The sequence below is a fragment of the Electrophorus electricus genome, chromosome 16 (genome assembly GCF_041902795.1).
Source record: "Electrophorus electricus isolate QZ-2024a chromosome 16, ASM4190279v1, whole genome shotgun sequence".
Taxonomy (NCBI): domain Eukaryota; kingdom Metazoa; phylum Chordata; class Actinopteri; order Gymnotiformes; family Gymnotidae; genus Electrophorus; species Electrophorus electricus.
The window spans coordinates 12,245,290-12,306,237 of NC_137512.1; the positions used below are offsets into that span (position 1 = coordinate 12,245,290).

The 60,948-nt window shown below is 38.3% G+C and overlaps 3 protein-coding genes and 2 non-coding genes across 10 annotated transcripts; all 5 read right to left on the minus strand.

Moving 5' to 3' along the window:
- Positions 1–25,571: 25,571 nt before the first annotated feature.
- ccdc142 (coiled-coil domain containing 142) lies at positions 25,572–39,439 on the minus strand. Of its 4 annotated transcripts, none has more exons than XM_081699096.1 (11): positions 38,906–39,439; positions 37,719–37,782; positions 35,704–37,302; positions 35,516–35,602; positions 35,028–35,189; positions 33,296–33,459; positions 33,079–33,198; positions 30,294–30,408; positions 29,989–30,097; positions 29,414–29,622; positions 25,572–29,143 (listed from the first exon to the last, which is right to left on the minus strand). In XM_081699096.1, exons 1-11 carry the CDS (start codon positions 38,930–38,932, stop codon positions 28,905–28,907), a joined length of 2,895 nt encoding a protein of 964 aa, XP_081555222.1. In that variant the 5' UTR covers positions 38,933–39,439; the 3' UTR covers positions 25,572–28,904. The 4 variants fall into 4 exon arrangements, with proteins under 4 accessions (XP_081555222.1, XP_026864438.3, XP_081555224.1 ...); XM_027008637.3 differs by having other exon boundaries at positions 29,989–30,166; XM_081699098.1 differs by lacking the exon at positions 25,572–29,143 and having other exon boundaries at positions 29,465–29,615.
- Positions 39,440–39,513: 74 nt separating this feature from the next.
- Positions 39,514–46,091, minus strand: slbp (stem-loop histone mRNA binding protein). Of its 2 annotated transcripts, XM_081699302.1 has the most exons (11): positions 45,955–46,091; positions 45,124–45,179; positions 44,994–45,028; positions 44,706–44,746; positions 43,120–44,457; positions 42,025–42,162; positions 41,660–41,764; positions 41,423–41,485; positions 41,202–41,342; positions 40,470–40,587; positions 39,514–40,094 (listed from the first exon to the last, which is right to left on the minus strand). In XM_081699302.1, exons 5-11 carry the CDS (start codon positions 43,170–43,172, stop codon positions 40,035–40,037), a joined length of 678 nt encoding a protein of 225 aa, XP_081555428.1. In that variant the 5' UTR covers positions 43,173–44,457; positions 44,706–44,746; positions 44,994–45,028; positions 45,124–45,179; positions 45,955–46,091; the 3' UTR covers positions 39,514–40,034. The 2 variants fall into 2 exon arrangements, with proteins under 2 accessions (XP_081555428.1, XP_026864440.2); XM_027008639.3 differs by lacking the exons at positions 44,706–44,746; positions 44,994–45,028; positions 45,124–45,179; positions 45,955–46,091 and adding an exon at positions 40,922–41,071 and having other exon boundaries at positions 43,120–43,305.
- LOC113576550 (small nucleolar RNA SNORD63) lies at positions 44,814–44,883 on the minus strand. Its single transcript, XR_003410527.2, has one exon. It is a non-coding gene; the product is annotated as a small nucleolar RNA SNORD63 (small nucleolar RNA).
- On the minus strand, positions 45,235–45,430 carry LOC113576549 (small nucleolar RNA SNORA74). Its single transcript, XR_003410526.1, has one exon. It is a non-coding gene; the product is annotated as a small nucleolar RNA SNORA74 (small nucleolar RNA).
- Positions 46,092–48,847: 2,756 nt separating the features above from the next.
- Positions 48,848–59,683, minus strand: fhdc2 (FH2 domain containing 2). 2 transcript variants are annotated; one of them, XM_027008615.3, is made up of 12 exons: positions 59,538–59,683; positions 57,588–58,129; positions 57,107–57,168; positions 54,749–54,851; positions 54,386–54,471; positions 54,062–54,162; positions 53,750–53,820; positions 53,479–53,586; positions 52,894–52,964; positions 52,601–52,718; positions 52,301–52,465; positions 48,848–51,643 (listed from the first exon to the last, which is right to left on the minus strand). In XM_027008615.3, exons 2-12 carry the CDS (start codon positions 58,020–58,022, stop codon positions 50,033–50,035), a joined length of 2,931 nt encoding a protein of 976 aa, XP_026864416.2. In that variant the 5' UTR covers positions 58,023–58,129; positions 59,538–59,683; the 3' UTR covers positions 48,848–50,032. The 2 variants fall into 2 exon arrangements, with proteins under 2 accessions (XP_026864416.2, XP_081555486.1); XM_081699360.1 differs by lacking the exon at positions 59,538–59,683 and adding an exon at positions 58,369–59,472.
- Between the last annotated feature and the right edge of the window lie 1,265 nt (positions 59,684–60,948).

A 60,948-nucleotide genomic window follows, 5' to 3' on the forward strand; every position in this document is an offset into this window, starting at 1 on the left:
AGTCAAAACTGATGATCAAAGAAGTCATAAAGATCCCATTTAATCTTTTGCCTATCTATCACACTGATGTCTTCATCCTCTTTGTGCAGCAGTAATATCAGCCCATTATGAAAGCAAAATAGATCTGGCGTGCATACAAGGCGAATGAAGTGCTCACTTTGATGTGACAGCGGGATCAGTGAGAGCAGTAATCTGTGGGAATAAAAAAGATCTCAATTATTCTGTGAGCATAATGTGGGAGAGCAGTTCCAAGCACACACATCTGCTTTCATATATTGTGACATGCACTGATAAAACATCCTTGCCAATTTACACTCTCTCTGCTTGACTAATCTTCAACAGCTCACATAACCTCTAATCACTCGATCAGCCAAGGAAGAGAGAGAGAGAAAGAGAGAGAGTGACAGGGATAGATAGATGGGCAAAGAGAGAAAGAGAGAGAGAGAGAGAGGCGGGGGGCGGGGGTGGGGGTAGATGGAGCCCAAATGAGAGGTAGATTGGAAGACTGCCCTAAATCTAAATTACATTTGTAAATGAGGCATGCTCCTGTATTTTGTGAGCATTAGGAATTTATATATTGTGTCTTGAAAATACAAAGGGACATTACAGCACCAAGGGTTTGGGCTATAACATTAAGCCTGGGACAGTTATGGCTGATAACAAAGAGGATCTTTTCTTATTAGGCCCATAGACCCATAGATACCATTATTGATAGCTTATACCTTATATCAAACAGTATGCAAAAGATAACATGAAAAATATAACATGAACTTTATTAAATAACTAATGCAAAATGTTAAATAAAAATAATGATGGGTATCTTATCTCCATAAAAGACAAGATCACACTGAAACATAGACTAAAATGCTCCCATCAAAATAACCTTTTTAATGAAATGCCAATACACGTAGGAGACAGGGTGGGAAAAAATATTAATTATCATTTTAATTCTATGTATTCATAGCAACTCGTGATTGCTTGTCATACTTTGTAATTATGCCTGGAGGCTTGGATGTGGCCCCTCACAAAATTATTATTAGACCAATTATCATAAATTTCCCTCTGCTGCAATTAACAATATGGGAGGGCAGAGCTGCATGTATTTTAATTGTTATAATTAAGCAAGGTGCTTTTGTTAATTAGCCTGTTCTGACTCTTTGCTTTTTATGCTGATCATCTGCTCATTACCAGAGCCATTTAATTCAATTAGCACTTTAATTAGATGAACAGCCATGTTCTGATGTTGCAAATCTTGTTGAAAGAGCATGGTGTGATTAGCAAAGACAAACAATGCATGCAAATCATGGGCACTAATGTTGAAGGAACACTACGGTTGTGGAGAGGAGCCAGATCTTCTGAGTTGGAAGCCACACACACACCCATCCTTGGGAACCAATAATGAACTAAATCACACAGATATCCACAGCTATTTATAGGACCATAAATCTGAACAGAAACCATATAACCAAGCATGCACAAATAAGAATATATACTTCACCCAACACAAAACAATTATACACAATGTATTGGAAAATGCCATGAAAAACACATATTTATTTATCATTGAATATTAATTGCATATTGAAACATTTGAAGTCATAATGTTAATGCTATAGCTTTACAAGTGAGAGTGACATGAGAGATTAACATGGTGGGACTGCTGCAGAGGTAGTCTACTTTCAGATCCCTGTTGACTCAGATAAGAAAGCCCATTCGATGACATGGAGGGACAAACTCAATTAACTATAATAGAGAGGGGCCATTGTGGCTATCTGCTGATGGACAGCCACAGAATTCAGTTTTCTCCTTCAGTGAGATATTAAAACCCACTGAAAGTATAGAAGACAACAGTGGGTGCTTTGTGACATGATGAATCAAAGGCTATCAGTAACCTAATCTATGTATTAAATGCATGTTGGTCATAGCTTAATACAAAACAGGATATAAGCTACAGCCACTAACTTCCACCACATTATAGAGCCATGGAAATGTCAAATCCAAAGCTCAGGAAAACCACATTATGCTTTAAAGAAAGACCAGTGGCCAACAATGTGACTTTTTCCCCCACTGTCAAGTTATCCAAAAATTTGTTTACTACCATTTTTGGGTTAATAATTATTCATTATGAGGTTGCACAAAACTACCTCTTAAAATCATCCCTACCTATGTTAGATGAACATTTGTAGCCAAATACCATGGATAACTAAGCCAGTTAAAATATTATCTTAGTTTATTTTTACACTATTTTAGCTTAGTTCATTTTTATCAGACACATTTTTAAAATGCAAATGGTATTAGTGGTTGATAATGATCTCAGCAGGTTTGTATCTTAGAAATAACTATCAACATTTGCAAAGACAAATATGAGTAAATACAGTGCTCCCAGAAAATTTTGAATTTCATTATAGAATATTCAGTAGGTCAAAATTATATTAGAGATACTAAAGTTGAGAAGCTGCGTGTCACGATTGGTCCTCCCTAGCTTCTGTCTCCCTGGTTACCCTGTCTCATGTCTTTGTTTTGCTTTTGTTCCATTATTTAGTTTAATCTTCACCATTCCTGTTCCAGTTCTTGTTGCTGAGTGCTGAAGCATGTAATGTGTAAAAATCACCTATCCTCTGTTGCTTTACTCTACACAGCTCCAAACTGCTTTCAACCATGATTCCAATTATGTGGTAACAGTTTCTGGAAAGCCCTTTCCTGTTCCAGCATGACTATGCCCATGTACACAAAGTCAGCTCCATAATGCCATGGTTTGACAAGTTTGGTCTTTGACTGCATTGACCTGCACAGAGCTCTGACCTCAACCCCAAAGAACACCTTTGAGATTAATTGGAACATCAAATGTGAGCCAGGTGTTCTCTTCCAACATCAGTGCCTGACCTCACAAATGTTATTTGGGCAGACATTCCCATAGACAGACTACAAAATCTTGTGGAAAACCTTCCAAGGTTCCAGGGGGTGGCAACTCTATATTAATGCAACATGCATGCTATTGTATTATCTAGTCAGCTAGACCTAATATTAGCTAGCTAAACTGATGTTTTCAATGAAAAATACAAAAGTAATAAAATTATATATTTTAGGGCAAAAACTAGTCAAATAGAATACTGCAAATATATTTTGTTCTGACCCAGAAAGACACTGAAGCATTTGACTAATTAAAGTTGGCTTCCTTATTTTTAAGAATGGTAAAATGAAAAAAAAAAAAAAAACATATCAAAAAATGTAGGGCAGCAAGAAATATTCTTGGAGGACTGCAACAGAAAACCAGACAAAAAATAAGATAATTACACATCAGCAGCTGACATACAGACCAGAGGCCAGTGAGGAGACCAGCTGCTGTGACATGTAGCATGTACAATGTAACTATTCTCTCATCCAAATCTAACCATTAACATGTGTGTGTATAATGTGTGCAATTTTCTTCCTTACCCCCAGGTCTAGACAATGGGAACACAACAACCAAACACAAGATCCTTAGTTTATAAATGACACCCTTATAATTAAAAGTCATGACTGTGGAAAATTGTACTTTTGCAGATAACTGCATGTCAAGCTTACTTGAGGACCTAATGGGGGAAGATAAAAACAATAAACAGGAAAACAATATTTTACACTGACTGCATAAACAAAATGGAAAAATACAAGATAAAGATAAAATAGACATATTAGTAACAAAGTAGTAAGAATGTCACTTTTTGTCAGTGAAATATATTTAAAACCTTTTATATGGAAACAACTAATAAATTATGACTCACTTTTCAAGCATCCGTCCTCAGGAAACCAATGCTTAGACCTTTCAGAGTGAGCAGTAAAAAAAAAAATGTGTTGATTGGCATCAAACAGATATGATGCACATGCTGATACTATGGTCCCAATTCTGTATGCAGCCGCCACCTTTGTTATACTGTGTAGATCTCGCAGGAATTCTTTGAGAACTCTGATGAGCAAATCTAATCCAGTGCTGGTATCATCTCTTCAGTGGCATGCAGATAAAACAGAAAGATGTAACTAGATGTGTTAAGATGAACAACAAGTCTATAAGCAATAGACACGTGCCAGTGATTACCATGCAGCTCCAGCAGGTTTATCTGCAGCACCGCAACTAAAAGGAAGCACCAGAGGGTAACCATTTCACCCACATCATCTTCACAAACCTGAATATATGAAGTGCCCAGATGACAGCATCAACACCTCAGATTACCAGAAAACTCGGTGACAGGGCTCTTTTATATGCAGTACTGGAAGAGTAAATAAATACATTTTTTACTTATATTAAAAATTGGGATTGAGTCCCTAATTAAAGCTAGAAGTTTATTCCATAACTGAGGGGCTCTTCCCTGAGATGTAATCTTACTAATTATAGAAAGAGAAACCCTGAGAATGCAGAAGGCATGATAGGCTATAACATTCAATAAGTTCACTCAGATACAATGGGGCTTGACCATTTAGAGCTTTATACATCAACAAGAGTATTTTAAAATCAATTCATAATATAACTGGGAGCCAGTGCAGAGATGTAAGAACAGGACTTAGATGGTCGAACTTTCTATCTCTTGTAAAGACTCCAGCTGCTGCATTCTTTACAAGTTGGTGTTTATTTAATGTCTTTCTGGAGTATGCAATTAGAAGACCATTACAATATCCAATTTTCATCAAATAAAAGAATGAGCCAATTTCTCTGCACTGGACAAGTATATGCTTCAGTTTAACAATAGTACATAAATGGAAGTCAGTTTTAATAATATTACATATATGTGTGTCAAATGGGAAGTCAGAATAAATAATAACATTTTAAAATAATTTTACTTAAAGGTAGCATATATAATGAGAATAATAAGAAACACCACATTTTACTTTTGTACACAAGGGCAAAATGATAGCAATCTGTTCAATAAGATCACCATCCTCCAAAGGACTGGAAGTTTTTTTAGCATTTCTTATTATTCACTGTTGTATGTAACAGACTCTGTTACATTACAATACCCAGTATTGTAATGATGTGCTCATGAAACTGGATCTATAAAACTATTCCAGAACCAGGAGAGGTCTTCTGCTTAAATCTGATTGAGGCTAGATGTGAATGCCTATCAGATATGCAGTATATCACTGCTGATGATATGAAGGACTTTAAAATCATATAGACATAAGACTGAAAGATGAAGAAGAATAAAAAGCGGTGAACCTAATTGCCGAATGCTCTTTAAATACAGATTTGTCTGTCTCGTCTTGGAACCCTGGTGGACAATTATATTTCAAGCCTCTGGTATTGTTTCCAAACCTTTTCTGGATGTAAAACTAATTGAAAGAAGTTGAAACTCTGATTGGCCTGGAGTTTCTAGCACTTTTTACAACTTCTACCACTTCACATCTACCACTTCACATAAAGCATATTGCGACTTGAAAGAATGTTGTGAAGTTGAGAGCAAAAATAATTTGTGCCCACTTATGAGTGTTTACATGGGGGGGACTAGCGTTTTAAGTAAAAAGAGGGCAGTTGAGTAAATCCAAGCAATTCGTTTGCCCTTTTGAAAGTGTTGATAAATTAACTTAGACACATGCTCAAACCACTGTTGTCATCGATAAATGTAATATTCTTCTCTCAAACATTATTCCTCTCACAAAAATGTCACAAAATTAACCCAATACTACAATTCTGATGGAGAAAGCCAAATTATCATTTTAAAAATGTATTTTGAAATCACTGGTAAGACTAAATCTGACTAAATGATAAATAAGTTGTGTTCGGAGGTTCAAAAAGCAGAGAAACAACAACCAGAAAAACAAAAATGCATTTTTCACATGTTGCAAGCATGTGAAAATCTCCACAAATGCCTAATGACAGTAACCATTTTTATGCTATTTCATTTTAATTCTAGGCATGAATATAGATCTTTGAGATAATGCTTGAGATAATATTTAAGATTTAAAACATTGTGGACATAATTGAGATGGCAACTGTTATGAATTAATTCATCTTAGAATTGAAGTAGTTTTGTGTGTAAGTAGCAGATGACTAGCAAGCTAGTGTAGTGAAGATAGACTACAAACTATCCCTCTGATGAAACTTTTATCTGGTCAGGCTGAGCTTTATCTCAGCCTCAGGCCAAAGACAGAATCCAGGATCCCTCTGGCGCCCTGATACTGAGCAACAGTTATAAAATGGCCTAGCTGAGGGCTTCTATCATTTGATAATTGTCCATTGTTTTATTATTCTCTTCATTACATGTTCATTACTAAGTTGCATTATTTCTCATATACTATATTGCCAAAAGTATTCACTCACCCATCCAAATAATTGAATTCAGGTGTTCCAATCACTTCCATGGCCACAGGTGTATAAAATCAATCATCTAGCCATGCATTTCACTGCTTCTACAAACATTTGTCAAAGAATGGGTCGCTCTCAGGAGCTCAGTGAATTCCAGCAGGGTACCGTGATAGGATGCCACCAGTACGACAATACAGTTTGAAATTTCCTCGCTACTACATATTCCACAGTCAACTGTTAGTGGTATTATAACAAAGTGGAAGTGATTGGGAATGACAGCAGCTCAGCTACGAAGAGGTAGGCCATGTAAAATGACAGCGCGGGATCAATCGCTACAGACCTCCAAACGTCATGTGGCCTTCAGATTAGCTCAAGAACAGTGCATAGAGAGCTTCATGAAATGGGATTCCATGCCTAAGCAGCTGTATCCAAGCCTTACATCATCAAGTTCAATGCAAAGCGTCAGATGCAATGGTGTAAAGCATGTCGCCGCTGGACTTTAGAGCAGTGGAGATGTAGTCTATGGAGTGATGAATCATGCTTCTCTGTCTGACAATCCGATGGATAAGTATGGGTTTGGCATTTGCCAGGAAAACGGTACTTGTCTGACTGCATTGTGCCAAGTGTAGTGTGGTGGAAGGGTGTGGGGTTGTTTTTCAGGAGCTGGGCCGGGCCCCTTAGTTCCACTGAAATGAACTGTTCAACCTACCAAGAGATTTTGGACAATTGTATGCTCCCAACTTTGTGGGAACAGTTTGGGGATGGCCCTTTCCTGTTCTAACATGACTGTGCACCAGTGCACAAAGCAAGGTCCATAAAGACATGAATGAGTGAGTTTTGTGTGGAAGAACTTGACTGGCCTGCACAGAGTCCTGACCTCAACCTGATAGAACACCTTTGAGATGAATTAGAGTAGAGACTGCGAGCCAGGCCTTTTCGTCCAACATCAATGTCTGACCTCACAAATGCGCTTGTAGAAGAACGGTCAGAAATTCCCATAAACACACTCCTAAACCTTGTGGAAAGCCTTCCCAGATGAGTTGAAGCTGTTATAGCTGCAAAGAGTGGGCCAACATCATATTAAACCCTACTGATTAAGATTGGGATGTCACTCAAGTTCATATGCATGCAAAGGAAGATGAGAAAATACTTTTGTCAATATAGTGTATTTCTAATCAATTCACTTGTATGTTGCTTACCTTATGTTTAGTGTAAACAAACTGTTAATCACTCCTAACTGTGTTTACTAGAAATCTTATATGAACCAATTAGACAAAATATATTAAATTCAGAATTAGATTGACTCTCCAATTGCTTCAACCATTCTAAGCTTCGATACTTTGTTGATAAATTTCATTCTTGGACCATGGAGGTACAAAATTGCTTAAGAAATATGTGGCTATTTTAATTGATTCACGGTGAACCTTACTAGAATGTCTTACAGGAGTTCTTTCTTCCAATCATGAAAACAAAGATATTTGAATATGCATGAACCATGAACCAAGGCATGCCCTTCCCCCACCACATAACTGATAAAAGTCCATGAGTGACACCCCCCCCCCCCCCAAATTTTTATTTTTATTTTTAAAGTCAATAGCCTCTCACCATGTGGTTAAAACAATCTCTAATTCCATTTTACCTTTTTTAGTCTTTACATTTTGTTTGATTTGTTGGTTCTGGTTAATTTCTTATTTTTTGGTTCATGTTCGTAGGAACTCACTTATCACAGGTATATCAAGCAAACTCTCCTTGGTGTATTGATTGTAACTGAAGTTGGTTGGCATTAAACCATTCCAGAATCATCATCAAAAGCAAGGACAGGACGCATGACCACTGATACCAAAAACTACTTCTGAAAGGCCTACCTGAAAAGGCCTAGGACTCTCTAACTGAGCCAGCTCCAAAAATACAATCCCATAGATCAAGAAGTCTAGTCATCTCATCGTCATCAGCCTACATCGCTCGTGCAGGGTCGAGCCAGCAATGTGAGAGAAATTGACTCTCAGGGCCATCCAGACAGTTTGATGGAAAACAGACACCTTCTCTCAGTGCCATCCAGGCAATTTGAGGAAAACGGACACTCTCAGTGCCAGATAGTTTGACATGGTTGAGCCCAACGAATCTTAAAGGCAGACAGGTCCCCTTTTATTTTACAGAGTGGTATCAACAGTGACACTACTGTTTATATATTAAAATTACAAGTAACTCTTTCCTCCCATCTGTGATGCAGCCTCCTTAATCCTATAATTAGTTTTCCCTCTGGCTGTTTCACAACAGTTTCTCTTTCTCTCCTTAAAAACTTTTAGTCATGCTCTCTCACTACAAATTTTGTTTGGTGAATAGGTTTCCTTTGTTGGTCATTGTTTGGTCTGATAAGCAGACTGCTTGTCATTCTCACTGGTTACCTTTTTACATTTACCATTATGTCACTGATAAAATAGTTTATTATAGCCCATGAATCTAGCCAACACAATTCATGATGACCTGAGTATGGTAAAGTCAGGTTTTCTTTATTGTTTAGTTTTGTCTTGGTGAAATGTAATTCATTGCTAAATGTAAGTTATAGCTAGAGTGACAATAGGGTGAGAATAGGGAATGCAGTTACCTGAGGGGTATCAAAAACCCAGATAACATACACAGTATGTTGTGCATGATCTTCTTTCTTACGCACAGTTATATGGATGTGCTGGGTTGTTCTTCATGGTAAGTAACTGGGTTGTGAGGTTTGAGGAATTTTTTGTTTGTCCTTTAGTAGCTTCTTATAGAATTCACTACAGTCTGTCCCAAAAATTGTCCAAACAAAAAGCATGGCTTTCATTCTTGTAACATTCAGGTATGACCTTTGGGGACCACAATAACATTCATTAATGAAAAAACATTCAGCTGGAGAAGATGTTCCTGTTAACTTCTATGACTTTGGCTTGCGTGCAATATGAAACTATTTTGAAGATTTATCTTCATCTGTCAGTGATATCAGTCTTGTTTATTGCACTCAGGAATGCTTCCACTGATCACTTCTTTTACCATTTGTGTATTAGCTAAAATGTTATTTTCCATCAATTTCACAGAGAGTGAGTATTCTAGAACTGAAGTGGTAAGCTGCTGAATCTCACTCCACACTGAAATGTTTCCAAGCAAGGCCCCCTTCATCTCCTGCTCTGATAGCAGAGCTAGCATCTTGCAGTTGCAAGATCTGTGAGAAAATATAAATTTTGCTCCACAACTTTGCTGCAGTCTGATGTACCTTTCCTCAGAATTTTATTTTTTTTATGCAGGTCAACAAATATGCACTTTTAGCCATATCACAAGGTCTACGATCATCATGCAGCAAGAGAATAATGCTAGTAAATCTTATCAGCTATTGATAATCAACATAGCATGGTTGGTTGATATATATTATTAGGCTTTTGCTAAATCAACTAATGTGACTGTCTATTTTGTGGTTAGATGTGTATAAAGATGTAGTTTGTCACATAACTGGTATGTTCCTTTTGCATGTGTAGCACTCAGAACTGGATTCTCTATGTACTAGGTTCACCTAGGAACCTTTGTACTATGTTCACTGCAGAAGAATTTAGGGTAGATAATTTGGGAATATTTCTACCATTCACCAGCATAACTGGTAGTTACTTTAACAGTCTGATCAAAAAAGAATAAATAAAATAGCAAGTAAAATAAACAAATAAAATAGAGCTCTCTGTCTTATGCCTTTGTAACAAAGTAGCAAATAAAAGCTGTGCGTTTGTAGGATTTAGGTTGACACACTCGAGACAAGAGATTATCTGTCCTGGTTTCTGTCCAATCCACCAGCCTTTCCCTGCCCACACATAGATCACCCTCACCTGAGTATTGATAGGCTACACCTGTCTTTCATTCCAGTTTCCTTTATAAGCTCCCACTTTCCCTATCCAACTTGTGAAGTATTGCAGGTTCTTATGCATACTGGGCATTCCTTGTTCTTGTTGCTTCTCCCAGCTATTCACCTCTGATTCCTCCCCAGACTCTCCTAATCACAATTCCCTTTCGCTGACAACTACCTTACCAACCAACCTAGTAACTCCTGCTCATGTAATAAACTCTCTCATTTGGATCCTCACCTACCTGTGTTCTGGAATTCATTACATTATCCATATAGTATGACTGACGCTTATCTGAGTTTTTAGAGGGTGATACCATGACTATTGTCCAAGAAGGCTTCTGAACACTCCCCCACTGGACTCACTGGAGAGGCTCTCCATCAGCACTTATGTCAATATCAAACACAACAGTACAAAAAGCATAGCATCATATAAATACCAGTACAATTGCCCATTGATTAAAAATAATCTTGAGTAAAAATACATATTTTACTCAGTTTTCATAATGTTTTCATAATGTTTCCTTTGCGCCCTATGGGTACATGAACACTGTGTATCTTAAACATTGTTCAACAACTATGTTAGCCTGGAACATGGAAACATTTTATAATATTCTTATACAAATGCACAAAATAGACATATGGAATTTATCGAAAGATCATCCGTTATCACTAAATTCTTTAAATATACTAAATACAGTTACTATTAATTTTATATAAATGTTTGTTATGTCAAGGTTGAAGAACGTGCAGGAAAAAAGGGAAGCAAACATGAGTAACCAACTGAAGTGTTTAATAAAATGAATGAAAACAAAACTGAACATAAATGCGCAATAACAAAAGATAACAAAATAAGCCAATGTAAAATCAATGACCAACAAACAAAAAATGAAAAGAGAAAGGGTTAGGGTTAGGGCACAACATAAAGACATAACACCACACAGGTTGTGAGAACAGTGAGGCAAGATCCACACCACCTGAGTGTGGTGGGGCAAGGAAGAAAAACAGACAAGCATGTGTAACACAAAAGAAAAACATATAAAATAGCCATGTGGATGCAACTGCGACCTTATGGAGGGTGCTGGCAGGAAAGGGCACTATCACGTGTTATTATAGTTTTTAAAATAGGAAGGAACCTGCTGGGCCTGAACACCACTACCTGATCTGGATCTTGGAGTTCCTGACTGAGGTTGTAAAACAGTGATGAGTCTGCATACAAGGAGGATGTGCAGGGACACCAGTGGTGATAAATAGTGATAAAATTAAGCAATAAAAGTTGACTTCATGAGGACTCATGGGTGGCACCTCCCCACTGCACATGAATGACACAAACGCCAAAAGTTAGAATCTTCAAGTGCCTTGGCATGTACATCACAAAGGGCCTTCTTACCTGGACCTTCTACATCACCTGCCTAGGCAGGTTCTGTGTATTTATTTTATTTCCTGCTTCTTCTACATTCTTCTCATACATCTATGTGTCACGGAACGCTCGCCTCCTGCGAGGCACATGGTGTGGCTAGCCACGTGCAGTGGGAGGACTTTCATTTGTGGTCACGCCTGCACACACCTGTACTTCGTTTTGTTTGTCTGTATTTAAACTCACGTCAGGGTGTGCAGCGTTGTTGGTCATTGTCGATGTAACGTGTTAATGTAGCGTATTAATGTTAAATGGTAGTGTCCTTATTACATGTATTCCCGGTTATCATGTCTGTTTATTGTTAACTGTTTCATGTTCCGATTCAGTAATATGTGTGAGTGCCATTGTGTTTATATGTTTCCATTAAATGTTCGTCCCTGTCGAGGAAGTCTGTGTGTCCTGCTCCATGCCCTTGGACACTTGGGCCGACACGCGTTACACTATGATCCTTCTGGTACTATAGCTCAAAATGGGTGATGAATAAGCATATAGATATAGAACAATAAACACAATTCTCATGGTGCGGTCCAATTTTTCAGTTAGGTTGGAGGTTAGATTTTTTGATAAGTGGTCTCATTACTACTAATTTGAATTATTTAGGAATGTAACCAATGTTCAAGAAGTAGTTTATTAAATTCAGTAAAAGGTTCAGTTACTTCAGGCAAGATTTCCTTAAGAAATTGTGTGGGCAGTGAATCAAGTAAGCAAGTAGATGATTTTGAGCATGAGATCCAAGATGTAAGTTCTGGCTCTTGGATAGGTGTAAAGGATTCTAGAGTCCTTTCTGGCTTGGTTGTTCTGATCTCCAAGTAGCTGCCCGATGTCACGTTAATATTCGTAATGTTATCTTTAATGTGCTTAATCTTCTCGTTAAAGAAATTCATGAACTCATTACTACTGCGTGATGTAATCTCAGCACTGGTGTCAGTTTTATTCCTAGTTAGATGTGTAATTGTACTAAATCTAGGATTATTTTTTTATAAGTTTCTATTAGGGTTGAGAGATAAACTGTTTGAGTGGTTAATAAGTGCCTTTCTATACTTGAGAAGGCTCTCCTTCCATGCAAGCTGGAAGACTACTGTAACAGCCCAAGTGCCACAGGGCAAGGAGCAGGACAAACAGGCTCCCTTGATGGTGACAGATCTTTATTGACATACAATAGATATAACAGCAATCACATATAACATCCAGCATGACCACTTCGAACACTGACACAAACAGCATGAACATGCAACATGAACTTTGACCGACAAGAAGGCACACGCCAACAGAGGTTTAAATACATACACAATGTGATCTAGGTGAAGGTATGTGCTAACAAGTGGTCATTGTTACAAATAGGACAGGTGACAATAAAAAGTCAACAAGGAACTCCCACTGCACACAGCAGGCCATAGCATGTGATCAGTGGGAATGGGAGCGTCCTGTGACAACTACAAGCTTAGGGTGGCAGCATTTATGTTCTATTTTTTTAGTGTTTTGTTTTGCGAATGTGATCTTTATACCAAGGTGCAAATTCTTTGTCCCTGATTTTTTTTATTATTATATGGAGCAAAATCACTGAGTGTGCCTTGGAATACTGATTCTAACCATTCAGTTATTTGATCAAATTCCATGGGATTTGAGGGTATCCTAGTCACAAATGAAAAGTCTGGGAGATTCGCAATAATTTTAGGTGCAGTGGCTAACATGATCATGTGTCTGGTATGATAGTGAGGCAAGGTAACTATATTGTAGCTCATATGTAGTTCAAATGAAATAAAGGAATGGTCTGAGACGGCATCAGACTTGGGTAGTATAACTATGTTCTCTATGTCTACACTATTTGTCAGTACTAAGTCAAGCTTATATCCACCAGAGTGTGTGGGTTCTCTTATAGATTGGATGAAACCAATTGATTCCAATATAGAACTAAAAGCTGATACAGGGGGTCTTTGGCACTGTCAAAGTGAATATTGAAATCACCAACAATAATGGCTTTTCTACTTGATTGACTAGAGAGGCAATCTGCAAATTCCATAATAAATTCTGAATAGGGTCCTGGTGGCCTATAGATGCCAATTATTGGAAGAGGCTGGGTGGGCCTCTGATCACTGGCTACATGATTTATGCTAGTAAAAATAATTTCAAAGGACTCCAAATCATAACCAGCTTTCTGGTTTATGCCTAATATGGCAGTATACATAACTGTAATGCCGCCTCCATGGCCAGTTAGACGAGGACGGTGTACATAGCTGTACAAAGCTGTAGCCTGAAGGACATGCTTCATTTAAAGCTATGTACTCATTTGGCTTGATCCAGGTTTCTGTTAGACAATGTACATTGAATCTATGATATGTCAGGATTTCACTGTAGATGTTAGGAATCTAACATTTAGTAAACTCATGTTTAGTTGAAAGGTGCAGGAAGTATTCTGTGAATAAGTTTACTAATTAGGGTATAAAGACATGCTTTTCTTTGTTTTCTGGATTTCTGCTTGGATAACAGACACAGTGTCAATATGATGAACCTCGGGTGACATCACATAGCAACCAGCACAGCAGACGGTTGGTTTATCTTTTTTGTTTGCTGCCTGGCCTTCATTCTGGATTATCATAGATTAACTAGGTCTGTCATGAGACTATGACTTATGTTACAGGAATGGAGAGCAGTGTCCTCCCTGGTAGGATGGATACCATCCCGCCCTAAAAGACCAGGCTGGCCCTCGAATGTGTTCCAATTATCTATAAACCCAACATTCTTTGGTGAGCACCACTTGAACATCAAGCAGTTCAGCGAACTGTACGTTATATTGCCTCGCTGCATTGGAATGGGACCAGAGCATACTACAGCATTGTACACCACCTTTGCTAATTGACACACCTCTTCAATGTTAATTTTAGTAATCTCTGACTGGTGAAGGTGTATATTGTTAGCTCCTACTTGAATAACTGTCTTAGAGAACCTACGCTTGCCTAACACCATAAGATTATCTGCAATGTCTGGCACCTTGGCCCCCTGCCTTGCTGAGTGTGGCAAACCTGTTGGACACGTGAATTGGGGATGTGTGGTGTTCCCATGGGCAAGCTGAAGCTCGGCTATTTGCTAACATCACCTAAGGCTTGAGAGCTTGTACTTCTAGTCCCTTGATAGAACACTTTTTAAGGTCTGGATACACACCCCTAGCGCTAGAATCTTCTCCGTCAGGCTACCTATTAATCTACACTTCTCACAGATGATGAACGATGGACAAAGAATAGTTAAACATGTTGCACTCTGCACACTGAAGGAGAATGGAAGAGGCCATAATAGATAAAGAAAAATGTTTACCTTCATTTTTGGTAGTTCTTTATATGTGGTTTTTAATGAAAAAAGTAGTTTTTAATGTCTAGTGGAAGTTGCCGTTTTCCAGGTAGCATGTACCTAAGTCTAAGGAAAAAAATTGATAAACAACAAGAGGGCTAGAATGTCGTAAGGGCTAGTATGCCGAAACAGTGGTGTTGGTGTGAAAAAAACATCATTCATCAAAAAATTATACATTATTAAAATCAGTTTGCTGTTCGCTTATTATCTTGTTACAAGCCTGCATAAAATGTCTCCTGAATACAGAGTAAAAAAATACAGTTGCACACCTTTTGCCCCTTTTCTTTCAGTGAAAGTGCCTTGAAACGAAGAACAAAAGGCATGACTGTGGACATGCCAAGGGCTATGAAGCACAATGCAGTCAGTGTATGGAGCAAAGCTCCCAGGAGACACAACATACATACCAGTCTGTTCATCTAACTGACAATAGATGAATATGTATGACTACATTATTACAATTTAAGTTTCCCCTGCTCTTTGAAGTACATTTTTGAAGAGTACCCTATAAAGAAATAACGAAAGAAAGATTCTGCAATGTGCCATACCTTTTTCCACTATGAAGAAAATATCATTTTCTGGGCATGGATTTCATATTCTAATTCCTCTGATTGACAGCGTTATTGGTGGATAGAACTCTGCAGCAAACCAAAATGATAACCACAAAGTGGTAGTGGAGGGTGTTTTAATTTTTGCTTATTATGTCTTAATATTATTTCTTTAATTATGTCTTTTTATGTCTTATTATTTATTATGTCTTAATAATATGTCTTTAAGTTGACCTTAAATGCAAACTGGTTCTTTGTGCAAACCTAAGTGTCAAATTGAAGCACTTTTCACTAATTATGAAGTATGAAATTTTTCAGTCACAAATTAAAATTAAATCACTGAATGGACTAAGACTTGATTATTGTGAGATTCAACAACTAATCACGAGTAAGAGGCACCTCTTTTAAGAACTTACATTACACCACTTTAAATGTTGGTGATCTTGAAGAAGAGTTTACAAAGTAATGTCAAAATAAACTGTATTTAAGATTCTTAAATCTTAAAATTCTTCAAAGGCTTTACAATAAAATGTGTTTAAGAGAAGTTTTTGAAGACTGTCAATTATTTTATGTTTTATCTGCTGTAAATGGAGGTAGGTTTCAGCACTCACAAAATCAGTGTGGTGTTTCGCTATGCCCCTTTTTGTTTACACTTTGTTAACAGCCAGGTTTGAAAGTAAAAAATGTTGTCAGGTCAGAGACAACAATAAGGCCAGAGGTCTCCATCAGCCAAAGACCTCTGCCTTACCAAACAAATCAGCCCTATTACTGACACCCCCAACGGGATGATTAGAAAAAAGATGCCTTCCCCCAACCCCTACTGAAAACACCTAACTGTCAAAATGCCTAAACAATAGAGTGGGCTTGTAAGTATCCTGCTTGTATCAGCTGATAAATGGGCCCCTCTTTAAGGAACTTATCTCTTTAGGACTTGCAGCATGAGGAATGGCATCATTTGTACTGTTTGCCTGGCTGGACGAGTCAAGCTGGATCCATTTAAAAGATAGTGAGATACTGTCGACAGCAATAGACAGGGTAATTGCAGAGCCACTACCGTGGTATAAATTACATCACTCCAAATGGCAGAGGGGCCCACTGAGAGAAAGAGGAAAAAAACCTGACAATTCATTCCACCCACCAACACCCTACCACTGCTTATCAGTGCTTAGCAGGGAAAAAAGAGACAGGAAAAAAAATTAAGTATTGATCAAATTAACAGTTTTCAGGATGGGGGTATGAGAATAAAGGAGTATAACTGGACCCTATATATTTGCATATATTTGCTCATATTATACAGTAGGTTTATTATGAAGAAAACTAGGTCTAGTCCAGTTGCTAAATGTTCACTTATTATAGCCATATAGTCAGGAATTTAAATGCACAAAAGTGTTTGATTTTCACTTTCTACACTATAAGCACTAGATTATAATAATGATAATAATAATAAAGGAAAAGTAATTTTAAAATAAATGCTGACATTGTTTACTGCACCCTCCTAAACGAACCACAAAGAATAAGAAAAACAATTAGCCAGTGATATTTATTATTACAATATGTTTAAAGCCAACTTGTCATTGTTTCCCACCACATTGCAGTTTCCACAGGGCTAGTGCCATTTGGTTTTTGTTTTCATTTTGTATCTGCCCGGTCTTATTTTTGTGTTCTCAGTTCTTGATCTTCCTCACCTATATTCCATTAGTGTTTCCACCTGTTCCCTAGTCCAGTCTTTGGGCTATGTCTTTCCCACCTGTCTGTTGTGTTTATAGTTTCCATGAAGTCTGAGCTTGTTCTTTGTATCCAGTTATTTTCCTGTTTTATATTGATTCTTTGTTTGCCTGGTTTCTGGTCCTGCTACATTTTACAACAGTGAACATATCCAAATAAAGACATCAAAATGCATTTGTCTTGTCTTGGATTGTGCATGTTACAAAAGTTCTATCATTACTTGAACTGAAGACTTCAGGTGATCTTGCAATGCAGTGCAGGGTCTGGTTTCTTTAGATATCAGTATCACAAGGTAAACAGTGTTCAGTTCATTTGCTTCCTCTGTATACACTATAATACTTTAAAATTTACCACTAGCTTCAAACCAAAAAAATATTATTTTATTTAATTACACATTTAGTAAAACTGAGTACAACTCCTGAAATGCAGAAACATCACAAAAGAGTAAAGAAAAATAATTATATGCACTGGGTAAATATTAGGTAGACAGAGATTAGTATTTAAGTGCTATTGGAGAAAATTAAGAGGTTCTGTACATTGAGCAAACCATGTACAAGCAAACACTCAACCACAAGTACAAAAAGATCTTCTGTGATTGCATGTGAAGTCAAAAATAAACCTCTGGTGAGGTGACATTAGAGAACATTTGTCCTCTGCAGTTTCACTTGTGAAGATTTCAGAACTCATTATCACAGGCAAGGAGCTTGGGCTCCTATTAGTGTAAATAGTGTCCCATCAACCTAAACAAGCCTTCTCAGTTTTATAGAGAAAAAGAACAACTTTTGTTAAATAAAAACACAATACATGTTGTTAAGACTTGACTCAAACCTGTAGGTTGCAGTAGTGTATACTTGCTATAGGCTCTGTGCATTGCTTTGAATATGCAAATATTAGCATTTGGAAAGACATAGAACGAGGCATAAATGCATTTTACACAAACTCATTTTTTGCTATGTATAGTTAGCTCAACATATTTTTGACATGTACATGTAAACACATGCAGAAGCAATAGTGATACGCTTACAAAGATGCATCTTTATTTTAAATATCAAATGGAATATCCCATCTCAGTCTGACCTTACCCAGACAGATGAAACTTATTAGGTTATTATTTTTCCACCCCATAAAGTATGAATAAGTTAAACACAGCAATTAATAATGAACCATAAATCTAAATATTCTGATATGTATTTTCGAACATGAATTGATGCTGCCACCGCTATACATCTCTGGACATTATTCATTTAGATGAGGAATATAATACTTTCCATTTTAGAAATGTTCCTTGTCATTGTTCCAGAAAGAGGACCTCATATCCTAGTGAGAGACTATAAGCAGATTTGTTTTCTGCTTGGTGGTTTTATGCATCAACGGCTTGATTTCCATTAACATGTATGTCCTGTATTATGGTTCTGTTCATTTAGGTTAGGTAGTTAAATCAATGGAGTACACTGTAACCTTTGCAGCTAAGCAACACATTACAAAGTATTAAAAGAGGCTTTCATTGCATGAGAGGAAGTGTAAATGAAGGGCTTATCCACATTTGCTGTTCTATCCATTTGTAAATCTTGTGATACCCATTTTTAGGTTTTCATTACTTTTTGTGAAAATAAAAATGGATAAGTATGTTTAGTGTTTTGCGTTTTAAGGACAAATCACCATCACAATAACTTGATCAAATCATACAGTCAAATCAATAATATGAATTAATGTTATATTAATTTAAATATGAACATGCCACATGAATTAGAAAAGTGCATTCTGGGACCTGTTTCCCATGTCATCAGAAAGAATCATCAAAAATATTATGTTGTCATAAACTGTTGGTATAAATTCAACTGTGTGACCATGTACTCATACCAAGCAAAATTCAAGTTCATGACAAAACTCACCAATCTCACTGCAAAATGGTAATGATATTTAATTCTACTACTTATATCCCTGTTTTTCTTCAGATGCTTAAAAATCCAGTGTTTCAACACAAATGTTCAGCTTTCCTTTGTAACGTCAGACTGTAATCTGACTGTAGTTTTGACCACTTCAAAATCAAACCCACAATAAAGAAAGTAATCAAATAACAATAAACTTAAGCAATAAGACAGAGGATGAGCCAATGTGCAAATGAGCCAATTAAACCAATGAATTGCCCTCACACAAATAAGATAATACTCACTCAAACAGCAATAGTTCCTTTTGTTTTTGAGGTTGTAACTTCAATTTAGCACCTTATATCACCGGACAGGAAGCAAACAAATGTCATTGTGTGGGTGCCCAGTCTAATTATACTGTAGGTTTATTACTGCAGTGCTAAACTGCAGTGTCTGAGAAATTGTTGATATGTTAAAATGTGATTTTTCATGTTACGTTTTTGCAAGTCTTAAGCAGCAAAAATTGTTTTTAAGTATCTATTTTTTTTACATTGATAGATTAATAATTACAGTTACCCTTATCACTGTAAATATCATCATGGAAATCCCATGTTACAAGCCAACAAGTTAGAATATTTACAAAACAAAATATTTACAAAAATTCCAACAAAGCTACTAGCTCAAGTTAGTACAAATAATTTTGGTAATCCAATGGTATAGCTAGTTACTCACATAATTACCTAATTAGTGGCAGAACAATGCTCACTCCCCACAGGCAACATGATTATTGGTGTCTTCAGTGCTTAGCTGACCCCTGTGCGTGTGCATTTCAGCAAAAGGATCTGCCAGTGGGCAATATTGATAGTTTGTAAACAAAAACATGCATATAACTAAATGTCCCTTGGTAACAGTCACTGCTTGCAAGCTAATGATAGCTAGGCTAGAATGTGATTAGTTACCTAGCAAGGTGTGTAGTACATGTTCTTATTCATATAGCTGAATACACGACATAATGGTCAAGATAAATATGGTCAGTATGTAGCTATAAGTGCATCCATGTGCCAATTCATCCTTTCATTTTTTCATACAACGTAGCTAGAGCATTACAGTAGTTCAAGCAAAACTGTACATCCACATGAAATTATACAATTTTAACAAACTTACCTCTCTTCTCAGCAACCATCAGTAAATGACACAGACGTAGCCTGCAGTCAGTTAGTGAGCAAAAATGGTCTTGTTGACCAGCCCACAAGATGGTCTGGCATAAAAAGGGTACAATGCCATAACAATTTCACCCACTTCACAGCCAAATTCATAAGGAAGAAAAGCAGTCCTTTATGAGCTCAATCTAAGTAGATTGAGCTTGAGTGCCCTCTAGTAAGGAAGTATAAGGAGAAGGAAAAAATACTTTTTGACTGTTACACAATTAGCATTGTTTTAGGTTGTTTTTGAAATGGATTTAAAGCAACAAGAATGTTAAGATTATGTGTGTTTTATATATGAAAAATATGGATATATATTTTTTTACATTGTCTATTTAAACCTGCCTATTGATCTAACTCTTTCTGAAGTATTGTCACTTAGTTCCTTAGCGTGTACCCAGCGTTATTCCTGTTGCTTATTTTTATATGCCAAATCTGCTGTTTTTCTACTATTGTTTTTGCCTTAGCCTTTTTGGATTTGACTACCTGGATATACAATTTGCTGGTTTTTGACTTAGACTGTACTCTTGCTCTTTTTTGATGCTCCCTTGTTATCCCATTGTACTAGCTCTGACCCTTGCTAATCCTCACTGACCTTTTTACTACTATTTTAGATTGTTCCACTTACAATAAAACTGTAACCTTTTTGATCTCCAAGCATCTGGCTAGTTCTGACACATTACAAATCTGATGAAAAGCACAAAGGCGATTAGACAGTAGTGTCCTAGGCTTATATGTGAAGAAACTCACATGGACTTTTATCCTATAATTATGGCCCCAACATCTATTTTTTTCCCCAGCTGTAACACATTTTCATAACACATGAAAATATAATACATTTGGAAAATTTGAAGCATGAAGTCTTTTGAGCAATTCAGCCCACCCCTTTATGATGCAATATCCCATTACACTTTTGGCTCATTCCACCATGGCGCAGTAGGAAGCATCACTGAGGATCTTTTTGGTCAACTGCCATGCCACAATGCACCTTGATCTCAGCCTCTTAGACTGTGTAATGGGGGTAAAGCTGTGTATAGACATTAGCCACTCATGAATACCAAAAATACAGCAACTGCCTGCTTTTTATTTATGCTACGTTGTCTACTATTTTCACCCTTCCTGATAAATGTATACACACCAGTTAATTTATACTGTGATTTGTCTGGTGATTTCTACCCTGGTATCTCAGCTATTTTATGTATTGTTTGTACTGATGCTTTTTGTTATGTGTGTGAGTAAATATGTACAATTAAGTGTTTGTCCATTATGCATATATTCAACATTTGCTACTGTTATTTTGCCCAAGGGATGTATGAGCACATTTACCTATTGAATAATATGTTAGTTAATGAATAGGCAAACACAAGCTCTACTCATCAGGGGTTCCCATAACTTTCACTATATAGCCTAGAAGAACAAATAGATTCTAAAATCTAGAATCTGATAGATACTACACAACATTCAAGAAGAAAGGAAATTTTGCCTCATCACATTTAATTCACTAAGAAACATATTACCCCAAAAGCAGCATATTAACATATTACCCCCCAAAATAGTTTTAGGCAGCAAGCCTCAACACAAATTAAATTGTTAACTTTTTTAGCATTTCAATTGAGCATTTCAATTTAATAGTTTACCTATAACAAAGTTAAAAAAAATGATGAAAAGCTAAAATATCTTTATTAAAGGTAACAAAAGTAAGGTGATAAATCTAAAATTATTATTTAAATCAACTGGATATAGATCTAAGTTGGCCCTTTAGACACCAAGCACATTTAATAAAGTGGGGCCAGGAACACACATTGTTACAGTGCGGCTTCTTCTAATCGTTTTTGCGCTAGACATTTCTCAGAACAGATTTTTCTAAACTGAACAGTATCTATCAAGATAGGATGCCTTTTCTTTAATGCATAATGTCTCAAAAAAGGGGTGGGGGCAGATCTATGTTGTAGGAGGTCTATCTCTTTGGATGGCTCAACTGCTTTAATTCCAAGACACCTTAGTGATGGCTTCAATTTCCAGAGCTTTTGATAAAATCGTGCGGCCTCTCGTGTATTGGGATTGAGCACCCTGCTATGGGAGCAGTTTAATGAAGTGCCATAGTTTCACTGCCTTGTGTTTGACATAACCTCAGTCACCAGAGCAATAAATGCACTGATAAATGTGAAACTAACAATTGTGAAACATGCAGCTGTAACTGAGTTATTATGATTCAAAATACTAACTATTTATTACACCGGATTGTGTGGTCATACAGCAATGTGGAATGTGGACAATCCATGGTTTATTTCTTTGCTCATAGTAATTCAACATGGATTTGTATTTCTAGATACTAACTATAATTTTTCTTTTAGTAGAGAATTATACTGTAAACATTAAAACATATGTGTAAAAATGCTGGCCAGCTCAACAAATGAAGTAGCACCTAAGTATGCAAGTAGATTAAACAAATGTGGACTAGGTCCTAAATGTGGGCATCTTTTTTTGAAATTTCACATAATGTATTTCACACAAACAAGTCATAAACAGACGGTGTGCTGGCAGTTTTGTCATTGGGGACTAACACTGATTTCTTCTGACAGCACAAGGAAATCACTTTCCTGTGCTAAAACCAAACCAATTGCCATCCTAACATAGCTTGATATCTCTGTGTTTATTTTGTAGCTGGCAGATGACCATTATGTTAGGCCTTTTTGTGGAGGTACTACAGGATATCTTGCAGGTCACTTCATTCTACGGAGGTTGATGACTTGGTTAGATCTCCATCACCTTCCACTCAGGCGGAGAATATGTCCTCAGCAGAGGTGCACTGTTTAGATGGTGATGGAATCAAGAGAAGGTGACAGGCCACTGACAGATGTTTCAAGAGGAGATGCCTCTATTAGTTCTGTGTTACCCCTTAGCTTCTGTTTGCAATGCTACACCTAAAGTGGGTAGGTTCCATTGGCATTCTGTGCCATCTTATTTCTTAAGGCTACATTACACATGTTTTTTATGGATACTATGTTTTTACTTGATGAAACAGAGAAGACATGCAATCCTACAAGCCCCTGTTCAAAAGGACACTTATTTAAAAAACAAAACAAAAAAAACAAACGTATTTTATTAGCCTTTTTTTTTTTGCTAGTGAACATGTCATTACTACTGGTACATTATAATTGTCAGTGGCTAATTGTTTAGAACAACCATGAGTTTTAGTTTGATGATAATAAAACATTAACAATTTGCCTATGCATTATTTACTGCATGGTTTTATACACAGAACATTTTTAAACCTGTATAGCCTGTATGTATGCTTTAATGCAGCTAAAATGTTTGTAGTTACTAACAAAAAAATGTTAATTTGATGCACCAATCCAGAATTTATCAGGTCTTCCTTAAACCTCTGCTTAGGCTTTAGTCTATTTACTTCATGTAGTATGTTAATCCAATATGTGAGAAAAAAAATAAACAACTTGAGTGCTCCATGCCCAAGTGATGCTGGAGACAGTGATGGCTGCATTAATTTGAGCCAGGAACAAATAATCCTGACAAGATTATAAAGTGCTAGGGTGAAAAGGTTATTCGCTTAGTGTGTTGGTCAGCTGTAATTTAAAAGAACTAGGCCCCCGATCTGTGCCTGAGCCCCACCCTCACCCCCACTACCACTTTCAGAGGCCTCCCTCAGCGAAAGTTTTCAGCAGGATATTACACACTAGAGCAGGCACCAGATTGTGTAAGATTACGACAACATCCTGGAGCAGTCTTGGCTTTGTAATATCTCCATGTTTGCAGTCATGGCCTGTCACCCCAGCTGACCAGTGGGGATGCCTGGTGGGTTGTGCCCATTCTTCAGTCAACTTCAAGTGTTATTAAATAGTGACCTCCATAAAGAAAAGCACAATGTAATGATGGCTTAAACAAACACAATCTATCATCCTTCTCACACTGACATTACTTCAACCTAGCAGAGTCAACTTAGCAGGCACAGTTCAACTGGTTTAGTGGCCAAGCTCTGACCCCTAAAGGGGCCTTCCACTTACCTTTGACCTTAAACATTCAATTTAGCTAAACTCTATGATAAATTACAGAAAGGCATAAAAGGGCAATGACTGTGATATCTTAAGATGTTTACAATACTTGTGTGGGTTTTGTTATCAAGCTATGACTAATCATTTATCCTGCAATGCTACCCTTACTACATCTCTTTGCAACTTTTGCCTTTTTTGAAGTGAGATACAAGGAAATACAAACCTGGCAATCACGACTAATCTCAAATCAAGATTTAACCACTTAAGCAACTTGTTTCTCAAATTTACTACATAGAGGATTCTGTAAAGTGTAACCATTCTTTCACAAAAATGGTAATGTGATGGATATAAGTCTATTGCTCAAACAGTGTCATTATTGTTCTCAAGTCTTTACATTAAACTACTCATTATATTAAAAACAGAGTCACAGTTCAGACTGCCCCATATAGTTTTTTGTTTTCCCTGATCCAATACATCTGATTTAAGTCATGCAGGTCTTGATAATTATATGATAAATTGAAGTGGGTATGTAAAAGCTGAGAAAATAGCAAGCACTATAGAGCTGTAGTCAGCCAAGTTGAACCAGACTTGAAGTAAAAGACAATATCTGGCAGGAAGACATTTTGTCCATGACCCTCAGAATATTGGTGTGCATGTTCCCAGTGTAGCTTTAGTTTAATAAGATCATTATGGTTAAATAAAAGTCTGCATTATTAGTTAAACAATAAATGCACCATATCAGAACCATCAGACAGGTCATTCAGGAAATTATGTGCCCTCTGGATTTTTATGACTATATTTTCTTATGTAGTATACACTCCAGGTCAATGCTAAGCTTAAGTTGGTTGACAGCTCATCCATGGAGTCATGATTTTTATATATATACTATTGACTTGGCTTTTATTGATTTCAGAGAATGTATCACACAAATCATTTTGCACCAAATCAATAAAGAAATCTTGTGGAAAATTTATATTAAAAGACCTTTGTTTACTTAACTGAGTTTCAGACAGGGGATATTGAGTGTTTTGCTGATTAATTGAGTTAGCTTAAATATGACCACTGCAAGCCGATTAAGGAATGCATTCTTAAATCATACTCTGCCATTTATGATTGAAATGAGATTTTCAATACAATGAGAGGGCTGATAAATAAATCATAAGTGCATTTTACAGAGAACAACAAAGGGTGTACATAGCTCTTATGAAGCAAGGTCTTTCCATCTTCAGGTGTGCCCCTTATCACTTACTTCTCATTCTCATAACTTTAGGTGTTTCAGTGCACAACCCACTGATAAGGAAATAACCATGGAATTAATGACCATACAGAAAGTAACATTTTAACATTTTTATTTGCTCAAATAGTAACATTTGTTTTTGTGTTGTTTTAACTAGCCAAAAAGCTTATGTGCTGTAATAAATTCTGTCTGCACGTACAATGTGCCTATTTGCTATAATTATTTGTGCAATTAACTCATTTTAAGGTCAACCACATTGCTATTGTACTTACACTGATGATTATACAACAGAGAGCAGCTTTTGATAGAATGTCAATCTGTACCGAACAATGAAGAAATCATTAAATAGCTTTGACATGCTACTCAATTAGAAGCTAAATGGCACATAGTGAAAATGTGATAGGTGAACATATCAGTTTTGAGCTGTAATCATATACTTGATGCAAAAAGGTCACTTAGGCTCAAAGGTTTTGCTCACTTGCCACACAGTACTGAGGGTATGTTTCGGTTCAGCAGCACTGAAGGGCACAGTTCTCAAGGAGGCCCCTTTTCTATTTCTATCAGTTGATCATTTCTGTTTAATTACGTGGGGTGGATTTTGGAGTAGATAACAAGCCGTTATCTCAGAGTAAGAAGGATATAAAGGATATCAAATAGATAAAGTGCCATTCCAGATGCCTAGACTACCAGAGTATAATTATTTGAATGATCTTTTTGGGTATTGTTCTGCAGAATAAAATAGAAAGCACAGAACAAAAGAATGTAGAAATATGCATGGGATAGGTTAATGTATTTATGTGTGTAAAACAAATATTGAGTTACTTTAGCTTGCACTGAAAAAATAATTGATGAAATAATCAAAAGGAAGGGTGCAAGAGGCTCCACAGCACACATAATAGCCCGGGGGGATTAAAAGATCACCTGAGTCAAGAGGTGTGTTAAACACTACGAAAAGCAGAAATGATTAGGGAAGATATACATGGTGCAATACTTCACAAGTAATTGAGAAAGCTGGAGAAGTGACATCTTACTACAAAGTGAAATCATTCAAAATACAGTTTACCTCATTGAATCTTGCCCACCATTTCTGCAAACCACTTCAAAAACATTATGTACAGCATTGGACGTATACTAGCCTGCTTATGAATAAGCAGATGCTTATTAAAGCACAAGGCTACATTTTACGTTTTTATAATGAAAATAAACAAGAGTGAGGGGAAAGTGGCAATGTTTAGCAAGCGTGGTACACATGGTATGGTAATGGGTGATCAGATGCTTCATTAAGAGTGGATTTATTCAATCATCTAGCTTGCCTCTTAATTAAAGGAACTAATTATGCTACTGAATGACTTAGCTGGTGGCTCTAAGATGGTTGGCCAGCTTGCTTTCCTCTCTTGCCTTGGTGAAGATGATGACCTTGTGATAACCTGGGTGTTCATCAGTCAAATTACTGTCCCCGGTAATGATAACGCTAGAGCACTGGAACACTGGGGCCAACTAATCTGTATTCAAATTACACACCTCCAAACAGTAGGGTGGGCTCAGTGGCTATAACTCAGCCAACGTGCTTTCAGGGAGGAGAGCTCGACAATTCCCGAGAACGCCTCCTGGCCATTCGGACATTATCATACATTTTCCAGGTGTGCGACAGGCCTTCTGGGAATATTAGAAAACTTTATCATAACCTCAGTGTGCTGCCTTAATGGTCTATTTAAATTAATTAATTGCCAGGGTGTAAGACGAGACTCTGATGGGATAGGTAGTGAAAGTCTGCACTGAGGTAAAGTTACAGGTGCAGATCCTAAGATCACTCGTGAATTTAAGAAGGCTCTCCTGTTAGCTTGGTAGCAACCTGTCTCTACCTTGGATACCTAAAATAACTAAGTATAAAACTTGGCTCCCAACTAGTAGCTTTAAGATAGCTATATAATAATGTGGCAGGGTATTGCGTTTCTTTTATGTCGATTGCTTCGAAATACATTAATATTAATATAAATATTAATACAAATTAATATTAAGATAGCTAACGATTTTCAAATCCAACGTTTAGCTAGATAGCATTACATATCTATCTTGTTAACTAGCGTTAGTGTTAGTGTTGGCGTTAATTCAAACAGAAGCCTGAATTAGTAAGCCACCCAGCTAGGTTACATATTTCATTTAAAATGTATAACTTTTAGTTATCTAACCTAGGTAGCTAGTTAACTAAACGCATGTGCAAGATTAGCCAGCTAGTTAATTATGGTATTATGCACACCTTTTAGCACTAAAAATCCCACACTGCTAAATGCAAACCCGGCAGTCTGTGTAAGTTGTTTTTTTTTTTTGTTTTTTTTTTAATGAAGTGAAATGCTGCATAGCGTTTTGTCGCCATCTTCTGAACACACCTGGGATTATATTATTTTATATTTGAAAGGCAAACTTTCTTCCATGTTCTTAGGAAAATACATACTTAAAATTCCCGTCCTAATATGTAAATTAAACTGTATTAAACATCAGGTATGATTAATAAATATGTTTAATCCCAGTAGTGTCTATTTAGAACTGATTGGTTTCTTCCCTTATTAATAACCCTAAATCATTTTACCCTAAAGAGCAAAAACACTGATTTATTCAAAATAATTTGATATCTAATCTATTAATTTTTCTTTCTGCTTTGTAACTGTATACATGGCAAATAAAATCAATACAAATATGAAATAATTGTTAAGGTCCTGAACAACCAAAAATAATGTTCGGCTACATGCTGTATTGGGGGAAAAAAAACCAAACAGACTAGGAACCATTGCTATGGTCCTCCAAGTAACTTCTACAGTTTTATAGTCAGTGTGTTGTCTTTATGCTTCATAAAGTACTGAATGCAGATGGTGGGAAAGTGGAGCCAGACATCATGGGCTAAAAATAGCCCACATTGATATCTAATCAAGGGTACATTTCACTATGTGAAATATGTCAAAATACACTTGCTTGGTAGACTATGTGAATCTACAGCTTGCTCATTTATAAAAGCCACTAGTGTATACATTGTTAAACTCAAATTTTACTGTGTAGTGCTTTCTAATAAATGCTCTAGGAGGTCAGCACCAAATGCTTATTTAACCTTTAAAATATTTAACCTTTAAAAATAAAACTATAAAAAGTTTTTTACAAACCTCCACAGTATTCCACATAACTTTAAAGAACTGTGGGTGACAACTATGAAACAAATAGAAATAGTTGGGCCATGGGAATAATACAAATATTCTGACAACACTTCAGTTATCTGAAATGATATTATAACATTCCATTGCTCATAATGTCATACAATATAGAAAGGAAATGTTCACAAATGTGGTTTTACAAGCATTTAGATTTCAGTGGAAATGAAAAACTGTGGAAGTCAACAGTTCTATATTACTTTCCAAAATCCAACAGTCTGTGTAGGTGTTTCAGGGCTCAGACATAGTGAAGCACTGAAGACCAGGGATCTTCCAGCGACAGCCATTGTGGATACGCAAATCCAGCCACTCCTGCTGGGCCACTGCTAAGTAGGACTCAGGTGGAGCTGTGGAAACTAGTTTTGGGGTTACAGAGCCTTCAACCTGGTGGCATGCTGCTTGTATGTCCATTGTCTCCAAGTTATTGAGGCTACCAGCTGCCTGGTCCACCACCTCAGCTCTGTTTTGACCTTAAAGAACAGAGGTTGAAGGTTTGAAACATCTGTTGAACATGTTTCTATAGCATTAATGAAGGTACTCTATGCCGCAATAAGCACTCGGTTGTATTTGTAGTTCACATAGCCATGCAATAAACTCTTGGTTCTATGTGTACATTTGTAGTGTACATAGTCATGTATTTTTTTATTATAATACCAGAAAATATTCTAGAACAAGTCTAATGTAAGCTAACATTTGGAATTCAAGATTTTGTTGTTTTCTAAGTGCATGTACTATCTCACAGCAGCTCCTGAAGAGGGGCCATCTTCTCAAGGGCATGTATGGTTTGGCCACAGGTTGCTGAAGTAGGCAGACTATGGCACTGTCCACTTGGTGAAAGACATGCAGAGAGAGGAGCCTATGGGGCAGCTCCTCCGTGAGGCTGTACTCCAAACGGATCAAGTCTCGGATCACGTCAAAGTCCTGCTTCAACTGTAGAGCTCCCTGAATACTGACAAAGACACACAGCTGACATTAAAACTGTTCAAGCATTCTGATGCAGATTTAATTAATCACTGCTGGGATTACTAAAAGGCTGACCTGATGTCAAATTACATTTATAGCATTTAGCTGTTTTTATCCAAAGCAACTTACAATTATGACTGAATACAACTTGAGCAATTGAGGGTTAAGGACCTTGTTCAGGGGCCCAAAAGTGGAAACTTGGCAGTGGTGGGGCTTGAACTGGCAACCTTCTAATTACTATTCAAGTACTTTAGCCACTGAGACACCACTGCCCTTAAATCAGCCTTCAGAGTCACTACAGAAAGCAAAAACATTAAGTAAAAAACACCATGCACAACACATGCCCACAAACCTGAATTTAATTTTCTGTTTGAGGATGTGTTCCATCCAGGCCTCCATGAAAGATGTCATGGCTTCCATCAGGGCTGGAATGCGATCCTCATCTAGCAGAGGCCGCACTCCTTCAACCACATGACCAATCACACTTTGAGTTGCAGAAACTGCATAATCACTTGGGCTGCTAGGCAACTCTAAAAACACAAATCATAAACCATAAAGGAAGTATTGATGAAAATAAAGTCATAGTAAGAAGCATACATATGTAATTTTTAAAACTAAAATACATAACTTTCAAATTGAAATAATCTGCCTATTGACCTTTTTTGTATTTAACTCTCCAGTGTTTTGCTGATGGCATTGTTTGCTCAAAAACCTCCAATGACATTTTCTTGAGATCTATCGAAAAGATCCTCAGGGCAAGGTCAGAAAAAACCTGTGACACACACACATATACAGTGTCTTACAAAAGTATTCAACTTCCAAAAGTCATTATTCTTCTGGATTACAAATAACACAAAGATTGTTCCAGTCATTATTTTAGTGCAAATCAACAGGCTGTTAAAGTCAAAATTCAAAATTAAAATAAATAAAATCAAAATTCTTTATATGTCAGGAGACATGCTGATTATATAAGTATTCAACCCTTTCAGACTAGTACTTGTTAGCATTTGGATGCAATAAGGGCTTGGGGTTTCTACCAGCTCTGCACAATATTTGAAAGGGATTTTCACCCATTTTTCCTGGCAGATTTAATCCAGGTTGTTCAGGTTGGTGGGATGAAGCTTGTGGACTGCAATTTTAGTCAGAAGTGCCACAGATTTTCAACTGAACTGAGAACTTGACTTTGAAGGCCGTCATAGAACATTTTGGTTAATCAACCATACATGATTGTCCTGCTGAAAGGTGAAGTTTCCCCCAAGAATTAGGTTTTTAACAGACTGAAGCAGGTTGGCTTGCATTATTTTCCTGTATAGTGTACCTCTCCTTCAATTCTGAGGAGATGCCCAGTCCCCAAAGAGTAAAAGCATCCTCACAACATGACGTTACTATCCATATGAGGTGTGTTAGGTATACTTCACCATGTTTATGAATTTTGGATATTTTTGTCTCATCTGACCACAGAGGAGAAACTTATTGACAACTTATTTTAAATTTGAGCTAGGTCACTCTGATTCTTTCTGGCAAACTCCAAAAGTCCTCTGATATGTTTTTTTTTATACAGTAATGACTTGATAGCTCTTGATATCATTGACCATCACTCTAGTCTGAGCCACTGAACTCAGTAACTAATTCATAGTCATTGTTGGCCTCTCTGTGGCTTCCCTTACAAGTCCCCTTGTTGCTCTGACGGCAAGTTGTGTGTGATGGCCTTGTCTACGTAGTGCCTGGGTGATACGAAGAAGCTTCCATTTCCTTATATTTGATTTAAATCTATGTGAAAGACTAGTTTTAAGATTTGTCATAATGTCTACAAATATGACATTTATGTCTCATATTATTATTATTATTATTATTATTATTAATAATAATAATAATAATAATAATAATAATGCTCAACAGCCACTTTATTAGGAACACAACTACGTCTGCTCATTCATGCAATCATATGGTAATAGTACAATGCATAATATGATACCAGCACAGGTCAGAAGCTTTAGTTAATGTTTACATTTTGCCATTAATGTTTGATATGAGTGACTTGGACCATGCATAGTTGTTGGTGCTTGATGGGCTCTCCTGAGTAAGAACTACAAATCTGGGATGTCTCAAGCCCAACAGTCTCTGGAATTCATAGAAAATGGTGCAAAAGACAAAGTTCTGTTGGCAGAACATCTTGTTGATAGAGAATGGCCAGAGCAGTTCAAATTGACAGGAAGGTTATGGTAATTATAATAACCCATCTTTACAAAAAAGAAGTATCTAAGAATATACATCAACCATTGAGGCAGGGGGGAGAACAGGAACTTCAAGCTACATTGGGCATAGGCTCACTGCAATTGAATAGGTGAAGACTGGAAATATATTAAGCAAAAACCTTATTGATTTCTGCTTTGACATGCAGACAATAGGGTGGTGGTATAGTAAAAATAGGAATGTTTTCTTGGCATCTAATACCAATCAAGCTGAATTTGAATGCCATCTGAGTATTATTGCTGACCATCCCTTTATGGCCACAATTTACCCTCTTATAATGATGACATCCAACATGAAAAAATGAATCATAAAGCCAATTCAAATCATTTCAATCCGGGTCCATGACCTCTACAACAAATTTAGAGTGCTTCAGGGTCCTTCACAAACACCAGTTCTGAATCTATTGGAACACATTTGGAATGTTGCAGAATAGATTTGCAGCATGAATGTGTGGCTGATGATTTCTGGAGATTTATTTTACGTCATCATGTCCACATGGACAAAAACCTCAAAGGAATACTCCCAACACTTTGAGAATCCATGCCATGAAGAACTAGGACCATTCTGAGAACAAACGGGGTTCCTAACCAGTAGTAGTATGGTGTTCCTTATAAAGTTGTCTTTATATATATTTAGAAAACATCCAGCAATTGTGAAATGATATTTTTGGGTGGTGGACCACTTTCATTTCAGTAGTGACACAGTATCTCTTCTCATAAGCTGACACACAACACCCACCCAAATCAACCGTTACATGCCACTACCATTCCTGAAGTCTCACTGGTGTTTTGAGAGTGGTCCATCATCCTAGTGGTAATCAATGACTGACCATTTACCACTTGAGAGACTAGTGGTAAAAGGAGTGGAGGGTAGCTGAAAAAAAATACAGTCCAACTTTATGTAATGCACCTATATAAGAGCTATACAAGATGCACCTATATAAGATCTTGTGTATCTAAAGTAGACAGTCACTGTAAAAGGTAGGTGTTTCTAATGAAGTGGCTGGTGAGCATAAATGTCTGTAGTGATGTAGTATGTATGGATAACTCAATAATGAGTTCTTGGAACTCTGTCAAAAATATCTTTAAATTCTTATTTGTGTTTCCCAATAAAAAAAAGACTTCTATGCTATGCTGGATTGTATCTTATCAACCAAAACTTCAACCACTAACCACCAAGAACATCTCACTTGTAATTGTAGGACTCCCCATGCCAGCTGGTGTCCATGTTGCATGATGAGAGGATGTCCAGCACATTCACCCAAAGATTCTAGCTGCTGTGCCAGACTTTGCGCAGTTCGCCTGAAAACCTTCAAATGATGATAATCAAAGAAATCAAAATGCACATTTTTCATTTATTGTTTCAAAATATGTATGTTTATTAATATTTTAAAAAGTCATCCATACCTTTAGGTCTCCTTGTGTGATCAGCAGGAACTTGGCAACAGACCATGAGGCCAGAAACTGGTAAGCTTTACTCATAACCCACAACATAGAAGACTGGACAGTGGCTATGGCCCTGCATTGCAATCCAAAGTGGTAAAAATTAAGGCTCCTTCTTCCCTTCTCACCTACCAAGAGAAGAATAAACATGATAAATTGTGACAAAAAGGCTATTACCAATAACTACCGATAAACTGCCTGAAAAAACAAGAAAAGAAAAAATGGTAGTATAATGGTAGTATATTCATGTAAATAATATTTCTAGGACCGCCTTTCTGCATCTCACGAACATTTCAAAGATTAGGAACATGCTCTCCTCACATGATGCAGAAAAGCTAGTCCATGCATTTATCACTTCAATACTGGACTACTGTAATACCTTACTATCTGGCTGTACCATTAAGTGCCTAAACAAGCTCCAGCTAGTTCAAAATGCAGCAGCCAGAGTTCTCACTAGAACTAGAAAATTTGATCATAACACTCCTATCTTAGCTGTTTTACATTGGCTCCCAGTAAGATTTCGCATTGATTATAAAATACTTCTAATGACATTCAAAGCACTGATTGGCCTTGCTACACAGTACCTTAGAGAACTCCTAATGCACTCCAATCCACCACGTCTGCTTAGATAAAAAGGTACAAGCTCTTTACTAGTACCAAGAATAAGACAATCTATCGCAGGGGGCAGGGCCTTTTCCTATAAAGCTCCTATAAAGCTATGGAATAACCTTTCTGTAAATGTTCGAGACTCAAGACACAATCTCGATATTTAAGGCTAGGATGAAAATCTGTAATTGGGCGTTTTAACTACTTTAATAACTGTCATCTTAGGTAAAGGTAGATCTAGGGGTCCATGGGCATTGAGAGTTATGGTAAACTGGTATGTTATGTTGCTGTCACTTCACCTCTCCTTTGTCACTCAAGTTTGTTGACTGAGAGCGGTGTAGTGCTGATGCTCCAGGGTGTCCTCATGTTTGGTTTCCTTCTGGCTCTATCCTTTTAGCTGTGCTGCCATTGATAGATCTGCTGGAGTCCATCTCTGCACATTATAGTTCCCTAATTTACATGGCATCATTCCTGGACATGCCTAATAATCTCTCTTTCTGCCAAGGAACACCTACACCTGATGATGTTACTGAGCCTCAACCCGTCTCAGCTGCCATGTCCCACCATCCCCTGATATCCCCTGCTGTAGCCCACCACAACAACACCTCCAGCCAACTAATTCTTCATTGCCCTTGATGGACGTTCTCTCACGGGATGTGTTTCAGACACGTGCACACCATTGGGACAAGACTAGGTCCTCTAGAAAACCATCTATTTATTAATCATCTATTTATTTTTCTCTTAAAAGTTTGACCATTGTGGTGTCTATTGTTGGCCAGAGGAGGATGCCCCCCCCCCGAGTCTCAAGGTTTCTTCCTCATGCTTTAGGGAGTTTTTCTTTGCCACTGTCACCCTTGGCTTGCTCACTGGAGGCTTGGACTTGGACATCTGTAAAGCTGCTTTGTGAAAACATCTGTTGTAATAAGTGCTATATAAATAAATTTGATTTGATCTGAATGCTGTCTGCAATATAAAAGCAAAACCATGTCGCTAAGTGCAGGAAATGCATTATCATTTGTTGTTCTCTAGCGGTCTAAACAAAATAGGGACTATCCATTAGAAAGAGCATGAATATTCTAGAGATAAGTACCTGAGTTTGGGTCTGGAATTTGCAGCATCTTGAGCACATAGAAGAGAGGAGCAAAATGACAGAGCACAAGATCTATAGTAGCAGTTGTTGTACTGGAGCTCGTCAGGCTGACAATGGGTAAGCACTTGTCTGTTAGTCCCAAACCCAGTGATGCACACATCACTGCAACACACAGACACAAGCAGAAGAGGGATCTGACAAGCACGCTGTCCTGAGGTGTATACATGGGTCATTAAAGCACATCAGTTTCTAGTATGTTTTTTTACTAAGCAATATAGCAGTAACAATTACAATTAAACTGATACACCTCAAAGATGTTTCCAAAACAAAGCCCATTTCACTGAAATTTTAGTCAATGATGTTTAAATCTAAGAAATATATAATTACTTTATCACCTCAAAATGAGCTCAACCATAAACATGGATGTGTCACACAAAGCATAATACAATTTCATTCACATTTCAGTAAATCTTTTTTATTTAACTTACTTTCATCCCAGTGCATGAAAGCTGCAGTAGATAAAATATGGGAACAGAATTTATTCAAGACCTCCGTACATTCTTCTGGAATGAGTTCTGAAAACAAGAGGTTATAAATCCAAAAGGGTTATATACTTTGTTAGTCCTATTTTATATGTACTTAGTTCTGTATGATTTTCATAAATATTCTGTCTTACTTTCTTTACAAGTATGCTTCAGCCATTTGACCAAGAGGAACATCATGTGATAATTCCACTGGTTCACACCACCCAAAACAGAGTTGTGGGACTGGTAATAAAAATGCCCAACAACTGTTTTGCCAAATTCCCTCCACAAAATGTCCTTGTATTGAGAGAAAAGCTCCATACACATGTCAGACTTGCTCAGGTCCAAGAAGTGCATAGCCTTCTGTCTACTGGAGGCCATTCTGGGTGTTTTCGAATGTCTTTCCTCGTCTACACTGGTTTCTTGGTTCTCCATAGCATATCCTATAATGTCAGTCCTGCCTATTGGATGACTTTTGGGAACATGTGGTGCTAAGAGGTCTGTGGAGGATTCTAAGACTTGAAAGAGAATATCTAGATATTCTCTGTCACCATGAACAAATGTGGGAAATGGCAAAATGGAAGACCACAAAACATGGATTGGCTTCTTGCAGGGCTTGTCAGGAACAGCCTCAAGTAAACCCTTGGCTATCGCTTGGTCTGGAGTAAACACTAAAGATTGAACCGGGGACTCAAGGTATTCCATGCATCCCCATTGTTTGCTAGGCTGCCCTGCAAGAGAAAGTAAGTTAATCTGTTGACATGTCCAATTGTAAAATTGTTCAGCTGCAATCTGTGCTCGCTGGTCAGCCAAAATCCTCATCAGCCGTGATACCGGAAATGGGGCTGGTCTGGACAAGCTTGGCTCAATCCAGGAACAATCACAGTAGAATAAAACCTGAGAGGTCCAGTTCACATCTTTATGCTGAGACCTCCAGTATGCCACAGTATGGTTATATAATTCCATGGCACACAACAAGTCCTCAAAGGCACCTCTGGATCCCTTTTCCAACTGGCCAACAGCCAGAGCCAGCACGGCTGTGTGGATGCAATCCTCTATCAGCAGCAAAGCCTGCAGGCCCAGCAACCAGAGGGCTCTCTGCATGGAGCTCAGTACTTGTGTGTGACTGAAAAGAACAGATCGCAAGGAAGGATTAGAGTGCATGTTAGCCCACAGCAAGTCCCAGTGACTAACATGGAGCTGTAGTTCTTCACAAATAGCTCCAAGACCTAGGTTCCAGGCAAAGTTGGTCCGTTCTGATGCTTGACTTCTGTCCACCAGTAAGAGACGGACTTTCTCCAACATGTTGCCCAGTCCTTTGACAAAGCAGTTAGCCATTCGGCACCTGCAGCTGAACTCATGGAGAAAAAGAAGCTGAGTCCGTTGTTCATAAAGGTTCTGGAGCTGTCCATAGTGCTGGCTAAAGGCTGCTGCCTGAGGCTGGTGGAAAAAGTCTGTTTCTGTTGAAGTGGAGAGCCCTGTAATGCACCCTATCAGGCAGCCTCCTGGCCCACATAGTACATGGCACTGAGAATTGAGACTTAGTAAGGTTTTCTTGAGTTGTTGGAAGTGCAGGGAAGAGCAGGAGGTGAGATTCTGGCATGGCACAAAATCATCTTCATTTGCATAGTCCCTGCCATCACCTTCATCTTTTTGTCTCACAAGCCATGTAAGGCCAGGGTTGGAGCCTATCCAACACAAAGCCTCTTTCTCCTTTACAGAATTTGGGAATGAACCTTTATATCGACACCCTGGGGACACACAGGAAGTTACTTCATTAATATTAACTGCTGGAATTATTGTTTGTTTGTTTTGTTGTTTTTGAGATCCATAACTGTAACCCATACCACAGGGAATATTTTAGTTTCACAGGTTGCATTTGAATAAGTGTCACATATCAGACAAAACAGGAAAAGAGAAAACAAATTCTACAACATAGCCTTTTTCAGATTTTAAATTGTTTTCCTCACTGTGCAAGAATTCTGAATAGTAAAAATTTGAACAGGCCAACACACGTGTGATCTCACCCACTACACCTTATAATTAAAACTGAAACAATGAAAAACAACAAGTACAATGGTAGCATAAGGGAAAACTTGAAATAACACTACTAACTATTCCCAGAGTGCAAATGTGAAAAAAACAACAACAACAAAAAACAATTTACCACCATTCTTGTCCTTCCAATTACACTCATCAGGACATATTTCTGGATTAGTATCTGGCTTTCTCTGCAATTAAAATGATAAGAAATACAATTTAAAAGAAATACATAAAATATTTGTCATAATATTTTATATCTTAAAATCCATCACCTATTAAACTGATCACCTGTGTTTTAAATAACTTTTAAATTTCTACTATTGTAATAAACTACGAATAAAAATATTTTTTTAAAGTTTTTTTAAAGTTTTTAGTGAAAATGTATAGAAACTAGCATATTCACTGTTGTTCTACAAGACTTTGGATCTTTCACTGGGTTCAAAATACTTCCAATCACAAGATTTCAAGACAGAGTTAAGGAGGTTTTTTTTTTTAATTATTTTTGCACCAAATTCAGTCTGGAACTAAGAGATGAGCAAGAACTTATTCCATAATGGTTAAACCTAAAATGAAATTAAAAAAACACCACGTAATCCAGCATTCACTTATGATGCATAAGAACTAGTTTCAACCCCTTTTGAAGACACAATGGACCAGCCAAACATTTGAAATTATGGGTAAGAAAATAACCTGTTCAGTCTACAATGATTGACAAGGAGGCTTGCTGATCCTTGTCAGTCAATGTAGAATGCTCTGTTCTGTCTACGTGGATTGAAAACATGCTACAAGAAAAAACTGTTAAAAATTGTAAGAACTGTATATTAAACATGTCTTTGCGGGTGAGGTATACCAGGCTATTGAATACCCAAAGAAGTCAAATAAATGAATAAATCAAAGAATTAATTAATGAAAATGGAAAAATACACATTTCCATTTATGTTCACTATGCGGACACTAGAGTTAGGGAATACTTCTAGATTTAGAGAACGGGGAAGATGAGCCAGTGGGCAACCATGCACTGTATTTGTCATATTATCCCAAATTTAGTTTGTATTCTCCATTTCCGTCTTTCTGTTGAAGGTCAGTTTTAGTGCTGTCTCATATTCCTAGGCTATAAGTCAATTTAAGTAAAAAACATTTTTTAAACCTCTCTTACCCCACTCTCCCCCCTACTGACAAGCCACCTGTCAATGACAGTGTATAACAATACTTGCACTCGGGAGTGATTAACGGTGTGGAAGACTTACAAGTCGTGTCGCTTATTAAAGCTCACATTCACAATATAAGTTCACAATATTTAACTTATCTCACCTGCAAGAGGATCACGTGCTTGTCCATTTTTATAGGTGTCTGCCTCGTATTTTTGTTTAAACCGTATGTACAGGATAAATGTGCTAGCCTGACTACTTTTATTTACAAACGTTTTGACCACACAACATAGCTAGCTAATTAGCGACTAACAGGCTAACCCTAATTCTAGCTAACTGTACACGTTTAAATTATACAATACAGCTTCTAACTACCCATTCTGCTGTTTAACAAAGTAGGCTAGCTAGTAGCTCCTAGCTTTTCCTAGCTAGACAGTCCAGCTAGCGAGCTATCTAGCTAGCAATAATCAGATCGCTTAACTAAGATAAAGGGCTAACTAGCCATCGTAGCAATGTGTCCAATTTCATTCACTAGCTAAATCCTGTGGTCAAGAATGTAACACTTGCCGAAAGTTTAGGATGATCACATTAGACAAACCTGCTTAGCGTTAGAAAACGTAACGTACACTTAATAATAAAGAAATCCCCTTTAAGTACATCTGCTAGCTAGGCTTACAGCCCAATAAGGAAACGTCCACTGCGAAGGGGGGGTTGTTGCCTAACCTGGGTGGAGCTTGTTGGTCTTGCTTTATTCATTAAACAGAGCCATGTAATTTTTGGATGTTTACTATGCTGTTACAAGAACACAAACGCATTGTCAACAAATACCTATGTGCAAATTGAAATATATTACGTTTTAAAATACATTACTAAAATGCACCATCTATATATAGTGAACACAGACTGAAAACAAAAGTGGGTCTTTCCATTTAAATTTATTTATTTCAAAAATTGTCCTAATAAAATACCTAAACAAACATTTCACCAAAAATACTTCTGCATACGATAAAAACAGAAGCAATAAACATTTAAAAATGATTACAAAATACAATTTAAACTGAACTCTGATGTGTGAGAATAGAGAACTACAAATGACCCATTTTTATAACTATTCTAAAAATAGTTTTCAAATGTCCAAGCTTCATTTACAAAAAGAGAAAAACAAGAACAAAAGACATAAAAGTGGTTGGGTTCCAAAAAGGCACCCCAAAATGCAGAAAATAAACATCTAACATCAGACTGGTGAAACAGTGCAAGACGATTCTCTCATATTAGAGCAGCATTAAATGGAGTTAACATGTGTAAAGCTCATCTATCTTCATCATCTTGCTGGGGGTTCCCCTGCATGAGACCTGTAAAAAAAAACAACAACAAAAAACAAACAAACAAACAAAAAAAAAGCTAAATTATTAGCTAGCAAGGGCATCAAAAACTAGCAAAACCCTATTTTGGCTAAAGAAGAAAGCAAAAAGCCTGCGCTAATCAGGGCGATTCATATCTGGTGTCGCTTTAAAATACATTTATTTATATTTATCTAATTAACAATTACAAAACTAACAAGAACAGTATGAGATCAATCTGAAATACATGTTATAGAATTGCACGTATTCACAGTAGTTATGATGCAAAAATGTACAAGGTAAATTTTTTTATTACTAAAAGCATACACACCAAGAACAGCAACTACACAATTATAATCCATAACATGTCTATATAAGCAAAGTCACCTCAGGCAAAGCTGGAGAAGCAGTACTGGATTTTGGGTACTGTGTTTCTGTTTCAGGATCTCCCGAGCACTCAAAATCCAAATCCAAATCCATGATCTCACCCAGGTCAATCCCTTCTCTGAACAAGGAACATAGAAGAGAACTTGTTCTAGTTCTTTGGGCTAACAGCAGCTATTGACTTACTGACAAAATGTAATGCATTTAAAGAAAGCCATCATACTATTAAAACTGATGCAAATAAATGATGCTTTCATAAAATGTTCTGCAAAGCATGCATGTCCCAAGTATCATCTGAGAATCAAAGTCAGCATTCTAACTGCTAGCTGGCTAAATAGTGTGTCACAGATTAAGTAATATCTTAACACAGGGAGCCTAGCTTTGTGCTTGCTTCTAGGCGTTTCTTTTACTTTCTTTGTAATATTCAATTTTGAAAATCTACAATATAGACATACACAGGTTGCAGGTCAGTGCCCTCTTGTGCAGGGGGGTCCCACGCATGAAGTTTGACCTTCCACAGTTTTATCTGCTGGTCCCATGAGCGGCGGCTGTATTTCTTAAATTTATTGGGTGTTCTAGGATGGACACCTGGCTTTCTTAAGTGCCTTGAATTAGACATGTGAAACAGATGTTCTGAATATTCTTGTATGCAAATATTCCTTTAATGTATTACTTTAATACATCATATGACCAATCATACAGCCATGCCAACCAAACACACTGTCTTGCACTCACTTGGGCACTTCTTTAATGTATCTGTCATAAGCAAGAGTGTTCTTCCCATAATTGATCTGCTTCTGCCTCCTCATCAACACAGACTCATCAGTCTCAATATCACCTGGTGCTGGGGAATCTCTGTAATCTTGGGAGTCTGAACTGCAGACAGAAAGGACAGGATTACTGTTGCAACAGTTCAGGAAATACTTGAGACAAAGGACGTCATCCTAATAACAAACCTTCCAGATGAGGTTTTTCTCACTCGCTGAATAAACTCTCCAGCCAATATTCTTCTTCTGTAACTAAAACATGGAGAAAAAAAAAAGATTAGCAGCTCATCAAGGACATGCATCAGTGCTCTCTATTGTTATGCATTAACTCTAAATCTTCCTTTAGAAGAAGTCTGTTTGACTCAAAATATCTTGCGCTATAGTTTTGCCAACAATTGAGATTAAAAAGTTAATGACGCAATTTACCGCTGTATGTCACGACGGACATTGGTTCGCATTTCATCAGCCTCAACCTCATCTCCCCAGTTTCTTATTCTTGAGACAGGTCCTTCACTCTCTGGGGTTGTAAAACTATACATGAGGGGAAAAATCATTTTAATTCTTTCTGCTGTTTATCTAATGCATGCATTGTCCAAGAGGCAAGAATCATCTCTATCCTCTGATAAAGCATCATAGAAGTAGGACTTTGTGGGAGCATAGAAATGTAGATGCTGAGAATGCTGCTCAATAAAACTGATCAAAAACATGTTAAAAACTGAATTATATTACTTAGTTGATCTCAGCCCTCTGCACACACGCATTTGCTAGCTTATACATGATTACATCTTTACCTCTCTGGCCTTTGTAAACTGGATCCGTGGTCTCTTCTGTCCGAGTTGCTAGTTGACGCCGCTTCACTATTTGATCTTCTTACACATCCATCAGCACCACGTTTCCTGCAATGCGACCACCTTGAAACCTCTTTGGTCCTGCCAGAATTACACGGATATGGATTTAAAATTATAAATACCAGTAGGAGTTCAAAAACTGGTAACATGAGCGAAAATGATTACTGCACTCCGATGATCACAAAACAGTACTAAATGAACAAATTCGTTTTAACAACCAACAGAATAAATAAATACAATCACATGTTAAGAAATGTAGCTTTAGCGAGCTACTATCCGTGAGCATTAGCTAGCATTTTACAGATTAGGCGCCAAAGTAAAAAAAAAGAGAACGTGCATTCCAAATGACGATACAAAATAAAGTTAGACAATTAGCTAAGTCTGGCTATCTTAGTAATCAGTTACGGTTCTTATCCATTATGCATAAGATAGCAAGCCAGCAAACAACGTTAAACACAACTTTTAAATACAGGCCTGGTCATGGTGATACAAGGTCTTTAGTGGGCGAAATACCTTGGTGATATTACCTGTGATGTAATTATTTTTGGCTAAACAGCTAACCATGTTCCTTTAGTATCGGTTCGTCATACATCCTCTAGCCACCATATACGAAATTTTATTGTTTTCTCTTCTCAGACAAGTTTTAAATATGGGCATATAGTCAAAGAACATAAATTAGCACAGATAGCTAGCTTTTCTACGTCATATGCTAACCAGATAGCTACACCAGACAGGTAGCTAGTTAGCTAGCTATGGCTTATAAACATAGCTTTTGTTCCTGTGGTGTTTGGGTAACCTATATTTGCAGACAATGAGTTCGAACGGACAGAGAATCTGTAACGCTTCACAGTAATGCAGCTGTTAGCTAATATTTAGGCTACTATGCAACTTGTTAGCTATGCGGCTAACAATAAACTGGCGTCTTTGTAAGACTTGCAGCCAACTGAATGGCGCGTCCGAGACGTTACTCTCGAAGGACAAAAACATTCTTTCTACATTCAACACAAGCTAGACCTTTGGAGCTGTACCTGCACTTACCTGCTGTCGTCAGGCCTTTTATCGTCGTGTGTGTATTTATGATGGTATGACATTGCCTTTGCCAGAGATCCGATGAGATGTATATCTTCTGAATTTGATAAACCGCGCCACTATTCAGCAGGACGCAAAACAATGAGGTCAACACGCAAACTGGATTATGGGTACACTGGATAGGTGTGGGGGATCGCTCATGGGATAGACCACATAGCTACATTATTTGGTGTGGCTGTCCGAGTTACTAACTTGCCAAATTTAATGTTCATCTTTCCTGGTAAAAATGTTATCCATAAAAAGGATATTTATAGACAAAACCCCAATTTATAATTGGTTCAAAATTATTTGTCTCCTCTATTCAATGTATGCTTTGTAAAACATCTGAAGTAACGAGAGCCTGAAAAGCTTGAATGGTTGAAAAATTTATTTAACGAATATTGTGTGAGGAGACTTGTTTTCCTTTCTCGCGTATGTTCTTTCCTGATTATATTGTTCTACTAGTAAAGCTTACGTAAACCGAGTAACAAACTGCGCATCGAGTCAGTGCAAATAGGGCAGTGCTGTACAATTGAGATGTGGCGTTAATACAGGACATTCAGAAAATCCGCTTGTGCAGTCGGGTCGATTGGCAGGTCAGACAGCAACTGTCCTCGGATTTCTATGGAGCTACCAAAAAAGACAAATTGCTCCACTAGATCCTTATTCGGACATTGCAGAAAGAGGTTGCTGGATTAACGTTATGTGCAGTTTACTTTACAATACACTTGGCTTGCACAACCCTCCACTGTCTAAGATTTAAGGGAGGCAACCCAAAACAAACAAAACATTTAAATTACAAGCCCCGCAGTGGCAGGTCCTTTTTAAGCAATTAGTGCAACATTTTTATGGCAAGGGTGGAGTCAGGATTTCCTTTAAACTGTATCCCAAGAATCATTGTGACAAATACATGCCTGAATATCTCCAAATCTGGAAGTGCACAATCAATCATACATTGTTCTTCAATTTTCCCCATGGTACAGGTATAAAAGCACAAGGGCAGGTGAATAAAGTTTAAAGTACAGGTGACCTACATTTTACAAGGGGAGGAAGATTCTTTTTTTCTATGAAAGGCTCTAGATGTAGGAATCAAGATATGACAAGTTTGTTGCAAGCACCTTTATTTCACCACCATCAAACTCTGGATTAATTCTGTCAGGCAACAGCACCCCCCCCCCATTATGCATGTTCACCAAGGTTTATTAAATACACACTCCTCACTAGCTAGAGACAAATACCAAAAGGCTGCTCAAACTCTGGTTCACTTATTTTGATCATCTGTACCATTAAATAGATGGTCTTGGCATCCTGCAAAAAAAAAAAAAAAAAAAGGGGGGTAATTTTCATATTATGGATGTAATGCATTAATTATATCCTGTAATACAAATTCTGTCAATGTTGCAGGTATTGTTGTCTGGTTTGAGTATTCCAACAACTAAAACCTGTGCCAGCCCTGCATATACTGTCCCAAGGAAAAAAAGACATCATAACAGACAGAGGTTCTGTCATGATGGTATCAACTTGGGAATTTTTATTGAAAAATTATATTTGTTTACCTCATCACTGGTTCATCCAGCTCTTGCCAACTGCAAACTACCTGTGGAGGAAGTTACAGCAAGTTAAGAACCAGATACTGCCCAGCATGTTCCAGTGTAAAGAATAATTATGCTCAGGTATTGATGTTTCTTCACTCATTAGTAAGAATGATGTGTTGAGTTAGGTTCCTCACAGCAATTATTTAAAGAACTGGTGACTTTGGGAAAGGTTTGATGGTCTACTTGAGAAATTACCAGGAACACATTCAGCCACCTCTATTAAAGTAAGGAAGTTAATTCATACTCTACCATTTCCTGGAGACTTGAGTGGTTTGATGGGCCTGCTAAGGGGATGAAGGTTCATATTTTGGTAAACATGATTAGTACATCATAAACAGTCATTGCTAAAATAGTGGTCAAATTGAAATCTGCCACTTGCCTCAGCCAAGGCTTATTCCCAATTATAGCTTGGGCAAACACCATCTTTCTTGAAGTCTGCATGGAAAAGACAATTAAAGCCACTCCTAACAAATGTGGAGTTCTTGCTTAAATTGTTTGCCCACAGACTAGGGCTGTTCCCAAGGATGGGGGAAGAGTCCACTCTCAGTGGGGCAAGGCACTACAGCTGAGCATCAAGATGCCACCAAAACAGCGACTCCTGCGTCGAAACAGCAGTGCCTTTCTTTCCCAGCAGAGTAACACTAGCCCAGGCACGATACAGGCCTGCACAGCTGACATCCACTGGATGGGTTCACATTCAAGGATGAGAAGTTAAATATGCCAACCAAGCACTCCCCAGCCAAAAACTGAGAACCTGCCATCTGCAAATGCAGCAAGTCCAATTTGGAATATTGGAGTATTCAACTTGGAATCAGTTAATGTTTAAAAAGTTATCAATATGTAAAACAACGTTTACATTTTAAACGTTAATACTGCAGGTACTTTGGGCGATGCATCTGTAACACAACTAGCTATAGCTAACCGCTTGTAAGTGAACGCCATTTTTAAGCAGAATAGTCAAACACTTCCGCTAAAGCATTCAAAACATAACGTTACTCAATAAGGTCTACAACCAAAGTTTCTGGAACAAGTTGTGAATTCAACATCGACATACTGTAACCCAGAGTTCAGAAATACGTGCATACATCGAAACCTGCTCCATCTTGCTAGCTTGCCTAACTAGAGTGCATGACGACCCTAATTATTTAATATTGCATATCGACTACGGCGGGTTTGGTTTAAAACGTACATTAACAAAACTTCTACACACCACAAAATGTTCCTCATTTTCTTACTGGTGCAACAAACGCCAACCTATCCTCACCCCCAAATCAGGACGAACTGAGAGAACAGGAAATGTGGTGCATCGAATTTATGCACCACGTTAGAAGCGCAATGTATGTCGGGAAAAACTCCTTCCGCCCAAAAACGTTTACTTGCATATTCTCTATAATACTTCGCCATTATGACTTAGCAATTTAGTATCCTCATACCGCAAAAGTCCCCAAAACAGGATACCTTATGTAATTTGCACCATCTATAGCAAGAAGTGGGGCTATCAGTGACCAGTGTTGGAGGACGCTGTAATTTGTAGGTATTCAAATTACAAATAGAAGAAAAGCACTTCCATATATTTTTTTATGTTCACTATATATCTATTCATTTTAGCCAGCAAATTAGTTTAGCTGGTTCATATCTGAAATGTAGCTAACGTTATCCAACTGGCTATTCTCGTTATTTAAAACCTGCTTGCTTAACCCCCGCCCCCCTGTATTTGAAAGTGAAAAATAGAGCACTGTTGATTTTAACGCAAGATGGTAGTCTTGCACCATCAATGAGAATTGCTACAGTAAAGTCTTCGGATTTATCCGCGACAGAGTCCAATTCATAGACTATGACGTTTATACTTGTAAAACTGCATTTAGCAGTTTTATAAGGGAAGGAATAGGAAGTGGACTGGTTCTTAATAAACCAGTTTTGACAGTCCTTGATCAAGGGCGATACAACGGAACAACCATTGCAGATTAGGTTAATCTGCCCGCGTCCTCCAGCCCACAAAAGTACATAAGGATAAAGGAAAATACGTGAATTGATAGCGGTTCGATGGTATTGTGTGTTCTCTTCTGTAGTATGGTCTAAGCCAGAAGCAAGGAAATGTCAAGACCAGGCTAGTACTTCGTTAAAAATTTTACAAAATGTACATTTTTATCATAAAACCCATAAATGTATCATAAAAGTAATTTGTGGAAATGGTGTTAATACAGTGAACTATGACTAACTTTCCCATGCATTATCCATAATATTTAGGTTATAAATATAATAATAATAATAATAATAATAATAATAACAATAATAATTTACAGCATTATTATCATTTATAACACATACATTTCTTGCAGTAAGATAATATGGTTTACATATGAAATATACCATATTTTTCATGCTAATGTCCCGCTAATGCTAGCAATGGGAATCATATATTCTATGGCATTATGTGCTGATTTCCTAGACATGATTTAAGCATAGTCTTGGGATAGATTGCAGTGGGAATGGTGAATCATTCTTTGAAGCTCTTTTGAGACTATAGGTTTAGGCTTACACTGGGTCTGGGAAAGGGGCCCCATGACCTTAAATATGCTGATCTATTCTACATTAACCTGGTCATGCGTATGATGTTATCCTGATACTTGGCCGGGTTACCAAGTCTATTTATTCTTCAACTTTGTCAGACATTCAGTTGCAAATTGATGGTCGTAAATAGGCCTACAAAAAGCTTAAAATTTAATGAGCTGATGGTGGGATGTTCACAGCAGCCTCCTGCCACTAAGAACATTGGATATGCTGAAGTGACCTTCATCTTAATACATACATTTGAAAGATACTGTATGTGTTATGAAAACTCAAACAAGCATTTTAGGCTAATTTAATAAGCCCCCTTCTGATTTCTTTTAGCTTCTGCCATTTTTTAATTAAATGCCAGAAACAAACTCTGAAATATACACAGACAAGGAATGGACCACATTTGGATGAAACATTTATATTTAGATGCTTTTCACAATGTGATTACTTTTCAGTTCTTGAAGTTCTATATTACTCTGATTTAAACAGCTCAGTTTAGTGTTGCCTCTCAGGCTTAGCATTCTGACCATTATCATAGATGAACTGCAGTTGTACATTAGATTAATACTAACAAATGAACTGTATATAAAATAAAATGGTAATAATTACAATGGCTGAATGCAACATGATCTCCTGACCTCTGGCAAAATTAAGTATTCTGTTCTTCACTGTGAATATTGCACAACACCTCTGATTACTATGCTTTGTGAGATGCATTCTGCAGAGAGCAGTCAGCCTGTCATGTCTTTACTCACATAGTCCATACAGAGGTGTAATAATTTGTCCAAACTAGGGCTCATGTTATTTTTCTCTATCTTTATTTTCTTTTCTGGTTTACACTGGAGGTGTGCACCTTTCTGTTTTACTCTGGCCTTTTAACCCTTTGATCCAGATGACAAGACTTGACAGATCAATCTTATGATACATTCCGTTATCGTTTTCCCTGCCATAATTAGATTCTATTCACATCCTCAGCCATTCCGTCTCTGATGTCATTTACAGACACACAACCCAGTGACATCATACTGACTGAAAACTGGGCGTTTAGGCACAAAGAGGCACCAGGTTTTATTGCTTTTCCCAAGAGATCTGGCGTCACTCTGTCCTATAAATGGAACTTTCCCACCACAATGTCTGGATAAATGTTTCTCCTCTTATTCCATGGGGAATTCTCTAGAACAGCCTGAACATCTCCATGGCAACATTTACAAATCAGGTCAAGAGATGGAGGGGGGAGAGCAAAGGAGAAGTGTAGTGAAACTGAAGGGCAGGGCATAAAGGGCTGCTACAAGGACGACCATGGAAGAGGAAGTCTCAGGAAGTCTTACAATGGGCTAGACTGGTTTTTGTACCCTCTCTCTAACTAAATCAGCAAATCTTTCAAGAGTGAGTACAAGTCAAAGACAAGAGGATGCAGATTGCACCTTTGTTAACCTCTTCTTTTGCATTTTCTGGAAACGCCTCCATGTTGGGTTTCTGCTATAAAAAACAATAATCCAAATCACATTAGAAATGCTTTCAGTGCAATGTTGTACCAATTCAAATCCAAGTTGTCATTGTCACCTTTATTTCATATTTTTATATTTACAAATATTACAGTGGAGATTGATTGTGTTAACATTTCAAACACAAAAACACAGCATCACCATGTAGCATTCAACTTGTATTAATCTCCCTTTAGTCTGTAAAGTGCATCAGGTTGAGGAGAATTAACAAGTAAAAAGGCAAGTCCCTTAATGACAGACAGTGGTTATACACTGCTGTCCAATACAAGCAGTAACTCATACATGGCAGGATCTCTCATGCAGCTTTGGGACTTTAAGACTGACAGAGTAGACCTTCACATATCCTTAACTTATTTTTATTTTAATCTTATAATGAATAATTCTGTAGTCAACTAAACTACTCAGTCACTATAAAGTGGTTCTATGTGGACTCTGCCCATAAAGGTACAGCACATACATCATGAAGTATAAAAATAATTATTTAATTTATGGCAGGCCCTTAAACAACAGTGCCATGTCTCATTTTAAGGCTTTGACATTTTCACTTGTCACGTGATAATTATCAGTACAACACAAAAAAGCTGAAAATTACACACACCCATACACACACACAAAAAACCCCACTTTTAATATGCTGGTCAACGCTAGTCTGTTAAATGTAAAAGGGGTAGTGTGACAATGTCCTTGCAGCAATTCCTTTCAAGCTCCCTTCTAAGACACTCTGTAGCCTGTGCAGGGCATGCCAGTGTTCAGAGGTAGTGTGCAAATTTAAAGGCAGTGCTGCGCCCAGCTATATTGAGTGTTTCCATGTCATTACTAGTCACTGTGCTGAAAGGTTATGGATAAATCTCAGTGCAACACTTGGCTCAGGGAAGACTCAGAGGCGTGAATGTCCTCCTCAGGATCTGTTTCAGTGCACTGGTCTCAGGCCTTTCTGAGGACAAAACAATTAATAGCTTCTTTTTTTTTTTCTATTGAAACTTTTGACAGAGACAGACCTGGGTGATGGGACTAAATTGATTATTTATACTTCAGTGCAACAAGGAATATGGGTACATTTAATGCCTCTCTCTATTAATTCAAAATGCCTACACAGGAGAGGCATAAATCACACCCTAAACACTACCCTTCTGGTGTGTGGGTGTATCACTAGTAACTGAAGGCTTCAAGTGATCACTTTAGTCAGTAATGTCAATGTCACTAACTGAAAGCGTTTGAACAATATCATCTCCACATTGGCTGAGTGGTAGACCGTGGGATTTTAGTGCCAACACCTCTTGTTCCTGGCATTGCTTTGGGGGAGGCAGCCTCTGCATTCTTGGTTGTTTTGTTTTTAGCTGCGTTAATCACAGCAGTCCGGATTGTCTTCGCATTTGTAGCTGCTGTCGGGCTATGGACTGTACGAGGTTGGCATGAGTTCTGAGACTCAGAGACGGGCGCGAGCCGCTTTGACACACGTAGTGGTGAGCCTCTAAAGAATGGCTCACGCCCAGGGAGGACCCTGTCTTTATCCCGGCCAGCTTTCTCAGCAAGCTGCCGGTCCTGTTTTCCTAGAAGGTCAACCTGAGTGCCAGTCTTGTCTCGCACACTGCTAGTTCTCGTGAGCTCACTCTGGATGCCAGTGGGCCGTGTGGATGGTGTTGTGCGTGTCGAAGAGGGTCGTGCAGGTGTAAGACGTGATGCACGAGAAGTGGGTGGTCCCTCAACGAGACCCAACTCCGCCTTGGCATGCACTTTTGGAATGCCTGTGCTACTTGAGGGTGCACTTCGGGTTGCCAGTCCTCTTTTGGTGGGGCCCCGAGTGAGTGCTTTTAAAGCTCGTGGGTCCTCCTTTGGCTGTGGAGAGCTGGCCACATCTCTCTCCTCAGCCTCCAGCTCCTTCCTCCATTTGGAGCAGTGGCTGGGGGCTGGCCGTACCCCACTAGGTGTAAAGGCCTCATATGAACGCAGGCCCTTCACTAGAGTGTGACACTCTACAGTTTCTCCCAACCGTGGGTACGCTCGATCTATGCCCAGGCAGGTTGGATTTAACTCCTGGGCAAGTTGTGGTGTGGCTTGGGGAAGGCAGGACCCCAGCCACAACTCTGCCATTGGCCTGGAAGGCATCTCAGTATCAACCTTAAGAGCCATTCTAGTCTCTGACAGCAGTTGTGGAGGGCTAGCCTCAGCAGCATCCACATAGTCTGGTTTCTCTGCTTTTGCTGTAGTGTCTGGCATCACTTGTGTAAGCTTTTCAGACGTGGTGTGAACCTGTGTCTCAACTTTCAACACCTTAGAAAGTTGTGTGAGGCATGAGGCATTCATTGGCTCCTTTTGTTTTGCAATATCGGACTCTTCCGGAGAATCACTGGGTACTCCCTCTGGACCTAACCTAGAAGATGCATCTTGGCTCTTCATGTTGCGCGGTGAAACCACCATATGTCCATGAAGGCTGTATATGGGGTCTCCTCTGAATGCATAATCTTCTAGCATGGCATGCATTTTTATTCCACTCTTGCCACTTGCAGCATTATTGCAGTCCTTAATTAGCACATATCTGCTAAGCATAAAGCTTCCATTACAGCCCTCTGAACTGAGGACCTGCGAAAGATCTTGGCCTGCAGATTCAAAGGACTGCTGGGAGTCCAAACTCTTTTCCTTTAGGTTGGGAACTTGCTGCTTGTGTTTCCGGAGGCTGCGGCGGCTCCAGGTGTAGCTCAGGTTCCGTGTCAGTGTGCGCTCCAGGTCATCAGACTCATCAAGGCTGCTGTATGCTGCCCGCAAGCGCAGTTTCTCCATGCTCTCCCGCTCTCGTGCCACTCGCCGCTGTTCCTGCCGCTCCCGTTCTGTGTTCTCCTGAGACATCACATGGTGGATTGAACATGTTAGCGCATGAATGAATGGAAAACATTTTTCAACACGGAATCCTGGCCAGGTAATTATTAATTATAACATTTCTCCATATATTCCAGGGTAGAAGAATATGTCTACAGTGGTTCTGCAAACAATACAGTACAGACAACTGGAGAATATATTAGATAGGTTTGATTTCTTTATTTTATTTTTATTTCTAGCACTTTATGAATTTAATATTTTTAGCCTAATCTCTATCAGAAGAATACAGACAATTTAATAAGGATATTAACTGACATTTCATGTACTTACAAAAAATAAAAAAGGAAAATACACTTCAATCTAATTTTTTAAAAGAAATTTCTTTTTAAATCTGTAATGTACAATACTGTAGAATATTACGCTGTAGAATTTGTGTCATATAAGCACTTATTTAAAATATTTATTGATATAATTGGGCTTCCAGTTTAAGTGTGTTTCAAGTCAACAGATTTTATGTTCTTTTTCAGGAAAGTACAGGAAAATACATTAAAATTACAGTCCATGGTAATCAGCTATATGGTATGATATATAAAGAAATGGTTTACAAATGGGGATCCTCCAGGACAAGGTATGAACTTCTGTTTCAGGGTCAGGTGAAATTCTGGGTGGTGTACTCACCCGCACAGCTCTTTGGAAGCGATGGCAGAAGCAATGAAAAATGCGACAAGCCTCCTCCAGCTTGAATGAGCTTTCGTCCTCACAGAAAAATTCCACTAAGGCCTGGCTAGTCTTGCGTAAACCATCAATCTCCTCCTGGGCTTCCTTTAACCTTACATCTGCAACCTGAATGACAGAAAAATGATTAAATGCATGGAAACTGGTAAAAAACTGATTTTGATATACATATACAAAATACACCATCAACCAACTCATAAAGCATTGTTTAAGAATACAGTAATAAGACAACCCAACTCTTACCTCCAGGAAAAGTCTTGTCTGCTGTTTAATCTCTGCCTGTGCCTGTGCGCCGATTCGCAGTGCTGCTACTCTGCTACGTAACCGTGACAGATCCTCCAGCACAGACTCCTCTGACAACCTATGCAGAAAAAAGGCAGGTTCAGATAATCTTGTTTTCTAGAAATCACCACATTAATTAATACTGGCATGATGACTCAGGCACACCTGCAATAACTAAAAAGTAATAATAGTTGTGTGCAAAATGAAACACTTTGGGAAATTTGCATGGCTAGCAGTTTGGCTAAATAACCAACCTTGAAGCTGGACTGACATGATTCAAATGACTTGGAAATGTCAGCAAGTCCTCATCCTTCTTCACAGCTTCCTGCAGGTCAAACATACCACTGTTCTCAGGTCCATGACACATAAAATAACTCACTGATTGTACTTGTTAACAATACATTGATCTTATCTATTATATTACCATGATCTGTTATATATGAATGTAAAGATTTTAAGCATTAGTGGGACACTAAGAGGTAATATATGCCTCGTACAATTATTCAGTTTATACTGTGTTTTTTGTAGAATGGCAAAATCAATATGAATTTGATCACATCTGAAAAAATATTGCTACATCTGATGTAATCTGAGTGGCTATAAAGAACGCTTACAAGCATGTGTTACAACATGAAACACTACGCACAAAGATATCACCATTCTTACGTCAGTACTGTAACTTGAACCAGTCAATCCCATTCACATAGATCAAAGAGATACCACAGTGACATCATCTCTCCTTTGCCAAGCAGACTTGTTTATCATTAAAAGTTAAGCCTGGAAAGACCTGGTCAGTCATGACACAGCAACTCAGAGCTGTAAGAGCTGGTTACACGTACCATGGCGACGAAATGGAGGAGGTCCATGCCTGGTTTGTTGGCTTTGGTATCAGCCAGTTTGAGCAGGGAGGCAATCCTGAAGCCTGCCGCATTTCCTGCATAACCTCCCTGTGGACACAAATGAGGTCAGTGTGATTGTGTTCCAAGGTGTGCGATTTCTTGAACAAAACAGCGCTTGTCATGGCTCCTCACTTAGACACAGCACAGACCCCATCCCTCACACACACACACACACACACACACACACACACACACACTTGCAAACACTTACAGCATTCATATAGTTCCCTGCCTTTAGAACCAGGCGCAAGATAGAGTGAAGCTTGTGACAGCTCAGCAGCTCTGCAAGCAAAAGAATGTCACATTGGCTACATTAGAACACTGCCTCCATTAGATCTCACTTAAACAGTCCATATACAATTCAAATGATCTGCCAAATGGAGGAAAGCAGCGCCTATGTTTCACTGGCAGGGAGGTTCACACCACGGTGGTTTAAGAAGCAGGCTAAAGAAATCTGAAGCGAGATGTGGCAAACGGACTCTCCTGAAAGGAGAGTGCTGCAGGCGCCCTGCAAGTGTTTTACCTCGGGCTGCTTCCCCTAAACATCTGGCTGCCACACAGAGAGAGGTCACGGCAGGGTCAAACTCCTGCTGCAGGATCATGGCATCCAGACGCAGGCGAAAGCTAACAGAAGCAAGCAATCACAGGTGGGAAAGACTTATCAGTCAGCAATTAGTTTGACTTTTTTATATTATAGAGGATGGCAAGCATCAAAATTAGACTGCTAGGAGCAGACAGAGAACAGTACATTTATTGCAGAATATAGTTACTGAGACAATTCATACGAATGCTTTTAGTTTAAGTTTGGAGTACCAGAATAGCTATTCTGTAGTGCATCATTACTTACTTTGGTACTTCCACCAATAAGAGCATGAACAGATCTGGCTCTCCTAGCATGATACGTTCTCCATTAAACCCTTTCAACCGTGCTTCCTGAACAAAAGGTGAAAGAAAATTGACCTTTCACTGCCGTTCACAGCAGTACACAGCACTTGATATTGCACCTAAGTGTTTGTAACTTCCTCTGACTACAGCTCACAATGGCATTATTTGGAGAACAGTTAATTTAATGACAAAGTACAGCATAGGACAATTGTGGGGCAAGATTCTTAACTAGTGACACCATACCGAAACTTCACTCATGTAATGGATCAAGCAGGGAAGGGAGAGTACAGTGTGCTAGATGGGCCAGAAGGCATCAGCATGTTACCTCTTCACTGTCAGGCAACAGTTTGCAGAGCTCAGTCAGTTTTTCTGCTCCATAGCGCTCGCCGCAACCCATCTGCACATCTGCTACAATCTCTCTGACCGCGCTGGGGACAAAGAAAAGACATCAAGCTTTATAACTTTATAACTTTCCTAGAATCTATCCCCAAAGCACACCACACCAATAGCTGAAGACAAAGGGGAGTTTCTGGTGGCAAACTGCTCTACACTGCACCCCTATAAGAGGAGGATGGGCCCCCCTTCAAGTCTTGGTTCCTCCAAGGTTTCTTTCTTATGCTCTAGAAAGATTTTGCTTGCCACTGTCGCCCTTGGCTTGCTCACTTGGTGGCTTGGACTTGGACATTTGTACAGCTGCTTTGTGAAAACATCTGTTGTAAAAAGTACTATATAAATAAATTTGATTTTGATTTTATATAAACCTTAAATAAAAAGACACCATATCAACTTTCCTAACAAAACAAGTGCCATTCAGTGAATGTCAGGGAATGGAAGTGAAGAAAACACAAAAGGTGAAAATGTATATCGACATTTCAATCACTTTGTTCCCTTTTCAGACTTATCAAGCTTATCTGGATGGCAAATGGGCAGAAAATGCCACAATGGTGACAGAAAAGAAGATGCACACCATGCCCCCCCAAAAATGAATCCTGGGACTTTAATGGTAAATAGACTATTCTAAAGAAGAGGAGAGAATTACTTTGAAATTCAAATTCTAAAGCTTTTTAAATTTTACCAATAAAGTCTCTCCATGCTCTACTTGCTAAGGCTGTTGCTTCCATAAGTGCACAGCCAATCAGGTTTGTTATACTCTTACATGATGCAGTGGATACAGCTGGATTTTTTGCTTCCAACAGCTCATTCTCTTATACCTCCCAACATGCAATTGTTTATGTAAAGCAATACTAGTGGGCTCTAAGAATCAGTAACATGAATTAATGAAAAAGGTATAAGAGCTGATCACAAAGGCCCTCTCACTGGGCCTAGGCAAGCATAATTCACACCACTTCCAAAGTGGCTTTTGCACAGCAGTCTTTGCAGTCATGATAGATAAACAGACAGAGTTGAAACAAATGTTTTAGTCTGCGTAAGCACTTTTTTTTTTTTTTTTTTTTACAATGCTTAGAGCAAGTTTTGGCAGATATCAGTCTCAGCAAGTTGCTCTTCACTCATGGCACGGTCAGTTGACACCGTATCCACACCATGTACAAGTGCTGACAGGAAAGCATAGAAGAGAGGCAGTTCTAAGACATTCAAAGTTACCCCATTCATGTTTAACATCCAATCACCATTTTGGTTACTGTAAAATATAACAGGTACAAAAAAGTTGATCTAGTTGACTAAAAGTTGATTAATCTAGTTTATTCGGATCTGTTCATGATAAGTTTTAAACACCATTACTTAAGGAGCTTGGGAATAGTGGCTGGGCTCAGAAGAGACAGTCACTTCTTACAATTACTCAGCATTTAGTCAGCAGTCCAAGCAAATTGATGTTAAATAAACTCAATTGCAATTTCTACCTAAATAAGCAATCCTAAAAACAATAACCAAGTGAGAGATGCAACAACATCAATGGAGGGCGATGTTTCTTTTTCCAGCCCACTTAAAATTTAAGTGTACTTTTAGGGGTGCAAACATGCATTGATTTATTGTGATGCATTATTATGAAGGTGGCAATTCAATGAGAAGTTTATGAGAAGGTATTTAGTTTTAGGCATTTCAGTTGTCTTGTAATTAATGTAGGTTGCTGTTATATGATTTTGTGTAGCTGAAGCTTTATTTCCAACCTTGTTTATTTGTTCTAAATAACAGCTTATTGATTCTGTTAGGTTGCAATCCCTGAATTTCTAAAGCATGACAGAAAATTGTTTAAAATTTGTAATAGGAGACAATAGGCATTATTGAAACAAGTTCAATGAGGAGGTTGCAAGCAGCCTACTGCACTCTCTGTAGAGGGCAGTACCTTAAATGCTGTTGGGGGTTAAAGCAGCTGAGGCCTTTGACTTCTTCCATTACTATCAAACCCAGCTGTTCCTTTTAGTGTGTAAAAAAGATCACTGCTCTCCTCAACAGCTGTCTACCACTCTTCTCATAACCCTTTTCTTTTCACACTCACTGCTCTCCTGAAGAGAGGAATCCACTACTCAAATTAAACAGACCACTCCACTCCCAATCCTTAGCAGCTTTTCTTTATAGTGCAATAAAAGACACCTCCATTTTCTCCTTCTACCAGATACAAATGCCATCTTTACAGCCAATGTTTATATTCACAAGCTCAGAGACCTGTGTAGGCAGAAATGTGAAAAATAAAAACGAATGCAAAATTGTAAAAATGTGTCCTTACATTTTGAATTGTCGTAGGAATATTCCAAGATTCATACTGCGCTTTGAATCAAGCAGGGATACCTGTAAATGTAAGACAGCTAGAAAGAGGGCTCTTTATAGAAACAGGTTATTAAGCAAGTTACCAACCTATCTTATTTTTTTCTAAATCCTACACATGTTAAAGCAATATATTTTAGGAACAGCTACAAAATTACTAAAAACATCAATATGATCAGGGGGAATTAACCAATGAGAAAGCTTCTCTACAAGGAGTGGATCCTTTCTGCCTCAATTCTGACTACATCATTAGGCAGCCTGCGTATTTATTAAAATGATTATTGAGAGTATTGTGTAGTAAAACTGTATAAGCCTAATAAAGCCCCCAACCATAATTTCTTAGATTTCATCCTTTTGAATTTTTAAGAAGTATGATAACTGAACAAAATATCTTATGATGACTAACTGCTAATCATCAGAGTATTGAAGGCCACTTTTCTCACCTTGTCAGCAGCAGACTCTTGCGGGGACCCAGAGTGCCGCAGGCTGCGTTTTAGGCTGTCGGCTCTCTCTGGCTTACAGGCGTCTTTTTGGCCAAAGAGTTCATCTAGTGAGCGCAGATCAATGGGGAAATCATCGTCATCATCACTACCAAGAGAGCCACTCCATACGCTTCTGCGGCCTACCACTCTCTCCTTGGGGATGCTTTCCCAGTTGAGGTTACGGAGTCGGTGCCGGCGTGCTGGGCCCAGCCTGCTGAGGGTAGCAGTGGGGGCCGGCAGGGGAGGGGGCGGAGGGGGTGGAGGGAGGATTGGTGGCGGTGGGACTGGAGCAGTGTCCATGGCTCTCACTACTGATGCCTGGCTTCCAGCTCTGCCAAGTAACGACCCATGAAAAGCCCAAGAGTCCTTGGTGTCCACGTGGAGGGGGATGCGCATAGAGGTCAGGCACAGCCGAAAGGGTTCACAAAGCAGCCTGTATCCCGATGTTAACTTTATGCAGCCCTTTCTCCAAGCCTGTCTCCTATTAGATTTCTGATGCTTATCTGTAGGGACAAGAGAGCATGAGATTGAGAAGAGTCACAAACAGGAAAGATATCAAATTGTGTCACATGGAGTCTCTACAGCCATAACCTAGCCATTCCCTTTTCTCAAAAGCTACTGTGAGCACAGACCTTCAAAAGCAACTGAGGATTTGTTTACAGCCAGTTTGCAATGAACTACCACTTCCATGGACAAAAGCTGGAAAAGAGTAGAGATTACATCATGCTCTCACTCTGTGTACCTTCTGAAAGGTCAGCATGCCATTCGGGTTGTGTATTGCCGTGACGCCTCCCCGAGTACTCCAACACCTGGCAACTCTTTTCCTCTAATGACGAGATGGTCTTTAATAAGCACACATTCTCTTCTGCCCCAGTCAGAAGATCAAGATCTTCATTCCTTCACCTGATCAAATGTGTTCAAGGTGCTGGGGTTCAAAGACTTCAAAGTACTGTGAGAATGATCGAGGGTACATCGTTGTTCTTTTCAAGTTGCGTGTTTAGTCTTGCTTAGTTACACCACGATTCCATACATTTGGTACACGCTGCTTTATTCTTTATGTTTCCTGTTTAATTTATTGTAATGAGAATACTAGGGTGAGTGAAGAATGGGAAAGAGATCTGAGATTCGGACGGTTACTGGTCGAGATCACGTGTTCAACAGCTACTCCACTTATTCCACAGGAAAAAAAAAGGATTAGATGGGAATGAGCGCACAACAAAAATGGTGGCTATAAAAATGTTGCTGATTCCACAAGCAATTGGGGCATGAAGAATATCAGTACAACAGCGTGACTAATTTAACTAACGCTACACAATTGTGCACAGGCACCAAGTGAGTGCGCTGTTTTAAGTCAGCCCTAAGTTCTAAGTCAGTTTTAATTACAAACAAAGCACGAACTTCTTTGTAGCGTGTCCAAAATTTCACGAGCAACATCCAGTTTCTGTTTCGTATAGCTTCATCACTTGTTAGCAATTTCAGGTTGACGATTTAGCACTTGATAAAATAATCATCCAAATCCTCTGCAATCCCACTTTGAAGAAGCGGAGGACTGCTCTTACAGACTGCACTCTCAAAGGCTAAGAGCATTCAACAACTTCGCTGGCTTCTTCTATATGCTATGTATCATCGTTTAGTTTATCCTAAATTACTGTTCTGTTAATGCACTGAATAACACTGAATAAAACCTGTATAACCCTGAAATACAACATTTACGGAACAAATGCAAAGTATTCGGGTAATATAGAAAGCCTTCTTTCGTTTCTTTTTACTTTGTAAAACAATGTCAAGATGTTTGAACTAGCAGATCAAAGCACCTTACCCACAAAAATACAACTTTGCTGATTCCACTACTTACGACCAGCAATAGTTCAAGCTCAAGATCAAAGTTAATCAAACACTTAAAATACTTACATTTTTGTTTGAAAAACGACACTTTCTTAGCGAATGTTCCAAGGAAATCCTTAAAACATCCAGTCACACGCGCTACTTCTCCATGTACTGCTAAAGATTCATACACACCAGGGCATCCTAACTAAACCAACGAGGGAGAAAACGTTTGGTGCGCCATGTAGGTATACGCCTCCGTACAACAGCTAGTCGCGCTCATTGGGTCTACAACTTGAACAGGTAATGCAACACAGAGGACAAGCTGTTACAGATGAGCTTTTTGTTTTGATGTTGAATATGAAAATCAAAGTAATATTTTCACTTATTCCCAAACGTAATATGAGCTTCCTTAACATATAACTCTCATCGATTTATTAATTAACCAGCCAGCCCAGTTCTTGTGTAAAAACCTCCATAAGACCAAACTGAGAGGGGTCATTGCGTGTTCATACACACTCAGACATCTTGCTGTACCACCCACAGTGGATGGAAAATATACTAAATTTAACGTTAAGTGTTTAAAATTATTCTATGAGTGAGGAATCCTCAAACTGTACTACAATGCTGATCCAATGTGTGAAATATTTATCTCCATGTTAAGATCTTATCTAAAAAACAAGATAGATGAACACCTTATTAATCAGTATACATATTTAATTCTTCAAATGGCCCTTATATGATAAAACAGTCTGGACTTTGTCCACTGAGAAACCATGATGAGAAGATCAATAAATGTCACTCAATATGCCAAGATTCTAATCTCCTTTTCAGCTTTATCAATGCAAATCTGGATATGGAAGCCTTCCCCTCTGGTGCTGAAAGCTTTGATCCAGGCCATGATGAGAGTTGGGTGAGTATCAAATACAGGTGATCCTGGGAATGACAGTGGGGAGCATTTGAGTTCAAGTGTTTCCATGAGAATGAAGAATCTCAGGAAAGCCAAGATCCCTGAAGTCAGACTATGTGTAGACAAGTAAGGCTATTGTATGACAGTGCAAGTGTTGAGTCACAACACAGTCCATTCATCAGAGGCCCTGGAGATGCTGCTAACTTTGCTCACAGGTCAGCCTATTCACAAACATTGCTGAAAGGTCTATGTCATCAGACCAGTTCCTTGGTACTCTTACATGTGGGATATTAGAGACACACAGAGCCAGAACAAACTTGTATCAGAAAGTGTTGCTTTTGCAGCACACACTGCCTTCTATTTACGAAATGTAAGACAATTCCTAGTCTAGTTCACAGCACTCCCTGAACTACAGCCATAGAGCAATAGTGATTTGAGCAAACAGTGTGTTAATCTGGATAATCCCATAATAATAATTACAGATGAGTTGGCACATGGTCACGATTAGATCCCAAAACAAAGACGACAAAGACCATCAGTTGTTGGGGGCCTTTTTTAAATTTAACAGATAGATTAGTATTTATCTGA

Bases quoted from the DNA above. Each gene is read 5' to 3' on its own strand.
- ccdc142 (XM_027008637.3), bottom strand. From the start codon at position 38,932: ATGGACAAGCACGTGATCCTCTTGCAG. The intron at 35,190-35,515 runs GTAAGTTAAATA...TGTGTGTTGCAG, and splicing joins TTTCATGCACTGGGATGAAA to TGATGTGTGCATCACTGGGT. The intron at 29,623-29,988 runs GTTTGTGGGCAT...TGTCTTTGTCAG, and splicing joins AAACAGAAAATTAAATTCAG to TATTCAGGGAGCTCTACAGT.
- slbp (XM_027008639.3), bottom strand. From the start codon at position 43,172: ATGTCATACCATCATAAATACACACACGACGATAAAAGGCCTGACGAC. The intron at 41,765-42,024 runs GTAAAGATGTAA...CCTCATGTATAG, and splicing joins AGTTTACAAAGGCCAGAGAG to TTTTACAACCCCAGAGAGTG. The intron at 40,095-40,469 runs GTGACTTTGCTT...TTTTTTTTACAG, and splicing joins CTTCTCCAGCTTTGCCTGAG to GTCTCATGCAGGGGAACCCC.
- fhdc2 (XM_027008615.3), bottom strand. From the start codon at position 58,022: ATGCGCATCCCCCTCCACGTGGACACCAAGGACTCTTGGGCTTTTCAT. The intron at 54,472-54,748 runs GTAACATGCTGA...CCTTTTGTTCAG, and splicing joins TGTTGCCTGACAGTGAAGAG to GAAGCACGGTTGAAAGGGTT. The intron at 53,587-53,749 runs GTAAGTGTTTGC...TTGTGTCCACAG, and splicing joins CAGGGAACTATATGAATGCT to GGAGGTTATGCAGGAAATGC.